Here is a 72,089-nt window from a genome sequence, read left to right on the forward strand (position 1 = left end):
TAGGCACAAGTCCCGCGTCTGTTTTGCTCTGGAGTGAAACCCTTTACAAATCCTGCACTTGTCCAGTTGGTGCGCTTCCCCCTGGCACTTTAATCAAGCGTCATGGGGGCCACCCGTTGGCATGGGCTTGTTGCAGGACTTGCAGAGTTTGAACCCAGAATTTAGGTATACCCCAAGTCTCCAAGGGGAGAACGTGGTCGGGGTGGAAGGGATACCCCCACTCCCAACAGCTATCTGTTGTCTACCATAAACTAATTTAACTAAATTGAACTGGGCTAGAGATAACTCTACAACTACACTAAACTGAAAGGCTAGGGAAAATGAGGAGAGCTTGCTAAGCAAGTTACCATAGTTCCAACAACTGTCACTGACAGTAAGAAGGAACTGAGAAGGCACCAGATCAGCAGGGTCATATATTGAGCACCATGAAGGCGCCACTCCAGGGGGCTCCACAGCCGACCCGATTGGTGCTGCTAGAGGAAAAACTTTCCAATGACTGTGCACACAGCGTGCACACACCTAATTGGAATTAATATGAGCAATCACTCAAAGAAGAAGAAATATAATGTCAAATTAATCTCTAGTGTGCCTACATTAATATCAATGGAGTTAAATCAGTATGAATTTGGCTCATCTTATTTATTATATTAGCAAATAAACACAAGCATGTTTCCAATATTGATCATATGATTTTCAATTTCAAAATAAACCAGTACAATGGAGGATGAGTCAAATGATGTGACTTTTCCCTACCAATTTTCTTTAATTAAAAAAAAAAGTTGTAAGAATAAAGCAGACTGAAATCCTGAGAAAGAAAGAATTCTTAATGAACTACCCACAGAACAGTTACACGAGGAGTGAGCAAGATATATGTTTGTTAGGGATCTACAGTAATTTAGGAGCAGGGGTGCTGAGGACTTGATCCAGAGCCCACTGAAGCACCACCTTCCACAACATAATGTGATACTGTGATAAAAACATACTATAAACTGTTAAAACAATTTCTTTGAATAGTTCAAAAGTAGAAGTCAAAGATTTTTAAAATGGTTCTTTGATGGGGTTCACTCACTAAAGCAGCACCTCCTGCTGGCTGTCATGGGGATTAGTTCTTCCAACCAATGCGCCCTCTCCAGGTGGTGCCTCTCTCATCTCTTCTCCACCTGCAGACCCACCTCAGTCCAAGTACTACAGCATCCTCTTCATGACTCGGCCCTCCAGCCATGTCACCATCCATGTTTCCCCCCTTCTGGAGTAGGTATCTCAGTCCAATCCTGCCACTTCCCCAGGCCCACCCACTACTCTGGGTCCCAGCACAGGAAACCTATGGATAGCAACCTCCTGCTGCACCACTTTAACTTTCATCTCTGTTGCTTCAGTTCCCTGGGGCACTTGCCTGAAGCCCGAGCACCTCCTCATGGCCTTGAGCCAGCTAGTTCCTGCAGACAGTCAGGAGCTCCCTCTTGCTCCCCCAGTCCCTGCTAGCAGCTGCTCTATCCAAGATACTCCCCTATTTTCTCAGAGACACAGTCCTTACTCCCTGAACACCCAGCAGCCACTGACCTGCTCTGCCCTGCAGGTCCCTATTATGTGAGCCCACTGGGCCCTGATTGGCTGCTCCATGCAGCCTCCCTCCAATTGGCTGCTTCCTATGCAGCCTCCCTAGACTGTTTTGGAGGACTCACTGTCACTGCTTCTCTCTCAGATAGGGTGTGGTAGGCCCTTCAGGCTTCCATTAACCTGTTGCTCTTCGGTGTAGGTGAACACCCTATCGCAGGTCTCTATTCAAACTGGCTAGAATAACAATGTTCAATCCATGTTTTCAGGAACCATTTAAAACCCCATTTTTATGTTTCTTACAGAAGAATATGTCAATCCTAGATATATAGAGAAACATGGTGCTCAGGTTCTCTGATTAGAATAGAGTGCTCCAAAGTTAGAATACTTTGGCAGGAGGTCTTCAGAAAGAAGTAAAGCCTTAAATAGGGAAAGTCATTTGAGATTCTGCCACAGGATCTGTTGAGATGAAAGCCATCACAAAGAGGAAGCTGGAGAGTTGAAAGATAGAGAGTTGAAAGGTGGACAGTTTCAATAAACTATTCCTAGTTTTAAATGTGAACAAGGTGAAATGTTCCCTTATTAATATACTAGAAATGGAGTCTGAATAAAATAATGATCTTAACCAAGGCAAGTGGGAAGAGGGACATTAGAGAGGTAGGTTTTATCTTACATACAACTTGTGGACAGAGAAAGGACAGACTTATTTTAGGAGGGCTGTTCTCCTCCAAGCCCACAAAGCAGAATTCTGTTAGTTGTGATAGTTGTTTCGATCATGTAAAATATTGACACCACTTACACAGAAAAATAAGTATATATGTACATTCTGTCAGACATTCAGACACCTGTATCGAGGGGCGAGATGAATTCTAAAAGCATTAAAGAGACCAATGTCACAAATGCACAATACGACAGTAACAAATCTAATTAACCCACACGCAAACATTTCATATGAAACTAACCAGATAGTGTCCAAGTTGTTAAAGTTGAAAGATTCCTTTACAGTTACAGTAGATTCTCTTATCTTTCTCTGTCTATGTGTATGTGCTGACAGGTACTTAATATTAGTATCCATCTCTGTTACAAGATGACAGTGTGATGACCTGTTTGCTAGTAGCAGGCTTAATTGCTCTGCTATGACAAATGGGTCAATTTTGTCCTTTTATTAATTCACTTTTCTTCATCTTTATCATATATCCCACCACAAGTACAAATGATATTGATATCCTCTTTTTCCCATTAATCTTGAGCAGTCTGTTCTTTCATTTGCCCCAGTAAATTATGTAATATAATAACTGGAAAAATTTAAACAAATGTCATCTTTCCTTTTCTTTTAAAAATCTTGTGTCTCTCTCTTTAAACTGGTGAAAAAATACATTAAAAGACATCCAAGTTGTCTGGTGACCAAGAAATTTAATAACTTAACCTTTATAATTGTGAACAATGATGTAAATAACTATTTATTAAATCAAATTCAAAGTGTACTGTTATCTTTTGAAAGATCAGCATTATAAACCAGCAAACAGATTTTGGGTGTGGGAAGTTCATTGTTTCATGAAGTGGTAGCATATACATTTTTTAACTCAGTTTTGAGGCACCTAAAGATTGTCTATGTCAAGGAACCAACAGTTGAAAATGACAGTAACCCCTTTTCTGAGGGGAAAGGGAAAAAAAACAGAGTGGGGGAGGGTTTGGGATGAGTTGAAAGACGATGACAAGTTGCACAGTACTTGCTTTTCATTTGGCCATTATATGATGCAGACCAAACCTATCTGTAAAATTAATATTATTTTGTCCCACTGTACTAGATAACTGAACTGACTTACAGGAAAATATAACTGTGCTTGCTATCCTCTCCAATACTGAACAAAACAAATAGTTCATATATTAAAATGTAAACTCAAATTCTAATCCAAAAAAGGAGGATCACTTTTCATAAGATTCATGTAAAAAGTCATTGCAACCTCATTATCAAAAGGAGAGAAAGTACAGAGAAGAGCAACAAAAAATATTATTTGGCTGGAAAAATTATGATCCTGTGTATGATAAACTACAATCATAGAAAGGGACTTCAAGGGCCCATGGCCCTTTCGGAAAAGTGTGAGCTGGAAAACAGTTCTGCTTCTCCTGCCAATCACTGAGTGTTTGACCAGCTGGTAGCCAGAACAGCTGGGTATAGGGAGTTCTATAACAGCCAGATGCTAGAAGTTAAGGGGTTTCACTGCCAGTGTGAAGAACTATTCTGACTCGGTCAATTATGCAGGGATTGCCCACAAAGCCAGATCTGATTTTCCATTGCACTGTTCAAGGCCACTTTCAAAAAGCCCTTACTACATGCATGAAAATGACATAGATGTTTCATGGGAGTCATAGCATGTCACATTTTAATATGGTAAAGGACTGCAACATTCATAACAGTAAATATGAGTCACAAAAGTCCAATGGAGGAGCCAAGACACACTGGAGGTACTTAGACACTATGGAGATAGATCACCAAAGAAATGCCTGTATAAGCTAATTTTATAGTATTTACCTATAAGTTTACATATTTGCTCTTATGGTAGTATTGCCCAGGGTTCTTTTAACCCAAAGCTCTTGGTTACTTTTACTCTGTGTAAGCTGGTGTCAGGAAATAAATCAAGGATAGATGGCTGGCACAAACAGGACAACACAAGAGTGCTTTCACTTAAAGCTAAACTTTACTTAATCTCAAGCACTTAAACACATCCGCAACAGCTTAGTAAAGCACCCCCAAACCTTGATAATTAACGAAGCTGAGTGTGGCCTTTGAGTGGTACTGTGACAGGCTTCCACTGGCCAAACTTCCATCTGCCAGTGGGGACCCCAAGATACGTCCTGAGGGAGTATCCCTGAAGAGCCCCTTCTGAGAAGCTCGCTTACCTCAAACGTTTCCCCTTATTTAGACACTAGTAACATAATGATATATCCCTCAAAGAAAATTTGCTAAGCAAGCAGTTTTTAAAGATCAAGCAAGAGATTTCCTTATGGCCATCAATATACCAGATATGGTGTGGTTTTTTTTAGTGTCCATGCCTTGGGGCCCTGACAAACATTCCCAGGGGCACATATAGACAGACTTCCTGTTTTTCTAAAATACATAGATCAGCAACTTCAACATTCTTAGCAGGAAGGAGGTGGGGTCAAGCTGCTTTGTCTGTGGCACCCAAAACCCCCTCCCCTCCTGCCTTGGTTACGCTGAGGCCTCTACATGACCAATTTATGACCTGCTGATTTGGCTACTTTTAGCAATAAGCAAGAGTGGTTCAGTATAGCCTGCTTACTTGACTATTATTAGCAATAAGCAATAGTGGTTTTAGGCACTTTACTGGTTTGCCAAAATCTCCTCTGTACAGTAGGACCGTGAGGAGAATTCAACTTTGCCTGGTGACCTTCTGAAAGTTGGGTTGGAACCCCACAATATGATGAAGACCCACAGAAAAGCCTCTTTGTCCTTCTGAATATATCTAATGTTTATAAGGAAGCTCTGAGGGCTGGGAGAGGTAGGAGTCAAACTGAGAAGAAAGAGGCAAGTAGGGTGGGAGGATGCTGTCCAAATTTCATCAGTCCAGGTTTCCAGAAGTTGGGCTGATGTTCAAGTTCTGAAGAGGAACACAGACCAACTTAATTAGGGGTGAGCCTGGGGTTCTGTGTGAGCATGTCAGAGAACTGGCAAATCACGACTCATTATTTCCTCTTGCTATATTGCATTTTAAAAAGCTGAAAAATAGATTAAAGTTTCCTAATGTTATTTTTCCACGGAAGCAATTGCTGTAGTAGCCATAGAATGCTATGGAATCACAAGTAGGAAGGCAGGCTGTCTATAAGACCATCTCTGCATAAAATGTTTCCAGTGTCTATGGGGATCTATGATATACACCCAGGCATAAGAAGAGAGGAGACTCTAGGGAGAAAATTCACCACTATGTTCAAACTGGCATCTTGATGGTATGAACAGAGAGATTGCCTTTTTCTCACAAATTATCAAGCACTTAATTAATGTCAGTCTGTGGTGTATAATCCACTATCTGAAATTCAGTTACCCTTCACACAGAACACTCCTTACTTTCACTATCTGTCTTTGCTAATGCATTCCCCTTGGGATAACAATTCTTAAAGGAGATGAAAGCATCACATCCTCTATGACTGTCTCAATTGCTTTAATCTTTTATGCACTTGTTTATACATCTCAGAATAGTCTGTACATTTCTAGTTCACCAGGAGAGATTTGATGAGATTATGGCTGTGTTTAAAACCCTGTCATTTTCATATGTTGACTTAATAAAGTGAATTCATGATAAGATTAAAAAGAGGCCCAAGAAAATGTAATAAATTCATCTGGGCACATATTTCAGTGCTGCGAGTATTGTTCTTATGGTGGCACAAAATCATGGCCTTATTCTTCTGACCAGTATTAGGAAAGAAGGGTAACTAGATCAGGTAGATGAAGTGGGACAGGAATGGAAGCAGGTTGAGCATAAGACTCTGCAGTGTTATCCCCTTACTTGCTGAGTCCGTAGAAGCCCCTTCATCCTACTTGTGTAAAATCGAGGTTCTGAGAGTCAGAAAGGGACGTGACCAGAACAGATTGAGGAGGAACTGGAGAGAAGCCACACTTCATGGTGCCTGGGGGCACAGCACCTGATGAAGCCTTGTTACCAGAGGATATGATGTGATTGACAAAGCATCTAAAAGAATCAGTTCTTACCTGCAGAGGCTCAGAGACCCAGTGGGTTGGAAGCAGTGATCCTTTTGGGTCCCTGGGCTATGCAGATTTGGTGCTTCATAACCCCCTCCACTGAAGTTAGGAGGAAACCTCTACTCCTTGCTGAATTTCCTGTTCCCTCTATTCCTCTTTCATGAATTTTCCCTAGGAAGGGTATAATACAGACCTCAGAAAAGAACAAACAAGTCAATTTTATTTATATCTGCAATTCATCTAAGATATTAAGCCTGGTACAGAACTACAAACATGTTTAGAAAGCTCAGTTCACATAGACCAAACAGAGAGGAATATATTGTAAAATCAGCTCCTGTAATGCTCAGCAGCACATCTGAGATCAGAATTTAAATTAAAACCTACAGGTTGATTGTGCTGGTTGATCAAGCAAGCTCTTTAAATAAAGAACTAATTCAAAAGCAAGTGTTTTGTCCATGGAGGCAGAGTATTGAAAGACAACAAGTCAAACCCAATGAGTCATAGGTTCCAAGGCCAGAAGGGACCATTGTGATCATCTACTCTGATTTCCTGTATAGCACAGGCCATAGAACTGCCCCCAAAATCATCCCTCAAGCAAATCTTTTAGAAAACCATCCAATCTTGATTTTAAAATTGTCAGTGATGGAGAATCCATCCCAACCCTGGATAAATTGTTCCAATGATTAATTAATCTCACCATTAAAAATGTTCACCTTAGTGCCAGTCTGAATTTGCCTAGCTTTAACTTTGAGATATTGGATCATATTAGTCCTTTCTCTTCTAGATTGGAGAGACCGTTATTAAATATTTATTCCCCATGTAGGTACTTATAGCCTGTAATCAAGCCACCCCTTAGCCTTTTCCTTGTTATGCTCAATCAATTGAGTTCCTGGAGTCTATCACCATAAGGAATGTTTTCTAATCATTTAATCAACTTGTGGCTCTTTTTCTGAACCCTTTCCAATTTATCAATATCCTTCTTGAATTGTGGGCACCACAACAGAACACAGTAGTCCAGCAGCAATTGCATCAGTGAAATTTCAGAGCTAAAATAATCTCTCTGCTCCTACTCAAGATTCCCCTGTCTCATTGTTCACTATGAACCCCAAATATTTTTCAGAGACACTGCTTCCTAGGATAAGAGTCTCATCCTGCAAGTATGGCCTACTTTTTTGTTCCCAGATGTCTACCTTCAGACTTGTCAATTTTTAACATTCTCTCTAAGAAGCTCGTGACATTAGAACCAACCATTTCAGCTGCAAAGGGTTAATAGTCTGTTTTCCAGCCCTGTTTAAAATCCACAACATAGACTTCTTCATTATTTAACCATTATTGACCTTAAAATGCATTCTAGTTTGAACGTAGATAGAGTTAAATGTGAAAAGACTTATATAACACTCAAATGTTCTGGCTGTTTTAAAACTCCAGTTATGTAACAGCTTTCTGTAAAACTAACACAGAATGGTATAAGAATAGTGTAACCTTTTCTCAGCAGTTTCCATAGCAACCCGCTTGAACATGATTTTAAACAGAACTTCGGTATTCCTTTTATTACTTTGAAGTTTATCTTACTGCTTTGGTTTATAATGCAAGATAAAATGTTGCAAAATATGAGTTAGATAACCCTGCTACTAAATTTTATTTGCATATAAACAATAATTCACTGATGTCTACACAGATACAGTAGATACACAGATATTTGTGCATGTAAGAAGCTATGTTGTATATATTCGTGTATATATAGTAGGTGAGAACAGTATGGCATTTTGATCCCCACTGTTTCTTGAGTGGAGCATCCAGCATGATAAAGCTTAAAGAAAAAGTGCTGTATACTAGTCAGTAAGCTCACACCCATCCCAATGAAACTATTTTAACAATAATTTTATATCTGCTTTAGATCATTTTTAACACACTGGGAGATGCCACTTATTGGTAATTCTTCTGCAAGTTATGTTTAAAATATATAGTTGCTTATAGTACTTTGAAAACTGGCAATCTGAATAGTAGAAAAAAATACTATTCAATGGCCTATAATCATATTACTACTATTAAATAGGGGGAAATCTTTGCCCATATATCACTCACTGAAATACAATAATTATTCAGTTCCTGTTTCCTGAAATAGTACTGGACATATTTTTGTCTCCTGCTCTCTCACAAATTCTTGTTCAAAAGAAGCTGAAGATAAATCATTTACAAATCAGCAACAGTGTTTCTAAATCTAGTCCCAGCAAGACTCCATCATTTATTGAAGGGCTGTCCAAAAATGCATTACCAGCTCTAATTTGATGTTTTACTTTTAGGTAAGTACAATCTAAGCCATTACCAAGCCACCAGTTTGTCAAGTTAACTTATTCATACAGAAAGTGTTTTTCCTGTACCCGCCCAGTCATTTACTAAAAATGAAATAGTAACAAAAAAGTTACAAAATATAATCATTCCTTTCAATTATTTCTCTTCCAAGTTACTATGAGTGTGACTAAATATCCTACAATGATGTGCATGTTTAGCAGTGTGCAGGACACATTCAGCAGATATAAGTTTACACTACTGCTATGCTTAGCAGGGGTGGCTCTAGCTTTTTTGCCACCCCAAGCAAGCAGTCAGACAGCCTTTGGCAGCTTGCGGGAGGTCCACCGATCCCGCAGCTTCAGTGTTCCCGCTGCCGAATTGCCGCCGAATCTGCGGGATGGCGGACCTCCCGCAGAAAGCAGCCTGACTGCCACTCTCGCAGGGACCGGCAAGGCGCCCCCCATGGCTTGCCGCCCCAGGCACGTGCTTGGAGTGCTGGTGCCTGGAGTCGCCGCTGATGCTTAGGCCTTGTCTACACTACAGAGTTGCAGCGCTGCAACGTAGGCGGTGTACACACTTGCACAGCACGGCCAGCGCTGCAACTCCCTGGTTGCAGCGCTGGCTGTACACCCGGTCGAGCCTCGGGTGTAGAGGATCCAGCGCTGGTGATCCAGCGCTGGTCAGCAAGTGTAGACACCCACCAGCATTTTTATTGACCTCCGTGGCATAAGCAGGTATCCCAGCATACCTTAGAAGCCTCTCTGGTAATCATGCAATCTCCACTGCCCTGGGCTCACCTGACCCCTCCTTTAAATGCCCCGGGAATTTAAAAAATCCCTTTCCTGTTTGCTCAAGCAGGTGTGGAGTGCAATTAATCACTCACTCAGCGACCATGCCTCCACGCACCAAATGAGCCCCAGCATGGACCAATGCAGAGCTGCAGGACCTCATAAGTGTTTGGGGAGAGGAGGCTGTGCAAGCACAGCTGCGCTCCAGAAAGAGAAATTATGATACCTATGGGCAGATATCGCACTCCTTGATGAGAAGGGGCCATGAACGGGACGCATTGCAGTGCAGGGTCAAAATTAAAGAGCTGAGGAGTGCTTACCGCAAAGCTCGTGAGGGAAATCGCCGCTCAGGAGCTGCCCCCATGACCTGCCGTTTTTACCAGGAGCTGGATGCCATACTTGGGTGTGACCCCACTGCCAATCCTAGGAGCACGATGGAGAGTTCAGAGCAGGGAGAAGTGGGGGATGTTGTAGAGGACGGCGACAGTGAGGGTACTGGCGTGGAGGGAGACACCCCGGAGTCCCAGTACACATGCAGCCAGGGGCTCTTCTCAAGCCAGGAGGAGGCTAGCCAGTCGCAGCAGCTGGAAGTTGATGGTGAGGAAGAAACTGAGGATCGTGCTCGGGGTAAGTAGATTTTTATGTTTTGGGAGAGGAGGGTTTTGGTTATGGCTGCCTGCATGCATGCCTAAACATGGAATAGCCCATTGATTTGCTCTACCACGTCTCTGTAATCTGCCTCGGTAATCTCTTGAAAAGTTGCAGCCAGAGCGTTTGCAATTTGCTTTCTCAAGTTGATCGGGAGAGCCACCGTGGTCCCTGTCCCGGTCAGGCTAACTCGTCCGATCCACTGTGCAGCGAGGGGTGGGGGGACCATGGCTGCACACAGGCAAGCTGCATAGGGGCCAGGGCGGTATCCACATTCCTGTAGAAGACCCTCCCTCTCTTTCCAGGTAACACACAGCAGTGATATGTCTGGCAGTAGGAAACCCTGTTGAGAGTTTAGGGATACTTGAGTGCAGGGCGCCAGGTTCGCGTTTCCCCAGCCCATGGCGCTCTGTTGTTAACCCCCCCCCAGCACGTAGCCAGCCACGCAGTGTTCTCCGGTGTTCCCCACCCACCCTCCCAGCACGTAAGCATCCACGCGGTGTGCTCCGGTGTTATGCATCCCCCTCCAAGCAGGCATCCAGCACCGCGGTGTGCTCCGGTGTTATGCACCCCCCTCCAAGCAAGCATCCAGCACTGCGGTGTGCTCCTGTGTTCCCCACCCCCCCTCCAAGCAGGCATCCAGCACCGCGGTGTGCTCTTGTGTTCCCCACCCCCCCTCCAAGCAGGCATCCAGCACCGCGGTGCTTCCCCTCCCCACCAGCAGGACGGCGTGAACGCGGACCAAAGAACAACCCCCCCCCCCCCAAGCAGCTCACCACCTTCCTGTTCACTACTGTCCCCTCTTCAGGACACCAGCTACCTCCTGTACCCATTGCTGATAAACCCCAGTGACCCATTGGTCAATTCCCACTCCCAAGGGGAAATCGGGGCAAAACCACTCACCCCGTTACTCGCCATGACTTAGCTTCCCTGCCCTCTCTGTGTTATGTGAGGTATGTGAGAAAGATGCTACCAAAAGTCTAAAAAGTCCTTCAATGTGTGATAATAAACAATGTAGCCTCTGTGTATTACATGGTTCTATCTCTCTTTTTTCTAGTGACCTTGACTACTGCAGCCGGATTACCGGCCTCACGTAGGTTGCAGAACTTGAGACGGAATCCTAGAAAATCAAAAGAGGAATTGATCAAATCTGTTATGAGCCACTACAACAGAGAAAGTAGGCAGACACAGGAATGGAGAGAGAAGATGTATGAATGGAGACAGAGTGTACATGAATGGAGGCAAACAGAAAGCAGGAGAAAGGAATTGTCTGCCAAAAAAACCACAAAGCAGATGATAAGCCTCCTGGCTCGCCAAACTGAGTCTTTCGAGTCTCTTGTAGCCATGCAGACAAATATGTACCATTGTAACCCACAGCCCTCCCAAAGCCCTCTTCCTTGTTCCCCAGTATTTCCACAAAACAACTTTCTCCAGCAGCCAGTTCCTTATTATCCCAGCTGCCCCCAACACCTGTACGATCACCTACCAGCCCTGATAACTATAATTCTTACCCTGTTCACTCCACCCCCTTATTCTGCAGCATAATAATCCTGAAGTGCAGCAGACATTGAATAGTGATCAAAATAGGACATAGTAAAACCTGTGAATGAACAGTCCACCACCCCAACCCCCTTGCCTGTTATGTACTGTATGTTGAATAAAGGTTTTTTTTCTTTTTCACTATGTTATATTATTGCTGGAAGTGGTAAATATTATACACCAAGGTAAAGCAAAGCACATCAAATGCATCAAACATTACTGTTGGCTCTCAGCATCAGATTGCTCCCTTAAAGCATCCCTAATCCTTGAAGCCCTTTCCTGGGCCTCCCTATTAGCCCTGCTCTCTGGCTGAGCAAACTCATCCTCTAGGCGTCGAACCTCGGAGGTCCATTCCTCACTGAATCTTTCACCCTTCCCTTCACAAATACTATGGAGGGTACAGCACGTGGATATAACAGCGGTGATGCTGCTTTCCACCAAATCTAGCTTCCCATAAAGACAGCGCCAGCGGGCTTTCAAATGGCCAAAAGCACACTCCACAGTCATTCTGCACCGGCTCAGCCTGTAGTTGAACCGGTCCTTGCTCCTGTCAAGCTTCCCTGTATATGGTTTCATGAGCCAGGGCATTAAGGGGTAAGCGGGGTCTCCAAGGATCACAGTGGGCATTTCGACGTCCCCTACTGTGATTTTGCGGTCTGGGAAAAAAGTCCCGGTCCTCAGCCTCCTGAACAGGGAACTGTTCCTAAAGATGCGTGCATCGTGCACCTTTCCAGGCCATCCTGAGTAAATGTCAGTGAAACGCCCACGGTGATCCACAAGCACTTGCAGAACCACGGAGAAATACCCCTTGCGATTAACGTACTCTGATGCCAGGTGGGGTGGTGACAGAATAGGAATATGCGTCCCATCTATTGCCCCTCCACAGTTAGGGAACCCCATTTCTGCAAAGCCATCCACAATGTCCTGCACGTTCCCAAGAGTCACGGTTCTTCTTAGCAGGGTGCGATTAATGGCTGTGCAAACTTGCATGAGCACCATTCCAACTGTAGACTTTCCCACTCCAAACTGGTTCACCACCAATCGGTAGTTGTCTGGAGTTGCCAGCTTCCAGATTGCAATAGCCACCCGCTTCTCCACTGGCAGGGCAGCTCTCAATCTCGTGTCCCTGCGCCGCAGGGTAGGGGCGAGCTCAGCACACAGTGCCATGAAAGTGGCTTTTCTCATCCAAAAGTTCTGCAGCCACTGCTCGTCATCCCAGGATTGCAGGACAATGTGATCCCACCACTGAGTGCTGGTTTCCCGAGCCCAAACGCGCCGGTCCACGGAGCTGAGCACGTCTGTTACTGCCACAAGCAATTTACTGTCTTCACAGTGAGGCGATTCAATATCATCGTCTGACTCCTCACTGTCACTGTCACGCTCACTTTGCAGCTGAAGGAATAGCTCCACTGCCATGCGTGATGTGCTGGCAACATTCTTCAATAAGGTTGTCAGCTGCTCAGGCTCCATTTATAACAAAAATCGCAGACAAAGCACTGTAGAATCACAATGCTGCCAAACTGCTAGGAATGTGTAGCAAAGCACCACAGGGCGTTGGAACAGGAAGCGGAAAGACACTCACACTTCCTTCCCCTTCCCACAAGCCACAGCGCCAAAATGGGACGAGGTGCTCTGTGGGATAGCTGCCCACAATGCACCACTCCCAACAGTGCTGCAAGTGCTGTAAATGTGGCCACACTGCAGCGCTGGTTGCTGTAAGTGTGGCCACTCTGCAGCGCTGGCCCTATACAGCTGTACTAACACAGCTGTAACTACCAGCGCTGCAAAACTGTAAGGGCTTGGCTACACTCACACTTTACAGCGCTGCAACTGGGGTGTGAAAAAACACCCCCTGAGCGCTGCAAGATACAGCGCTGTAAAGCGTCAGTGTAGTCAGGGCAGCAGCGCTGGGAGCGCGGCTCCCAGCGCTGCACGCTACACCCGTAAGGGATGTGGTTTACATGCAGTGCTGGGAGAGCTCTCTCCCAGCGCTGCCGCTCTGACTACACTCACACTTCGCAGCGCTGCCGCGGCAGCGCTTTGAAATTCCAAATGTAGCCATACCCTAAGTGTAGACATGGCCTTAGACTCATGGGGATGCTGCTGCAACATCAGACTCTAGAATAGGTGCAAAGACCCAGCTGCACTGGAAAGGACCAAGTGGGATATCAAAAACATGTAATCTCCCTAAGAACAAATGACTTGCAACTAATCAGTATTCTGGGGCTAAACTTGCATTTGAATCACTCTTTTTTTCCTTACAGTTACTGAAGACCATTTCACAGCCTGGGGCCCAACACTTCAATGAACTGAATACATTCATAAAAGAAGCTTGATGTGTCAAGTAGTGTGCGCATATTAGATTGTTATGGTCTCATCAGATTCCCCTTTCTAGTGCACAAAGGTGGTGTTTTAATAACAAAAGGGCCATTCCCATACAAAATGATTATAGGCCAAAACCCACTAAGGACATTCTTAATGTACTTTAGAAAAGCTAAACAGGCTAAATTTATATATATATATATCATTGGTAAGTTTTATATTTATATATATCAGACTTACAGACCAGTGTCTGTTAAAACCTTGCCTTTGCAGTTAAGCACTATAACTGAGATTGGGGAAGAGTCACCTTTATGTCTATTACAAATAGATCCATCCTTCAAAGACTGTTAATCTATTTCATATTTTGACCTGCACTAGAGATTGAAGAATTATCTGCTCTTCAAGACAACCAGAAAAAAAAAATCAAAAGTAGTATTAGTGATGATATAGCCTTTTAATTAGTGCTGTAGAAAGTCCTATTGCATTACAAGCAGATCTTGCAGTTAGCTTGCAACAAAGATTAGTTTCAAATGTAAAGGATTGCATTAAGCATAATTAGAAACATCACACTCCTAAAAAACATAACAAAACAAAACAACCCTTTTGAAAGGGTGAAACTTATTAGGAAAATTTGAACATATCAGTGGTCTGAGATGGCAGTGATTTTTAAAACTCTGACTGAAATGGTTGGAGTGAAAGTCCAGTTTGAGATAAATACATTAGTTTTATTAGTTTTAGTTGAACAAATATTGAAACAAAAATATTTGTTCAAATCTTCTAAAAAGGTTTTGTTTTTACTTCAGACATGTTGTGATTGTTTTTCATAAACATTTGTGCAAATGAACTTGGCTACCACAATGAACATGGAAAACAAATTTTAAGCTTCCATGTTCAAATGTTCATATCAAATGAATTTAAAAATTGGTTTCCGCAGGAACTTGTGCTAGTAACTGCTCATATGGAGTTATAGAGGGCAGAGTTGTGATCTGGGAGTCTTAAGTGGAAGAAAAAAACTTATGGCAAGCTTAATCAGATCTGCTTATAATGCACCTTAAAAATATTCTCTATTCCCAGAGCTGGGCTTAATTAAGTACCTCTTACTAGAACAGTTATTTTTCTTCTGGACTGACCCCAACAATCTTTAGTTCCACATGCTTCAGGATAGAATCAGCTCCAAATTACAATGCACAGTTAAGGCAAAAAACATCTCAATTATTAACTGTTGAGGCCAGTCAGTCTGAGCTTTTAATACTGAAGAGAATGTATTCTGTATTTTAGGAATTATCTATTCTTTCTGCTAACAGGAAAATAGGGATAGATAAATTACATCAACATTTGCTATGATTCATGTTGATATTATTCCTTTGACATAATGGTAATAAATTACTCAAAGTACTTTTAAATTGCACTCAAATAAATTCCACTGCCTAGCATCTAGTGCAGTCCCTTAAATCTATATGATGTGGGTGTAAAAAATCTGATTTGGGAGCATTTTACACCCACTTTGCATTCACTTTATAGGGTGGGATAAATGATGACACAAAGTATCTGGTAGTGGAAAAGCAGCCTCTTAATATTTAATCAAATATTGAAGGTATAGCAAAATCATGCATCCTCAGACTTAAATACTACTGTTACTACTACTACACTAAGATATTTATTAGAGCAAGTTGTATCAGGCATAGCTGCAGAGGGTTGAACAACAAGATGGGCACCACTTTTCAGTTCTTAGAGGCCTTGAACTGATGGCGTCTGAACAATCCACAGAGCTGATGCATTGTTTTACAGTCAGGAAGAATTAAAATTGTTGTTGGAACTCTTGCTGCCACCCAAGCTAAGGAGGGTTATTGACATTGTTTCAGGACAGGGGGTTAAGGTGTGTATACAACGCTCTCCTCTTCAACCATAACTAAGAGAAATTCAGGTTACATTAAATTATACAATAGGAAATCTAACACCAGAAATGAAAAAGAAACTCTCTCTACATGGTCACCTGTCAACAAGCAGAACAGTGGCTGAGTCCAAGCCAGATGGCCACATGCCATGAAATATAAACGGAATGCTTTATCTTAAAAAGACAAGCAGGAATGTATTCTGATCATAATTACACATTAACACCTGTCTGTGAATTTCATTTCTGTAGCCCCATAGACTACTGTCCAAAGGCAAATATCATAATTAATACAACAGGACATTGTCACTAGCATCATTACAATCTAGTACCACATCAACAGCTGAAAGGGCTATTGGCCAGGTGGATAGCCCCAACAACTTAAAGACACTTTTATATTAGCTTACACTTGACAAAGAACACTCATACAAATATATTTCCATAAGCAATATGCTCTTTCAGGTATACCAGTGTTAACTAGAGCTGTTTAGAAAACAGAAAACATGTATTGACAAAAAGAATTTCTTACTTTTAACGGAAATTTCAAACATTTCTGACCACCTCTAGTATTAAGGATTTTTCCCACAAAACCTAGCATCAGCGATTCTGTGGAAACAAATGTGATGTTTCAAATGCCAAATTATTTTATTACTGCCCTGAAGCATCCAATAAGATAAGATGGACTGAACAGAGTAAACTCTTGTTTTATACTTTGTTTGGTAATTAAAACATACAAAAAGAAAAAAATTGAGACAAAAATGAAAATATCAAAATATTTCTCTGTTAAGATGGATCTATTTCTTGAAAGCCTTTTTTTAGGAATGACCTTTTTTAATGTCCTCTTAAGTCTCCCTCAAGACAGAAGGTTGCAGCTTTAATAAACTCCCAGCCTCTCAGCTAGAGGACCCTATTACAACAAACCTGAAGTAATAGATTTCTTCATCATGGGAGGCATGTGCAGAGATAGTTGCTTTTCCAATTTTCCATCTGTTCAGTGATACATCAACAGCAAATAACATGAGCTGACGCTGAGCTTTTGAAAATCTGGTTACATTATTTAGGAATCTAAACGGTAAAAGAGCTCTTTTGAAAATGTGACTTTCAGAGCCCCTACTCTGTGGGCAAAGCCAAAGGGCAGTGCAATATATTCAGGAACCAAAACAGTGTTGATGGATCTAAGTTTAAGCTTGATAGATTTGACATTATTCCTTTAAAATTGGGATTTTAAGACCTAGTAACATAGGAAGGGTGGAATACATTCTTAAAATGTTTTAAATAATCCCAAATCGAGTAAATATTCCTCAGTAATTAATGGAACTTTGTTTCTTTGTGGAATGGTTTCTGACATCATCTGATTTTTTCAAAACAATGTAATTTAATCCTCTGGGAAACTTCACTTGCACTACCATTTAGGGAATTATATAGAAAGCTGAAATTGCTGTTTTGTACAAGAAAGACTAGAGGCTGTAAAAAGATTTTACCCTTCCCCCTAACAACTGAAGCTGCAAGCCAAGGTCCATAACTAAATAAATACATAAGACCCGATTCTACTCTCTAGGACATTGATTTTACAGCAGGGCAATTTCATTGACATCAATGGAGCTATTTTTGTTTTACATCCATGTAAATTCAGAATGAGGCCCATAAAATAATTGTGAGAACACATATTCGTTTACAGCATTGGAAAATGCATCAATTTTACAACATAGTCAATGTTTCATTTTAAATAATTTTGAATATTGTTTACATCCAAACATATGCAACAAATAAATAATAACCCCACAATTTGATTTGGCTGAGTGATTTCATGCTGTTAAAATTTATATGAGCTTAGTTCATTTTTGGTACTTTCTTCTGAGTTGCAAATACGCTCAAATTCTTATTCATAAAATGATTGCATTCATTTCAGTGAAGGAAAACCTATCTCAGCCTCTGGGCATTCTGCCTTTCAATGTAGTAAATGAATATTTGCCTTGAATTTTGGCTCTCACTTTTTAATCAGTGTAATAACTCTGAGCTCTTTGTATGAGGTGCATTTTTATTGCTTTTTTTTTCCAAATAGCAACACCTGAATAACGAATAGCCCAAAATAAAGATGGCATTCAACTGAAAGCACAATCACTGAATAACAGAAATAAGGACCTGAAGGGACCTCATGGGTCATATAATTTATTTCTTCACCTCTCAGCAGGGTACTAAAGCTGTAAATGAATTGTTAGGGAAAGCACAGTATTCAATAAGCAATTTTCAATAGTTTTTTTAATAGTTATGGTGGCTGTAGTGCCATAATGTAAATACTTCCTATAACAATGAAAGGGGTTTTTCTGTTATTCTAGATAATCCACCTATCCAAGTGGCAGCAAGTTAACAGAGTAATTCTTCTTTTGTTCTAAGTGTGTATACACCAGGGTGAGGTTGGCATAGCTGTGGCATAGCTGTGGCTCTCAGGGGTGTGAATCTATAGCAAGAGCTAAACATTACCAGATCCACAGAGGTCACCCTAACATCCTTTCAGTTACAGCTTTAATTTTATCCCAGATCCATGTACTCTGGCTAACCCTGAAAGATATTAAAACACACAAACAAAAAATACACCCTACATTAAAATACAGTATAGTATTAGTGCATGGATGGCATGCTTGTTCTCAACTTATTCTCAAAGCACAGTGCCACCCAAGCACATTGATATGGGTTAAGTCTGGAATAAGAAGCCTTAACTAAGAATTTCCTACATTTAAGTCAGATGTCTAGTGTTCATTTTTTATAATTGTATTTAATTAGAGACACACTACAAGTAACGCTCACTGAAACCAGTAATTTCTTGCTCAAGAGCAGTCAGAAGAAACATGTCTAATATAGTTGTTCAACTGCAACTACCAAACACAAAGTAGAATTTTAGCAGAGCAAAAAAACCCCAAAAACCTTGCAGCAGCAAGTCGGAGTCCAGGTCAACAGACTCGGGCTCTCAAGACTTGAGCTGTGGGGCTAAAAATAGAATAATAGACATTCAAGCTTAGGCTGGAGCCTGGGGTTGAGATGCCCTCCCCTCCCCCAGGTTTCAGAGCCCAGGATTAGGTTTGCCAACTTTCTAATTGCACAAAACAGATCACCCTAGCCCCGCCTCTTCCCTGAGACCACAACCCTGCCCTGACCCGAGGCCCTGCCCAACGTTCACTACATTCCCCCTCCCTCAGTGGCTCATTCTCCCCCACTCTCACTTACTTTCATTGGGCTGGGGCAGGGGTTTGGGGTGCGGAAGGGTGGGAAGGCTCTAATTGGGGGTGTGAGCTTTGGGGTGGGACCAGAAATTAGGGGTTCAGTGAGTGGGAGGAGACTACTGGCTGGGGAAGGGGGTTGAGGTACGGAAGAGGGTGAGGGCTCTTGGGTGAAGCTGAGGGTGTGAGTTCTGGGGTGGGCTGGGGATGAGGGGTTCAGCATGTGGGAGGGGATTGTGGGTTGAGACAGGGTGCAGGTGGGGTTCGGGCTCTGTCTTGGGGTTCAGGCTCTGGGCTGTGGCCAAGGATGAGGGGTTTGGGATGAAGGAGGGGGCTCCAGACTGGTGGTGTGGCAGAGGGGTTCAGGGTGTGGGAGGGGACTCTGGGCTGGGGGAGGGGTTTGGGATGCCGGGCTGTTGAGGGCTCCATCTAGGGGTGGGGATGAGGGGTACAGGAAAGGGCTCCAAGTTTGATGGTGCTCAGGCCTGGGGCACAGGGTTGGGAAGCAGGCTTACCTCCATAGCTCTTGGTCAGCGGCATAGTGGCAGGACTAAGGCAGGCTTCCTGCCTGTCCTGACTCTACACTGAGACCCAGAAGTGGCCAGTATGTCTGGCTCCTAGGCAGAGGCATGGCAGGCAGCTCTTCGTGCTGCTCTCACCCTCTGGGACTGCCCCTGCAGATCTCATTGGCTGTGGTTCCTGGCCAATGGGAGTGCAGATACATTGCTTGGGGCAGCTGCAGTGCATGGACCCCCATGCCCCCCTGCCCCCCATCTAGGAGCCAGATTTGCTGGCTGCTTCTGGGGTGCAGCACAGAGCCAGGACACGTAGGGACTAATCTATCTTAGCTCCACAGCACCGCCGACCGGACTTTTAATGGTCCATACAGCAGCACTGACCAGAGCCGCCAGGGTCCCTTTTTGACCAGAACTGGACACCTGGTTACCCTACCCAGGATCCAGCCCGAGCAAGGACTTCTACACTGCCATTTTTAGCCCTGGAATGTGCATGCCCCTATCCCAAGTCAGTTGACCTGAGGCTCTGAGACTCGCTGCACTGGGTCTTTTTTTGCTATGTAGACATATCTATTAGTCTTGTCTACACTGAGAATAAGTCCCAGTCTCAGCCTTCATTCATGACTCACATCATGGAGCTTTATATTGGGTAAGTGTCCGGGATAAAACTCTGACCACATCTAACTCAATGGCAAAACTTTCATTGACTTCAATAAAGCCAGGATTTAACCCTAGGAGTGCAATTTTGGTTTACCTTGTCTACACTCAGGATTTATATAAGTGTAACTATATTGGTAACTGGCATAAGGCATATTCTCAAAACAGGCAAGGCATTAGTTAAGTCAATGTAAGACAACTTATGTTGACCTGTAAGTGTCTGCACTACAATGTAAAGTAAGTTGCCCACCACATTGACTTAATAACTCCACCTCTGCAAGAGGCATAGTACTTAGGGCGATGTATTTAGGGCGACGCAGTGTTGACACTGCATTACGTACACTGCCAGTTGGCTTTCAGCTCCGCATGGGGTTCACAGGTGCTCCCGTTCCACCCTGGTGCTGATCGTCCAACCTGGGGTGGGGAAGGGGCAGCTGTGACAGCTTGAGCTGTCAGCACAGAGATCCGAGGGAGCCCCAGCTGAGAACCTCATGTGGAGCTGACAGCAGAGGCTGTCAGTCTCACAGCTGCCAGGCTCCAGCTGTCAGTGTCCTACAATGCCTCACTTCAGTCGGTGGAAGCGCTTCTGGTGAGGATGTGTACCACCCACGGAAGGAGCATAGTGTGGACATGAATCACCACTTAGATTACTGCGGTGGCTGTATGTCGACCTAACTTAGGTCAACTTAATTTTGTACTGTAGACAAGCCCTTAGACTGACTAACTCATTACAACAAATATTCTTAGGAAAAATTGCTCAGGGCTTGTCTACACTTGGACAGCTACAGTGGCACAGCTGCAACAGTGCAGCTGCACCACTGTAGCAGTTAGTGAAGATGCTACCTATGCTGATGGGACAGCAAAGGTACTCCACCTCCCCGACCAGTAGTAGCTATGCTGAAGGGAGAAACCCTCCTGTCAACATAGCACTGTCTACACTGGGGATTAGTGTAGACAGATAACTATCCATACCCCTGAGTGATGCAGTTATCCTGACATAAGTCCCTAGTGTAGACCAAGCCACAGTTTGCCTCCAGGTGTGTAATTTGCCTCCAGGTGTGTAAAATGTCTCTTCTGAAAGGTTGCTGACAGTACAGTACAAAAAGAAGCAATTTGGCAAATTTTGCACATTATTTTAACATCTTATTTCCATGAGATTGCTGTTCATAAAAGTTAATAGACCTGGTTACTGCTGCTTAACTCCCTATCAGAATTGAAGGTAACGTTATCTCACCAAGTGCCTTAAGCAGTTGCTATTTAACACAGCTCATTATTGGCTATGGGTTTAACACCTAACAGAGCATATCTCATCATTTTAGACATAACTTATTGCATTAATTTGCAAATGCACCTTTCTGTGTCATTTGCTATGATAAAGTAGAAACTGCATATAATTCTTATCTTTGATCTCCTCACACTCTGGCCATTAACAAATCTTAGCTGAAACTATTTAAAGCTCTGGGTATCTTCTAAACAGCAGCATTTCAAAAGATAATAGGCTACAAAATATTTATTTTTTGCCCTCTGCTGATGTGGAATTGCACCTCTTCCCTCTTCTCTCCCCCACTCCACACCCACAATAACACTGTTCTGAGGTTCAGGACAAGACAGAAGTGGGTACTTTATATCATCAAGAAGTTGGCGATTCCCCCTTTGTAATTAGACACAGTGCTTGGCTCATAGCAAGGTATTAGCCGTAAAACTGTAACATCAGCTTTACATCTTCCTAAAATGTAATATTTATCACGTCTCTTTCCACACTGTGAAGCTGGATCCCTGAAGTGCAGAGGCGGGGCCGTCCTTAGGTATAGGCAGAATAGGCAGCCGCGTAAGGCCTCACTCTGCCTGGGGGCACCACTCTGCAGGCAGCCCAGACAGTGTAGAAGCAGGGCTGCTGGGTCCTAGAGAGAGCTGAATGCAGCACAGTCTGAGGAATGGGATTGGCTGCTGGGGTCTCTGGGAAGGGGTGAGGGTAGGGGTTGGGGAAGGAGCTCACCTGTGAGTGTGACTCTTTCCCCCCGGCTGAGGTGAGGTGAGGCAGGCTCTGTGGCTCTGGAACCAGTATCCTTTGTTGTCCCCCATAACATCCATTCTTCTCCCCCCCCGCCCCACGGAGCACCCCCTCCTTTCTCCCTCCTCCCCAGGAGCACCCCTCTCTCTCTCCTCCCTCCCCTCTGTCAGGGCTGGGTTGGGTGAGGTGCTGGGGGATAGGTGGGGGGAGGGCTAGCTGGCTGCCTGCTGAGGAATGAAAGTGAAAGTAACTCACTTCCTCGGCAGGCAGCCAGGATTGGAATGTCACACAGGGCTTGGCTGGGGTTAGCCAGATGTGTGAAAAATCAGGATAGGGGATTGGGGTACAGTGATCAGATATCCCAATTTTATAGGGACAGTCCCAATTTTGGAGTCTTTTTCTTATATAGACTCCTTTTACCCCCCCCCCATCCCTGTCCTGATTTTTCACACTTTCTGTTTGGTCACTCTAGGTGGGGGTAATTGGTGCCTATATAAGACAAAGCCCCAAATATCGGGACTGGCCCTATAAAATCAGGACATCTGGATCTGGCCACCCTAGCTGGGGAGCGCCTCTCCCCCAGGCTGCCAGCTGCCAGAGATCCATCTTATCTGGGGGGAGCTGCACAGGGCAGGATGAGCTGCCGTGGCTCCATGGGTGCCCCGTCCCTGAGATCAGATGCTGTGCTAACTTCACCATGGTCCATAAGGCTGGTGGTGGTGCCCATTGGCGTGTGATTGGCCTGAGGGTTTGCTGCTGCTGTTGCCACTCTGCACCCCAAGAGGTGGATTTTGGGGTCCTGCAGTTTTCCACCTATCTCCTCCTCTACTGCAGCTGTTGGACCAGCAGGCTGGGGGGTGAGCCAAGCATGAAAGCAGTACTGTGTTGCCATTTAGATTGTCATTTAACAACTTTGTTTGCCAAAAATTCTTGCTAACAATCCTGAATCCAATTTCAATATATATATATTTTTTAAAAAAATCAATATCTTAGCCAAAAACAGAAAATTAAGTTGTTGACAATTATTAGTGACAGGTTTGGTTTGAGGCAGGGAGTGGGCCAGTTTTCATCAGAGAAACAAAAAATGTTGACTGACTTTCCTATAGCCTGTTACTCCTGATAAGAGCCCTCCAACAACTGTAATATGCTCATCTCCTTACTAGTGTATAAAGCAGGGGTCGGCAACCTACGGCACACGTGTCAAAGGTGGCAGGTGAGCTGATTTTTGATGGTATGCAGCAGCAGGCTGAACGGCTCAGCCCATCACTGCTCTGGGGTTCCGGCTGCTGCCCTATTGCCAGCTGGGATACCAGCCATCGGCCCCACTCAGCACCTGCTGCTGGCCTGGGGACCCCCAAGGAACCCCAGGCTGGCAGTGGACTGAGCAGGCCAGCTGAACCACTCAACCTGCTGTCAGCCTGTGGTTCCATTCACTCAGCTGGCCTGGGGACCCCCAAGGAACCCCAGGCTGGCAGTGGACTGAGCAGGCCAGCTGAACCACTCAACCTGCTGTCAGCCTGGGGTTCCATTCACTCAGCTGGCCTGGGGACCCCCAAGGAACCCCAGGCTGGCAGTGGACTGAGCAGGCCAGCTGAACCACTCAACCTGCTGTCAGCCTGGGGTTCCATTCACTCAGCTGGCAGCGGGCTGAGTGGGCTGGTGGCGGGCTGAGCAGGGCCGGTGGGGGGTTGAGTGGCTCAGTCTGCTGACAATCTGGGGTGCCAGCAGCACTCAGCCTACTGCTACTCTGGGGTTCCGGCTGCCGGCCTCTTGCCAGTCAGGAGCTCAGCCATCAGCCCCACTCTGCCTCCTGCCAGCCTGGGTGAGCAGAATCCCAGGCTGGTAGCGGGCTGAGGGGGGTTGGCGGCTGGGATCCTGGCTGGCAGGAGTTGGTGGTCAGAACCCCAGACCAGCAGTGGGCTGAGCAGGGCCTGGGATCCTTGTCTAGGGTTCCAGCCACCAGCCCGCTGCCAGTTTGGGGTTTCATTTACTCAGCTGGCAGTGGCCTGAGCAGGACCGGTGGCCAAGACCTCAGATAATAACAATAGTTTATTTATATAATATAGACATAGAGAGAAACCTTCTACAAATATTAAAATGTATTACTGGCACGAGAAACCTTAAATTACAGTGAACTTGGCACACCACCGACCCCTGGTATAGAGTGACCATATGTTGTACTAAGATTCTCCTGCTTTTTTTTTTCCCTGTGAGTCAGTATAACTTTTGCCAGCCCAGAAGTTGGGCACCCAATGTTTTACGTTTTCACAATGTTTTCTCCAACTTTCATAAAGTAAATACATAGTTAATATGAGTTAAAAAGGCCAGGGACACTTCTTTGTGAAGAATCTGTACAGCAGATCATGCCCATAGACGATCCAGACAAGAAATTTGAGGTTGAATTTTTTAATGTTGTGATGGATAAAGCAGTATCTGCTGTTGATGAAAGGTTTAATACCTTGCAAGTACACCATGAACAGTTTGGATTTTTGTATGACATAACTAAATTCAACGAAATAGAAAAACAAGAGCAACTAATGACAAAGTGCAAGAACCTAGAAAGCCTCCTGAAGCACAGTGATAGTTTTGATTTAAATGGACTTGAGCTGTACGAAGAATTGAGTACACTGTCATCAATGTTGCCACATGCAAAATTGGTGATGGACATTGTACAGTTTATTCATACCTGCAAACTTGTTGACATATATCCTAATGTGTACATTGCCACTCGTATTCTACTGACAATTCCTGTAACAGTAGCATCAGGAGAACGGAGTTTCTCAAAACTAAAGCTCATTAAAAACTATCTCCGCTCTACAATGAGTCAGGAACGCTTAACTGGTCTTGCTATTCTTGCAATCGAACAAGACACGACTTTGTCTTTGTCATACAATGACATTATTACTGATTTTGCAGCCAAAAAAGCCAGAAAGATTGCTTTTAATTAAAAACAAATCTTTGTTTCAATATCTCTTCATATAAATTTCCAATAAAATTTTGATAAATTAAAAAATATATATTATTTGCATCATTCTGTCATATCAGAATTTTTTCTACAGTGCTGCTTCTTTAGTGCTAGTCCATCAGCATTATAGTGTACTTAATTACGTTAAACTGGTTTTAATAACGTGAATGTGGCAAGTTTTCCAATACTGTAAGCTTATGTTTGTGTTGCTAAGAGCAGATCAGGCATAGGGGCACCAGTTTAATAATCTCGCCTAGGGCACCATAAATCCTAAGGCCGGCCCTGTGAAGAGGACATGGCTTTCCAGGAAGGTAAAAGGATACGGAAAAACACCAATAAGATCAATTAATTGCTGAAACCAACCAAATATAATTTTACAAATTTCTTAAAGTAGTTTTTCTGTAAAATACTGTGACATAAAATACACAATAGAATGGTACAGTAAAAAGGTTTTAACGGTGCTTGTTTGGGATTATCTTTGTAACTGATGCATGGCTTTCCTATGTAATACAGTCTATACAACCTCATGTCAAGATGATTTTATATCACAGTTTTATGTATTCCTCTTTATGGGTTTGATTCTGATCTTACTTATACTAGTGAAATTCTTTTAATTTCCATGGAGTAAATCCAGATTTACACTGGAGTAACTCAGTACACAATTAAGTATTATATCTGTATCTATCTATATCTATAAGGAAAACAGCATGAAAAAAGAAAGCATTGTGAAGCAGAACAACAAATCAGTACTTTGCTTTGTCAGTCAGTCCCCTACCTTCTGTTATTTGTTGTTCTTCTATTCTGCCAGATAAAACTGAGAGTCATCAGAGAAGGGCACAAGCATTACTATTAACACTGTCTTTCTGTCCCTATGAGCAAGAAAAACTGACACACCTGTTTAGCACACACAGAGGGCAAACCCAGCAGAAACACAGTTTCCTCCTAATCTGCCACACAGAATTTTTATTGTAAATTAGCCTGGGATACATGTACTTTTCCAATAAAGGTGAGTTTTATAACAGCACCATCTACAAGTATTTTCAAAAGTCCTTTGCTGCCCTCATGTGTTTAGTAAAATATTTCCTTCGTACTGAATCTTGAGATTGTCTGTGCATGAGTTAGTAAAATATCTTTCCTCAGCAGGATAGCTGAGGCATATTTTAGAACAATTTTGTGTAGTCATCAGGTAGCGCCAAATTGTCTATTCTAGTAAATAGAGTTCAATTTGTAAGCATCATTTGCAAACAATAGATTCCCAGTTGCACTGGTATAAAACCAAATGCTCTGCTGACAAAACTTCATTGAAGTCAATAGCGTTAGGCTAGAAGAGAATTTGGCTCACAGTATTCATGACATAAGTGGAACAACTATAAAAGTTTGCATTAGAATTAATTTCAAAGTTATATTTAAATGTGTACATCTTTGTGCTGTTTCTGAAGTGACTGGAAAAATGAACTGTCATGTGCAATTATATTATTCAGTGCAAAAATGATGTGAATGCTATTTTAAATCTGAGATTTTAAACCCACTAGTCAGGAAATTCAAAATCAAGATTCTCACAGAAGCCTTATCTCTGACAGTTATAATTACACTACCAAGTAACATTGGGTCATGTGACATAGTAATCAAGAAAGGCTGATTTTATAAATATTAATTAACTTTGTGGAGGTAGTTTAACCAGATGGGGGTGATGCTGAAGATATGTATGGCTTGTTATATCTTGATGCTGAATAATGTAAATGTTAATCCACTGTTTTCTTGCAAAAATTTCACAATAATTATAAACCGTACAATACTCTTATAGAAATGAAATGACATGGCATGAAAATTTTCAAATGAATACTTTGTATATATATTTGTATGGATTGTAAATCACATATCAGGTTCCATGGCTAAAATATAAATTGCAATAAAATGAATCCAGTGGGCATTTTTAATGATAAATAAAATCAAACTTATACTTTTTTAAAGTCCTCATTATTTCTATATAGTCTTAAATGCTGAAAATGACTTATCAGAAAGAGAAAGGAAGAAGAAAATAACGTTTCTGAAGATTCATTTGGACATATGCAGCAGTGCTCCTATCTGCTCTTCAGTTATTTTAAGAGCACTATGATCTGCTTGAGCAGATACAGCACTATGTCCTCTATTTTTAAAACACTGAGAATTGATAAATGCAAGTGATTTTATGTTTTTAAATAAAATAGCATTGCACTTAAACCAAAAAGTCCAAATGGCTTCTGCACTGTGAGCTTGAATTCAATTCATTCTACTGTGGCACTGGACAGGGGAAAATATACAGAGAGCCAGATTCTCTCCTATCTTGGGAAGAAACCCTCAAAGGAGGCAGGAAAATGCTTGAGTTTTCTGTGCATAGTTTCTTCATGGTTATTTCATTAGAGAGTCAGGGCTGCCCTAAACTCCCACAGAGAGGACAAAATGATTGGTAAGTCCCCTAATGTAGAGGATCCTGTCTGATTAAAATCATGGTTATAGACTTTGGTTGTTATGGTTCGATATCTCCACTCTCTGCATTCAGGGCAAGAGACATTCCTCCAGCTCCTTCTCCTTGTCTATGGACATTCCTTTCTTGTCATTTCTGCTAATGTGTCCTATCTATGGGATTAAAAAATATTGTGATTTATGCAACCTGTAGGACAGCAACAATAAATGCACGAATTGAAACTTGATGATATCGGACTATCCAGATCATTACACCCTAGAAAACAAAGATTAAGAAGAAAAAAACTTTTATGTATCTATTTGTTTACTAGCAAGATACAACCAATTGCTCAGTGAACTGCAATAAGTTGAATTTGCTAAAGATGTATCTTTTCAGACCAACTGCCTTGTAATTCTTTGATTAATAATTTCAGTGATTTTGTATGTGGTGATCACATTCAGTCTGCTTTTTGGACCAAGATCAGGAATCACATTATGCTAAATTATCTCTGATCTGGAGAGATGTGGATTCTCGTCGAGCATTTTTTTGTGTGTGTTCCTAACCAGAAAGTAGACAACTAGCTTATGAGCCAGGACATCTTCCATCAAAAAATCTTGGCTAATTGTCTACATTCAAATCCAGCTATCTACTAGGACACATGGAGCAGGCATTTTTTTCTGCCCAGTGCAAAATATCTACTGGTTGAATTAGAAAAAGATCATTACACCTATACACCTGAAATATCAGACAGGCTTAATGGCATATCAGAACACATCAAATTGTCTAAATGATGTCAGATTCCATTGAGCCCTTGGAACATCTTTCAACAGTATTTCTAAAAGCAGAGACTGCGGTTGCAATAACTGATTGTTCATCTGTTTAACCTTTGCATCTCTACATTTGCTATCACTGATGCTATTCCTGATATCCAGTTCCTATTCTAAGGGTATGGCTACACTTACAGTTGTACAGCGCTGGGAGTTACAGTTGTCTTCGTACAGCTGTGTAGGGAAAGCGCTGCAGTGTGGCCACACTGACAGCTACCAGCGCCGCAGTGTGGCCACATTTGCAGCATTTGCAGTGCTGTTGGGAGTGGTGCATTGTGGGCAGCTATCCCAGCGTTCAAGTGGCTGCAATGTGCTTTTCAAAAAAGGGGGGTGAGGAGGAACATGGGGGAGAGAGAGAGAGAGGATTTTGGTATCTGTCAGCTCCCTGCCTTGCAAGTTCGAAGGACTGGAACAAACACATCACCAGCCTGCAATCAATTTAAAAGTTTCGAGCCGTTCCCCCACCCCTCTCTTATTCACTAAATGCAAATTATGAACTCCTAAATAGCCTTCAGACCACATAAGCAGCTGCTCGACACGGACTCCCCCCTTCTCCTCTGCCGTGTGACTTCTCCCTTCAAGCAAACAGCTGTGAACCTTCCAAAGCAATTCCTCTGCCTGCCTCCGCTCGCTCCAGCAAACAGGAGCTGTGTTTGTTTTTTAGATAAGCAGCTCGGGGGAGCTTGGAGTTCAGCCATTCTTCTGGTTTGTTGTGAGCAGGCATTCTGGGATACCTCCTAATATCCTGGAGGCCAGTAACAGCGCTTTTCGTGGCCACACTTGATGAGCAGCGCTGCATCACCAGCACTGCAATCGTTACACCCCAAGCAGACCAGGTGTACAACCAGCGCTGCAGCCAGGGAGTTGCAGCGCTGGATGTGCCTTGCAGGTGTGGACAGTTACTAAGTTGCAGCGCTGTAAACCCACCACCAGCGCTGCAACTCTCCAGTGTAGCCAAGCCCTAATCCCCTATTATGTGTTCATCCATGTTCTGTTCTCCATTATACCACTGTAAATTAGTGGTAACTTCACTGAAATCAATTCTGGATTTACATCAGGGAAACAACTATCAGAATCCGAATGGTTCAAACTCTCCAAGCTCTTGCATGTGCCTCAAGATATTCTAGCCAAAGAGAATTACAGTACCAAAACCAGCACTGTTCTAACTTAAGCAGCTGGAATGGTCCCCTGACAGCTGTTCCGCTGAGCCAGAATCACCTGAGTGTGGTAAACTCTAGTCTTACACTTTCCCACTTATGGTCACAACCCTGGCCCATTCCTGAACACTACTTATGTGGGGAGTTAGGAAAGAGGTCATAAAGCCAGATATGATCACTTTACAGTGCTGGCAGACTTATCTGCAACAAGAATGTCTGTGGATTCCATTGTGATTACTGGTTTATTCTGAAGTTTACTCTGCATTCCAGGTCTAATATTAGGGTTCTTTTCAACTGTCTCAGCCTTGCTTTTTAATTGCAAATAGTAAGTTAATCTTCTTCACTATTAGCCCAAGTATGTCAGAAAAATTGCAAACTACAAAACCAACTTTTGTTTCTCAACTTTCAATATTATCACTTTACAGCCAAAATGTGCTCAACTTAGTTAGAAAGTTGGTTTTGTCAGGTAACTTTCTTCAACTGAACGCAAAGATCAGAAAAAGAGGAGAAAGGAAAAGGGGAAAAGAACAGATGCTTCTTTGGCAGTCTGGTGGGAATTAGCTGGCAACCATTGTCAGCTGCAGGCTGGAGTGGTGGCTTTTTCCTCAAGTTGCCAGGATCTCTGAACCACCTAATATCTGATTGAAAAGGCTGATTTGGAGGTGTAGTCACACGACTAGATAAAGTTTCTCTCTCTCTCTCTCTGGTAGGAACTCGCAGAGACAGTGTCTGAGAAACAGACAAAACTAGCCCTTGGACTGGCTATGGTACATTGATAAAACCTGAAAAACATGCTGGCCTGACATTCAGTAGGCTTGATACTTATAATGTGGATCAGAAAATAAAGACAAGCAAAAGAGGACAGACACAAAACACAACCCAACAAAAGTAAAAACATAGATGAAATAAGCCCTTGCCCACTCTTTGGGTTATTCTGGGTTTTACGCTACACATTCCATGGAAAGCATCTAAATTGTTTAAAGCAGCTTGTCTAGCATTTCCAATAATCCTTGTAGTCCAAACAATCTTAAATCAGAATAAGGAAACCTTGAACAAACTCAAAATATGCATGCCTTAGTAGCCCTACAACATATCAACAAATGTCCATTTCTTGTAACAAAGCTCAAACTGTTCTAGCATGAACTCGGGTCTTCACAGCATGATTGGGTAAATGATTTTTAAGCTTTTCTTCAAAGTTTAGAAAAATAATCTGTTACAGTATCTCTATGGAAGATAGGCTAATTTAGTTGATCCTGTTGTAATGATGAGACTTATCAGATTAATAATAGGAACTGGCAAGCCAAAGGAGATTCACCAGCTAAAGAACTACAGAGTTAGACCAGCTGGTAGCTGAACTCCCTACAGAATTTCATCTACCAAGCTCTTCATCTGCCTACCCCTACCAAACAGGTAGCTGCACTTCAGTGAGGAGTACAACTACAATACCAACTCGCTCTACAGTTCCACAGTCAGCAAATCATCAACCATTAGCTGGCAAATGGCAAGTCAGACCAGTGTTAGCATTGAGGAGAGTACAAATGTGGCAGTTGAAAGGACATAAATGAACATACATACTCTGTACTGTTTTCTGCACAGACATATAGCTTTCCACTACCACAATGGTGTACATCACAGTCCACTAACCACAACCTTAACTCTGCACCCACAGAGATAACATCCCTTTTCAGTATCTCTTACCCCATCCAATACACCAAAGTATTCCTCAACCCTCCCTTCTAATCAGTGGTAATAAAACTATGCCCTGTAACACTGACAGTTTTTATTACTTTCATTATTATTTTTTTCTGACAGTTTATTCAGTTACCCTATTCTCCTTTGTTTCCCCACCTTTTGGGGGCAGAGAGGAGAGGGAAAGGCAGCTATTTTTTGTTGCACCATTTCATCTCAGCGTAACTGAAGGTGCTACTATGATAAGTCACTTCTGACTTTTGATGCCTGAACAAAAGCTTGTAAGTAGACACTTTTTATATAGTAGTTCAAAACTGAAATTTACAAGTTTTGCATTGCATTTAAATAGCATTTTTTTTAATTTATATTTATATTGTCAGCAGAAGCACTGAATGTCACAAATGGTCATCAGCATTAACACCATAGCTTGATTTTTAAAAGCAGATATTATGACACAAAGTTGCCTATTCTCAACAGTTGACAAAAAGGGGTGAATGCTAAGGGAGGGAAAAATCACTTTTGTAGTGCTAATGAGGCCAATGCAACCAAGGTCACCCTTTTCAAACAGTTGACAAGAAGGTGTGAGTATCAGTGAAGGGAAATTAGTTGTTGTAGTGACCCATCCACTCTCAGGCCTTGGCTACACTCACACTTTACAGCGCTGCAACTGGGGTGTGAAAAAACACCCCCCTGAGCGCTGCAAGATACAGCGCTGTAAAGCGTCAGTGTAATCAGGGCAGCAGCGCTGGGAGCGCGGCTCCCAGCGCTCCACGCTACACCCGTAAGGGATGTGGTTTACATGCAGCGCTGGGAGAGCTCTCTCCCAGCGCTGCCGCTCTGACTACACTCACACTTCAAAGCACTGCCGCGGCAGCGCTTTGAAATTCCAAATGTAGCCATACCCTGAGGGCTACATTTGAAATTTCAAAGCGCTGCCGCGGCAGCGCTGCGAAGTGTGAGTGTAGTCAGAGCGGCAGCGCTGGGAGAGAGCTCTCCCAGCGCTGCATGTAAACCACATCCCTTACGGGTGTAGCGTGCAGCGCTGGGAGCCGTGCTCCCAGCGCTGCTGCCCTGATTACACTGACGCTTTACAGCGCTGTATCTTGCAGCGCTCAGGGGGGTGTTTTTTCACACCCCAGTTGCAGCGCGGTAAAGTGTGAGTGTAGCCAAGGCCTCAGTCTTTATTTGATCGTGTCCAGTTTGCAAATTAATTCCAGTTCTGCAATTTCTCACTGGAGTGTTTTTGAAGTTTTCTTTGGTTGAAGAATTGCCACTTTTAAGTCTGTTATTGAGTGTCCAGGGAAACTGAAGTGTTCTATTGGTTTTTGAATGTTATAATTCTTGATGTCTTATGTGTGTCCATTTATTCTTTTGCTTAGAGACTGTCCAGTTTGGCCAATGTACATGGCAGAGGGGCATTGCTGGCACATGATGGCATATATCACATTGGTAGATGTGCAGGTGAATGAGCCACTGATAGTGGGGCTGATGTGGTTAGGTCCTATGATGGTGTCCCTTGAATAGATGTTCAGAGTTGGCAATGGGGTTTGTTGCAGGGATTGGTTCCTGGGTTAGGGTTTTTGTTGTGTGGTGTGTATTTGCTGGTGAGTATTAGCTTCAGGTTGGGGCCATCACTTACAGACAGCCCCCCAAGCTGAAGCTAATTGGCCTCATTAGCACTACAATAGCGATGTTCTCTCCTTTGGCATTCACCTCTTCTTGTCAACTATTGAGAATATACTACTTCCACCTTAACAGAATTGGCTCATTAGCACTGATCCCCCACTTGGAAAGGCAACTCCCATCTCTTCATGTGCTGTGTAATACCTGCCTGCTGTATTTTCCACTCTAGGCATCTGATAAAATGGGTTTTAGCCCACGAAAACTTATGCCCCAACAAATTTGTTAGTGTCTAAGCAGGGCTGCCTGGGGGAGGGAGGAGGGCAAGTGAGGCAATTTGCCCCAGGCCCTGCAAGGGCCCTGTAAGCCCTAGCCCAGTGGTGATCTGGGTCTGTGGACGGCATTTCGGCGATGGGGCCTTTCAGTTGCTCCAGGTCTTTGGCGGCATTTCAGCCACCCAACTGCCGTGGAAGACCCAGCCCGCCACCGGCTGAGTACAAGCGCTGCAGCTCCCCTGCTTTGCCCCAGACCCCCTCAATCCTCTGGGTAGTCCTGTCTCTAAGATGCCCCAAGGATTCCTCATTGTTTATGCTGATACAAACTAACAGGGCTCCCCTCTGAGACGTGTCACCCCCCCCCCCCAAGAGTTCCCGGCTGGATCAAGCGCTGCAGCACAGGGGCGGCTCTAAACATCTCGCTGCCCCAAGCACAGCAGCACACCGCCGTGGGAGCTCTGCCTGTGGCCGGTCCCGCGGCTCAGGTGGACCTCCTGCAGACGTGCCGGCAGAGCGCCCCTCGCGGCACGCAGCCCCAAGCACAGGCTTGGCGTGCTGGGGCCTGGTTAGCTGTCCCTTCCTACAGCAGGGAGTGGGAGGCTGCTGAAGCTACCGGAGTCAGACTAAAGCCGGGGTGCGCGGAGAGGGTGGCCCCAGTGAGCGCACTCCCAGCGCTGTGCTCCACACACTGCCACCGCAGCGACAGGAGGAGGAGTCGCCGGAGCCCGGAAAGTGAAAGGGAAACTAGCCTCCCCCCGCTGGCGCGGCGAGCAGCCCCGAGCTCCATGAAGCTGCTGGGGCTCTGGCTCTTGTGCCGCCTGCTCCCCGGCGGGAGCGGCTCCTCCCCGCAGCCCTCGGGGATCCAGCCACGGGGGAGCAGCGGCGGCCGCACTGAGTTGCCCGGCTCCCTGAGCCTCTCCCGGGCTCGCTGGGGCAACCGGGATGGGCGGGAGGAGGCCGCCCTGCGGGTAGGTACAGACTGCTCCTGTTCTCACCCCTGCGTGGGGGTTAGGTCGCTCCGGCCTCCCCGGCCGCACCCTCGCCCCGTCTCTGCCTGCAGCTCCCCCAAGCAACCTCCTCGTCCTGCTGCACCTGCCACCCCCAGCGCCTCCTTGCCAGCAACCCCGCCCCACCCTGCGCATGTACCTCCCCAGAGCCAGCCGTCCTGCCCTGGGCCCCTATCCTGCCCGGGCCTCCCACCCGCTGCCTCTGCTTGCCAGAGTTGGTCAGGAAGGGGACCCGCTATGTGCCAGCCACCCCCTCCTGGCTGCAACTCAGCCTCCATACTCACCATCAACCCTTCCTGCCAGCCAGCCCCCCCCCCATACCCACCCCCAATCCTGCCCGTTGCTCAGCCTCCACACTTGCCATCCATGATCCATCCCTCCTGCCTGTCAGCAGACTGGTCAGCCTCCACTCTGGTCACCCATCCCTGCTGGTTGGTCACTAAGCCTCCATTCCAGCCAGGCACTCCTGCCTGCCAGCCATCCAATCTCCGCTACCCACAGTCTGCCACTCAGCCTCTGTACCTGCCACCCAGATCTCTTGCCTGCCAGTTGCTCAGCCTCCATATTCACCACTCACCCTGCCTTTTGGCTGCTCAGCCTCCAACCCTGCCCCCTACTGCACTCTCCCCACCTCAGCTCCCAAAGCTCACTCTCTCTATGGTCATAAACTGCTACTAAAACATTCCCCCTGATCCCGCAGGCCCACGTGTTAAGGGTCAGCCTCTTTCAAGAACCAGACTCCCCTTTCCTCCTCCCCCCACCATCGTGAATATCTGGCCAGTCTTGATTCTATAGCTGCCAGGGAAGAGTATACAGTACTTAAAATTCAATCAGTGGTGGGGGGGATTATGTAGTATGTGGTGAAATGGGGACAAGTCTTATGTGCCTCACACATCTTTTAAAGGTAATATGGAAAAGGAGGGAATTGTGTTTTTTTTGCTTTCAGATGTATAAAGAAAGAATTAAAAAAATTGTTTTAAATTGATGCCTGGCTTTTCATGTTAAATATATGCCTTATTCTCCACTATCTTTCACCTTGTGTAATGATTTACAAATGTGTTAAGTGGGTGTGAAATATCAGCAAATCAGAATGGTTACAGCTCATGCATTCTTTGCATGGATATAAATAGATAACACCAGGCAAAACATAGTGGAGAATTGAACCTATCATGTCTTGTCTACCCTGTTTTTTCCCCAGGAATTTTATGGATGACTGGAGAATGGGTAGAATTGTAACATTGTAAGTGACTACAAATGGATCAGTTCATGAAGGAGAGAATAGTTAGGTCAGAGGATTGAAAACACTTTGGGTCTCATTCACCCTTGTGTACTAAAGTTTGCATTGACATTTTAAAGAAAAGGAAAACTGAAATCTTCCTTCAAAATAAGAGGAGAGGCATAGCAATGGATTTCCTGTGCCACAAAACCCTGACTCTGTTTGGAGGAAAGATTTCCCCGAACTACTACCTGTACTTTTCATTTCTCCCATAAGGTGTCAGCATTGGTCCAACAAAACCCTATGAGTTTGCCCAATTATCAGTCAGATTATGGTGGCATTTTCTACTCTCCACTTCTAGTTTCCAGATTTGATGCAGAGCAGACTCCTGTCAGTGTGTAAGGTTGTGGGACTAAGTTCTGTATACTTGAACTCTGCCAGCTCCCCTCTCATTGTCTTGAAACCCTTGACTCATAGAGGCCACATAAGAAATGGCCATGCTGGGTCAGACCAAAGGTCCATTTAGCCCAGTATTCCGTTTTCCAACAGTGGCCAATACCAGGTGCCTCAGAGGGAATGAGCAGAACATGTCATTATGAAATGATCCATCCCCTGTTGCCCATTTCCTGCCTCATATTTTCAGATAATAGTGCTGTTTTCCTTTAGTAATGTACATAGGTGCCTTTCATCCTAAAGGACTTTGCAAACTAGTATTTTAAAAAATACAAATGTAAAAAATGGCTAGCAGCTTCTGCAAAACCCCAAAATGACCAACTAGAAAGAGCAAATTAAATATTACCCAAATTAGCCCAAAACACTCTCATATCGTATATGCAATCCCTTTTCAAAACCCCTCCCTTTCTAAAAGTCTGGGTAAAAAAGTTGCACTTTGCAGCATGAGCTGAATGTCAACAGATTTGGGGTGGAGGGATGGAAGAAGTGCCAAAGATGAGGGCCTCTCACAGACAGTGTAATGTTGGCAACACCTCTTCTATAAGAGGATCTCTCCAACTCCAGGGGCTCTGCTGACCAGAAGTGTGGCTTGGAGGGGGAGTTGACCTCTTTGAGGCTGTTCATTTTGTTGGTTTGGAGAGCAGCACTATGCAAACAGGGAAAAGGAAAATCCTTGTTCTTGTGGAGAGTGGTGCCATGGGATCTTGTGTATACACACACACACGAGGCAGAATCTCAAATTTTTAAGCTTTTGTCCTAAAATTTGTGGCTGTAATACAAGGTGAAACAAGTCAGATTGTTTTACTAAGTTTTAGTTTATAAGGAGATACTTTGATGAAAATATTTCCTGATCATTTGGGGCAGATTTTTCAAATTATTTAGGCATCTAGATACTTCTAAAGTCTGGCCCTTAGTTCCCTTCAAATGTATGTAGTGGTCAAGGAGCCCTCTTCCTGGTTCCTTGGGGCAGCTGTAGTGAGCATCTCGTAGCATGCTTTTTTCTTCCTCAGAATCTAGGAAATAGGATATAAAATGTATAACAATTACATGTTCCTTGCATTTATTTAATGTGGACTGATGCACTCCAATATTTTTAAATAATTTTGTAATGTTACATACAGTTGAGCAGTAACTACTGGATTTTTCAGCATCAATGCTTTTCACAATATTCTATGGTGCAGAATTACCACTTTATATTCTGATGCATCTTCAAACTGTTGAGTATTTTGATTTGAGGTATTTCAACGTACCATATATCCATAAATCACAGTGGCTGGTAGATCACTTTTAAAAATAGAAATGATCTGCCATTCCAATTTGATATTCTTTCAAATAAGTAGCCAAGTCAGCTGCCTGGATACTCAAAAGTTAATCAGTGAGCAAGTATCAGAGATATCAAAGGGGTAGCCGTGTTAGTCCAGATCTGTAAAAGCAGCAAAGAGTTCTGTGGCACCTTATAGACTAACAGATGTATTGGAGCATGAGCTTTTGATGCATCTGAGGAAGTGGGTATTCACCCACGAAAGCTCATGCTCCAATACGTCTGTTAGTCTATAAGGTGCCACAGGACTCTTTGCTGCTTTTACAAGTACCAGAGATGACATGAATGTTTGTCATCAGATGCAGCAGTTCTTGTTCAGCTTTTTCAGTTTGAAGACTATTTTGTCCTTTCGTGGCCAGCTTCCCCTTATAACATCCTCTTGTGCATTGTTTACTTCTGTAGACTATCAGAAGCTCCTTGGGCAGCAGTTTTAGGAACCCAGACCTACCAGAGCAAATATCTGCAGTCCATTTTGTATTAGTATATAAATCTGCTTTAGGCTCCATAGGCCCTACTTTGCCCATGACTCTTTTTTTGACCTTTTTTTTGCCCACAACCCTTATGTTTGACCATAAGTGCTCAAAAATTTGCTTGTAAGATATGCTGCTTCTGCAAGATACTATGAAAATAGAACCTTACTTCTAGAAGGGAAAAAGGCATGATTTTAGATTTAAAAATTCTTGTGAAGATCTGCTTCTTTTGCAAGTCCACAATAGAAAAAACAATGAAAAATATTTTGAAGAAGATTGAACCTTCCACTGGTTCTCCAGCTCTCTTTTGTCTTCTACACCATAAACTCTTCAGAACAGGCATTGTAGTGATAAATGGGTCCTGAATGTGAATATGCTCCCTTTGAATGCTTAATAAATAATAAACAGATCAACAGAGTTTGAAATATTGACTTGCCCAAGTAGAGAGCTTTCCTGTGTAATTTTCATCAGCTTCTCTGGTACCTTAAATCTCTAGTTTTAAATACAAATTAAGTTTCCAACCATGTGGTTGCATAGAAAACCTCCCAAATGTGAACCGAGTACAAAGTGATGCAGTATTTTCCTGCATCTGAGGAAGTGGGTATTCACCCACGAAAGCTCATGCTCCAAAACGTCTGTTAGTCTATAAGGTGCCACAGAATTCTTTGCTGCTTTACAGATCCAGACTAACATGGCTACCCCTCTGATACTTGACAGTATTTTCCTGCCAATCTACAGATTAGATTCCACACGCTGGTAAGACTCTCAGGTTGGCAGAGAGTGGCTTCTCACTTAGACAGAGGGGCTTCCTTCATGTTAGCCTTTGTCCCTTTTAGGTTTTGTTCTCTGGCTATTTGGTTTGTGTTAAACTTTTCTAGTCCATTGTGTGAATGAATCTGTTGGTTGGATGTGTAAGTGGGAGTGGGCAGGGGAGAGATGAGGAACTGATGGGATAAGTTAGAAGAAAGAAGATTGTATTTCTCTCATACACATATACATACACACACAATCGGTACATAAAATGTGTTAGAAACAAGAAAAAAATTACAACTTCAAAAACAATTGCCCATCCATAATATTAGAAAATGCATTTCCAATAGCCCACAGCTGAATAAATTGAGCCAAATCATGTATAGAGTATAATATCTAAATGCCAAACAAAGGCATACAACCACTAAACATAAACAAACAAAACAAAGAACATCAGCAACCCCAGTACCAGATAACTTAGATCTTCTGTTTCTCAAAATGGCAATATTTGCTTGACCCAAAATAAAGTTTGCAAAGTATTCTAAATTTCTATTTGTGAACCTATACTTAGGGAGGGAGGGCATAGTGGAAGAAGAGAAAAAAATATATGGGAGGAGAGAATAAAAGAGAAAGTGGTATGTTATGTAGAGAAAGAAAAGAGATGTAAGGGTTTTAGGAAGAGAGAAGGAAAAGAACAAATGAGATACCAAAGGCAGCAGAGAAAAAGATACTGTGCTCTATAGAAGAAAGAAAAGGTAAAGTGAAGCCAAGAATGAAAAGAAGCTGCAACAAAAGAAAGAGACAGTTTAAAACACAGAAAGTTGATAGAGAATGTTACAACTAAATACAACACATAAAGATAACGCAATGTTGTTTTGTCCCTAAATACTGCAAGCACTGGTGGTTTTCACCATGGTTAATATGCTTAGTACTCAGACATGTAGATGTTGAGCAAACTCTGCAAGCCCTGCAAAGATGGTTACATTTCTTAAAGGAATAGAAATTCAAGAATTTGTAATTTTCTTTTCTAGGAAAGTATTAAAAGAATTAGGAGTTTGAATTCTTTATCATCAGATGACAATACGACTGCTTTCTATGGAATAAATCAGTTTTCTCACTTTTTTCCTGAAGATTTTAAAGGTAAAGAACTAGCATGCTGCTAATCTCATATTTTTATTATTTTGCTCTGTAATTTTGCCCCTCTTCTTGTGTCATATTGAATTGTTTCAAATTAGCAAACAGTTAACTATCTTTAGTACTGATTAAAGTCTCTGCTTGTAAGTATGTCTAAATGCTACAGCAGTGCTCTTCACACTTGCTTGGGTTTACAAGGTTGGATTGTCACAGAACTTGAACCTGATTCAGAAACCAGACTGTTGTCTGTTTCTGTTGGTGTTAAGAAGGTCCTTTAGCTACAGCTATCAAGTTGAAAGGTTGATCTGTTACACACAAAGTATTAAAAGAATTGTGCTGAACTGATTTTATGCTGAGTGAGAACACATTTAGGTTCTTCTAAAAGACTGATTGAAAATACTTCTGCATTGTGATGGTCCTTAAAGAAACACACGTTTGCTATGTATGTTGGTCTAGCTGTGTTAAATCATTTTTAGGCTTTGTAGGACTGCCTTTCCAATTTAGTGCCTGATCTAAAGCTCACTAAAGTAAAGAGAGAGACCACCACTGACATCAGTGGGCTTTGTATCTGACCACAGTGGTGACACAATGGAATTGCCAGTCCGTGAAAGAGGTTTGGATGAAAGGTCTATTGCCAATCCACCAAATCTGTCAAGCACCACCACACAAATAAAACTATGTCAAGTGGAAGGTTATAGACTATGGTTTTATGTACAGACATACAAAGAAACAATTTTACAAAATTGATGCAAAAAACAAGTAAAATTAATGCCTGTGATTTTGTAAAAAAAAACACAACCTTTTGCCCTAAATCTTAAAATGTCTTGACTGTTACCTCTTTATAGCACAATAATAATGCCTAGCTCTTCTACAGTACTTTTCATCATTAGCTGTCATTATCCCCATTTTTCAAATGGGTAAACTGAGGCAGAGAGGCAAGGTGGTTTATCAAATGTCATCCAGCAATCCCTCTCCACTAGGCCTGGATAAATGTGTGGCTTAAGGATTTTGCCTATTGCAATCATAAATGTATATATGTTATACACTTTTGGGGTTAAATCCTTCCCTTATGAAGCTATTCGTCATCACTTTATGCACCTGAAAACTGGGCATCATCTAAACTGGAAAAACGTTGCCATGCTACAGCTGTACTTGTTTGCAATTAGATATTTGTGGTGGCCAAAATCGTGGTGGGTTTACTGAAATTCGTGGGCTGTTTTTTCAATCCATCAGCTTTTTGGAAGGAAAAATGATAGCCTAGACTGAAATGAGTGAAATAGACACTGGCACAGGCTAGTAAGATCTAGAACAGATCAAAAATATTTTTGCTGAAAAATGAGGTTTCAATTGCAATGAACATTTTAATGAAAATTTTCATTTGACAGTCATTTGGTTTTAGTGCTTATTCATTGTTTTTATTCCCTCCCTCCTTTTTCCAGTGGGGGTGGGGAAGGAGGGAGCAAAGGGAAAATTAAGAATGAATGGAATTTTTTCCACCAAAATGAAAAACAACAAAATTTTATGAAAAATTTAAATTCAGGTTGTTTTCCAAAAATCAGTTTGACCTTTTTTTTTTTTTTACCAGCTCTAATGGAACCCCCTAATAGAGAGGCCCACACTCAAATTCCAGAGATATCCCCCTTGCTAGAAATACAGAACATTTTAAAATAGATCTGGAACAGGGATTGGCAACCTTTGGCATGCGGCCTGCCAGAGTAAGCTCCCTGGCGGGCTGGGCTGGTTTGTTTACCTGCCGCATCTGCAGGTTCAGCTGATCACGGCTCCCACTGGCCGTAGTTTGCCACTCCGGCCAATGGGGTGGCAGGAAGAGGTGGTCAGTACATTCCTCGGCCCACATACATCCCATTGGCCTGGAGCAGCGAACTGCAGCCAGTGGGAGCTGCGATCGGCCGAACCTGCGGACACGGCAGGTAAACAAACCTGCCTAGCCCGCCAGGGTGCTTACCCTAGCAGGCTATGTGCCAAAGGTTGCCAATCCCTGATCTAGAATATAGTGATGTTTTGGATTACTTGAATTTTATCTTTATATATTTGAAAAGAATTTATAATGTGGTATGGTACTCAAAACTACAGCTCACAATTAGATTTTAATAACTTTCTAGTGTTCTTTCTGTAATGTTATAAACTGTAATAGCTTGTGTTTGTCTCTGTTTAGCTATTTATTTAAAAAGCAGACCTTACAGCGTTCCCAGATACACAGAAGTGCTGAATAGAAAAGAAACACCATTACCAGCAAAGTTTGACTGGAGGGACAAGAACGTTGTCACCCAAGTGAGAAATCAGCAGACAGTAAGCTCTGGATTTTCTTTTCTTCTTAACATTCAGTATTTTATTGTTGCACATATTATAGACTGGGGATTAATAAATTTCTCCTACCTGGACTGTTCCTGGTAGCATGCTCAGGCTTGAAAAGGAGATCTACATAGCAAATGATGCATCTCAGCATACATTATTGGCTGATTAATTTGTAGAGTGGCATTGACTGTAAAGGGGCTTAATCTAAGGGTCCTGTTCAAATTCAAATAGAGATTATATTTTGCCCACCTAAAACTCAAACGTAGTGTCTGTTTATTTGCTGTACAGCAATGTTGCCGTGCTCTGCTAAAAATCTGTGTATTCATCCTCAGAGATGGCTGTTATTTTTATGTACATTTTAGGATCCTTTTAGATGAATTTTAAGCTTAAAATGTCATTTAAAAAGGGTACTGTGATCATGGTGATCAGAAGGGGATATACAGATGGACAGGGATCATTTCCCAAAACAATGACAATAAAATATTTGGAACTGCCTTAATTGCATTAAATGAGGTGACTACCATGTATCTCCATATTAGAGCTAGTTGGAAACTTTTTTTTTGTAGCTTCTGCAAAATCAAAATTTTCTGTGGAGAAAATGTTAATGTTGCCAACATTTTTTTATTGTTCTTTGAGAAAAGCTAAAGGAAATATTTTGTTTCAAGTTGGTCATCCTAAATCAAAACATGACCAAGGGGTCCATCCCACAGAGAGCATATGGGTCATGAGGCACCCTAACGTGCTCCTGTAGCTCAGATGGACACAGCTTAGTGTTGAACTCAATTAAAATGAAACGTTTTGATTTGCTGTGAAAAACTGAAATGAAATGTTCTGATTTGGAAGTGTTTTGTTTCAATGAAAGTATCAAAATAAAACATGTAAATGCTTTTGAATCCAAATATTTCAGAACATTCTGTTCTGTCAAAAAATGTCAATATTTTGTCCCAAATTCTGATACTGAGATCCGCTCTGCCACTGTCTGAGTTACTGACTCAAGAGCAGTTTTTTGCATTCAGTGCTGACATGCAACAGGAAAGCCTCTTGAGATTTAAACAGTTTTGTTTTTACAAATATATGGGAGGGCTTGTGTGAAAAAAAACAACAACATAGACCCAATAAATGTGTAAATTCATTAAAAGAGGAAATCCAACTCATGTAAAAGTATTAATAAGACAAAGCTCTAATTAGCTAGATTTTACAGCATAATGAAGTTTCTTGGAATATGTAAAGGACTTCTAAAGTCCTTTGATTATAGGCAACATATGTTACTTTTTAATGTATGATCAGAACAAAAATACCATATATAATATATATTTTGCATATGTACTGATTTTTAAATTACACCATATAAGCATGCAGATTCACCCCTGCAGCGCCTTCTGCTGGTCTCTCAGGGAATTAGTGCAATTTCCAGCCCAGAGCACCCTCTGCAGGTCAGTGATCCACTGCCACTTGCCCCTCAACGCCATCCTTCTCTGGACTCCAGTGCCCTATTAGCTGGAGTGCTGCCCCCTGGCAGTAACCCCTTTCTCTCAGGGTCTCCCCTCCCCAGGAAACCCCCACCCACTATCCCCACCTCACCTCAGTATAAGGCTACTGCCAGTCATCATCTAGCCCCCATGCCCTGGGGCAGACTGCAGTATCAGCCTACTCATCACTGGCAAGGCTGGGTTTGGACCTGCTGTCTTTGCCTACCCCTGGGCTACCCTCTGCAACCTCCAGTACCTGTTGCCCTTATGCTAGGCCAGGCTGGAGCTCCCCAGCTCCGCTCCGCTCCTCTGGTACCCTGTCTCTAGCTCCCTGCAGCCAGGCCCTTCTGCCTCTACAGACAGAGGAAGACTATTGAGCACCTGGCTCCCAGCCTTTTTATACAGGCCAGCTATGGCCTGATTGAGGTATGGCCCAGCTGTGGCTGCTTCTCCAATCAGCGCAGCTTTTAGAGCAGCAGCCCTCTCCAGGGCTGCTTTTAAACCCCTCAGGGCAGGAGTGAGTAGCCATCCCGCTACACACCAGTATAAGGAAAGGAATTATTCCCATATACATTATATTTGAGTGTCTTTACCTGTGTAGAGGTCAGTTAAAATGTCTACAAGCTATAGAGTTATATAAAAGTATGACTTGATACAGCTATGGTTTTTAAATCTCCAGTCTGATTGCTTAAAACTATTTACATCCCCAGATTTACATGCTCAAGCCTTTGTATTTTTCTAAACAGAATGAGACAGATTTACTACTCAGCCTTGTTATTTGTATCTATTAGTGGCTCAAAAGGGAGCAGCCGTTGACCACAGACCCTCTGCTGGGAATTCCCTCAGTGTGGGGAAGTCTCCAATGGATGTAGAATTCAACTCCAGTGCCTCCCTTTCCATAAACCTTACAGGTAGACTGCTGGGAGCAGGCAGGGACATACCAGTGGCAGGGCAAAAGGGTAGCCAGAGCAAAGTTGGCTCCAGCTATCTCCAGCTGGTTATAGTCCCTTGGGGACTGTAGCTGGCTGAAGCAAACACTGGGCAGGACTAACCTGCATCGAAGACCAGGAGGAGAATCAGGGAGTCATTATTCACTCTCTGATGCCCCTCATTCACTGCTGCATTAAAGCTGAGAATCTGGCCCAGTATTATTCTCTTTTGACTCTTCATAGTATAATAGACCCTATGGGTATGTCTGCCCCGCAATAAAACACCCGTGGCTGACCCAGGTCAGCTGACTCAGGCTTGTGGGCCTCAGGCTGTGGGGCTATAAAATTGCAACGTAGATGTCTGGCCTTGGGCTGGAGTGTGGGCTCTGGGAATCCATGCTTGGGGAGGGCCTCACAGCCCAGGCTCCAGTCCAAGCCTGGACGTCTATGCTGCAATTTTAGAGTCCCCGAGTCCTGTGAGCCTGAGTCAGCTGATCTGGACCAGCCATGAGTGTTTTATTGTGATGCAGACATACCCTAAATCATGCTCCTCAGATCACTTATGCCTTGTGCCTCACACTTTATACATTGTCCTTTCATTTTTTCACCTAGTTGTTGCTTTTCAAAATATAAACTAGACATAGCAACTTTCTGTAACAAGAATTATTTAAACATAACTGTTGAAAATAGACTAGATACATCCTTATTAATTCCATCATATTATTAATTTAAAAAAAATTCCATCTAGTTCTAAACCAAAGAAAATTATTTGGTTAAAATAAAAAAAGTTCCAGTGTAACAAAAGAGTCAAAACCCAGATTAGGAGAATATTATTCATAGGACAGAGAGCGGTTTAGGTTCTGTATACTGAAGAGATTATTTTAGTGTTAGTAAAGACAAATTGGGGAGGAGTATAGAAAGAGTTCTTAGAATAGGAAATTAGGAATGCTAAATCATGGAGAAGAAAATTCACAGTTCTAGAACAAATAGTAAAAAGGCAAAGTTAATTTTAAAACATGATATTGGATACAAGAAGACACTGTTTACGGTGATTTTTGGCTGATGCTTCAGTAATTAAAACAATAAGAAGAAACATACTATATTTAAACTACTTCCTTTTCTTTTTTTGTTTTGTTTAGCAGTTATAGGCAGAAAACTATTCAATGACAAATATTGGATTTTCCTCTCCCCAGTGTGGAGGCTGCTGGGCTTTCAGCGTTGTGGGTGGAATAGAATCTGCCTATGCAATCAAAATGAAAATTCTGGAAGAACTCAGTGTACAGCAGGTCATTGACTGTTCATACAACAATTACGGCTGCCATGGTGGCTCTACTGTTAGTGCTCTCAGCTGGCTGAATCAGGTCTGAGTCTTTTCATAAATCTTAAACTGTTCCTTGTAGATTTTCTATACTAATGTATTTTAAAAAAACAAACAAAAAACAGCAGGTAGCACAAAATGTGCATGGATTACAGCATGTCTAACTTATTGGAACCTAGTTAGTTCCACATGGAATCCAGAGTAACCAAAGTTTGAAGCTGTGTATAAGTTGGAAGATTTAAATGCATTGCTTATGAATGCAACAAATCAGCCCCCAGGGATGCACTGTGAGCAAATCAGCCTCTGGAATTCAATAATGTCTTCATTTCAGTTCACCATGAATTTTAGGGTCTGATTTTCAGTGATGTTAAGAACCTAAGCTTCCATTCAGACAAACAGAAGGGGCAGGCACTCCCCGCCACTGTAAAATAAGCCATTTATTTAACTGTCATAATATAGATTTACGTGCCTAACTATTCTATTTAAAGAGCTCTCTCATCCTGAAGAATAAGGTGGATGTGAGCCAGGATAGTAACAGCTCCAGAAGAGAAATTAAATTTTTCATTATATGGAGTGTGCATCCCCATTCTGCATGGGTTCCTTGCATGTCAGCTCAAGAAGCTGAAATGGGAAGAGACATTGCTGCATAGACCCTCTGCCCTCCACCAAAGGTATGCAAGGCGTGCAGATGGTGTTTCATTAGCAAGTAGGTGGAAGTAGCCTGTATAGAAGGTCCACAGCAGCACTGTGGCTGGAGAGGAAGGATTCCTCTATGAGTTCTCCCTGGCCAGCTCAGCCCCAGCTGTTCAGATAGATGCCGATTTGAGGTTTTGGCCATATAAGATGAATTGTTTGTAAATACAATATTTTACAGAGGTACTTATGAGGGGTCAGTGGTTCTTAAAACTTCTATCGGGGGTTAGTATGCATGAATGTACAGGCTCCACACCACTTGCAATTCTGCAATGCCAGGAGATTACTCAAGACACCAGCTTTTATACCCTTTTTGGCTTTAGCACCAAACATTCATTAATATATCTTCTTGCAGACACAAGTAAAATTGGTGAAAGATTCTGAATATGCTTTTAAAGCTCAAACAGGACTGTGCCATTATTTCCAGTCCTCTGATATTGGAGTTTCAATCACAGATTATACTGCGTATGACTTCAGGTAACCACTATTGATTCTTTTTATTTGCTGTACCTTTTTCCTGTGTCCATGGGCTATGAAGTGAAGTCAGAGCCTTCACTGCACTGGGTAGCCAAAGGTTATTTTTACTGATGATATTAGTCAATCATGCAGCTATATGTTAATCCTGCCACTATATATAAAATCATATTCATTTGGGCATTTGTGGTCCGATTCTTTAAATCACAGTAAGAATAGAATGCAGTTGTTGCAGCCATGTCGGTTCCAGGATATTAGAGAGACAAGGTGGGTGAGGTAATACCTGTTACTGGACCAATTTCTTTGATGAGAGAGAGAAGTGTTTGAGTTACACAGAGCTCTTCTTCAGGTCTGAATCAGAGTAAAAATCATTTTCAGCTACTAAAAAGTCATAGTGCACTCTCTCTTTGGTTTCAATTTTATGCGTATACTTTTTGAATGTTAAGTCACCTATACCTCATGAACAACAGATCCTACTGCTGTCATCAAACTTCGACGAACAAAAAATAATCAGTAAGTGTTTGATTACTTCAGTCTATATCTATTTGCATTCCTTTCCACTGCAAACATCCCTCACTTTCCAGCTTGTGACTTGAGCAAACGCTGCCATTGACTGAAATTGGTAAAGACAACTTGTTTTCTTTTTAATTTTGCATTAAGTTGACTTTCTAATTTTTTTAATTGTTAGGACAATACAATTTGCTTTCAAAAACACCATGTGAAAAATCATTCCAGTAGTCGGAGGGTGACAACCAGACACAAATAGCTAAAAATAAGTAATTCCATAGCTTTATTACTGAATAATTTTGATAATAACCAAATTAAACATACTTAGAGTGGCTGAGAATATTTTAGGGCCATTGCATAACTCCAGTAAAAAAAATTGTGAGAGAGTGTTAATCACTTGATTTAACTGATTTCGTTCTGAGAGCAGTACATTTAAAATAACCATAGAAAAGTGTAAGTGGACAAACTAATTTAGAAATTCCTATTAATGATTGGCCAGTAATGTTACCAACACATTCATTGTACAACATACTCTTTTACAGTAACCCATTTAGTTATATTTCATTAGAATTGCTCATTTTGTTAGCTAAAATGTAATGTTTAATACATATTCTAATACAGCTTTGGTCACAATCACAGCTATATAGTACCTGCTGTTCCCCTGCAATTGTACCCAAAATCTACTTAATTATCATTTCTTTAATACAGGCAAATTCTTTGCTTTGTATCACTTACCTTATCCTGTTTTCGTCTTGACGTATAAACCTGTGAAGTTTAACTTTCACGGGAAGCAGCTCGGTTATTTGAATATTAAATTGGACAGAATCAGCTGAGTGACTTGGAGATTGTTTTGACACATTAAAGTTTAACAGTTTTGGATTATGACTCTTATCTTTTTCGTAGTGGCCAGGAAGACAAAATGATGAAGAAGCTTGTTAACTGTGGACCTTTGGCAGTGACAGTAGATGCAGTTAGCTGGCAGGATTATCTGGGTGGGATCATACAGTATCACTGCTCCAGCGGAAAAGCAAATCATGCTGTTCTCATTACCGGTTTTGATAGAACAGGTAAAATGTCATTAGCTAGAGTCACAAAACTGTGGATTTTATATTTATTCTGCTTCACTGAATAATGTTGGCTTTTATTAAAAAAAAAAAAAGGTGGTTAGAAACTAGTATATTTAAGCTATCTATCTTAAACAAAAAACAGTTAAATGTTGAGCCCATCTAGGCTCTGTACTTGCAATGTGATCCATGCAGACAGACCCCCAATGCACCCTTGCAGAGCCCTCTTGACAACATAGCAATAAGAATACAAGTTAGCACAAATTCTGTCAATCTAGTATATGATGTAAGTATAGTGTTTCAATGTTAGTTCCTCAAGAATGAGGCTATGCTGTATCAGCAGCAGCATGACACCTGCTTGTTGGCTGTACTGTTAATAGTAGATTCCACTAGCATTACATCAAGTCAGCATAAACTGTGAAACATTATAATGACTGATAAATTAGACAATGCATTAAGAGTTTTATCAGGTTTCCCAAATTTGCTATTTTCTTTAATTATTAATGAAAAAAATCTCTCCTTTTACAGGTAGCATCCCTTACTGGATTGTACGCAACTCGTGGGGGCGCACATGGGGAATAAATGGTTATGCCCATATTAAAATAGGTAGTAATGTCTGTGGTAAGTCAAACAAACAAACTTTTGGCTTGAACAGTAAAGGCACGTGCTGGACTATATTTTTCCATATAAGTGAAAGGAGCTGGAAAACACTTCAGCTAGAAGTTCAGATTGTAAAAATACAAAATCACTTTATTTATAAAAAGAGGACGAGATGAGTGCAGGTGAAAAACAACACATAAATAAAAGAAAATCTTTGCTAAAAACAATGAGGAGTTTGGAGGCACCTTAAAGACTAACAGATTTATTCGGGCATAAGCTTTTGTGGGTAAAAAAAATGCATCTGAAGATGTGGGGTTTTTAACCACAAAAGCTTATACCCGAATAAATCTGTTAGGTTTAAAGTGCCACCAGACTCCTCGTTGTTTTTGTGGATACAGACTAACACGGCTACCCCTCTGAATCTTTGCTAGTGGAGCTAATTCATACATTTAAATGATTAGTTAATATTCATAAAGCACTTTGAAAATTTAAAACTCTAAGGCATAACAAGTTAAAGTACATGTTAGTTTAGTTAAATTACATGGGCACAGGGAACCTTATTATGCAAGGATTCAGTCCTGCAAGCAAATCTGCAAACATGGACTCTTATACCTGTGTGCAGCCTAGTGATTCTGCAAAGGATACAGGGTTCTTGCCTGTAGGTTCTCCTGCACGAATAGTCCTTAAATTACCTTTCACCAAGTCTCCTGACAAAGACCATCTGCCATTTTTATTTTGAACTTTGTTTAGGATCTGATTCTGTGAGGGGATGAAGTCTCATCAGCAGCTCACGAGATCAGACCCTTATTCCCAAATGAGGGTCTCACATCTGATTACAGTAATTGGGCTAGTAGTTATTCTGTCTACCTTTTGTGCAGGAATCCTAACAGCATCTAATGCAATGTTGGGTTTGTTAGTCTGTCTGAGGTTAGGTGTGTCAGTTTTTTGGACTTACCTACCATAAAACCCCGTATCTCACACATACAGGTCCTGATTCACAATTGCTCAGTACCTTGGGTAGTCAATTACACTAGTGCAAAGTGAGTAAAACAGACTGGATAACATTTTGCACCCACTTTGCGCTGATGTGATTACACAAAGATCAGGGCAACACGAATCAGGCCCGTAGGACCCAGTCCCACTTGGAACATAAGAACTGTACCGGCCGTACCGAGTCAGACCAAAGGTCCATCTAGACCAGTATCTGTCTACCTACAGTGTCCAATGCCAGGTGCCCCAGAGGGAGTGAACCTAACAGGCAAGGATCAAGTGATCTCTCTCCTGCCATCCATCTCCATCCTCTGACAGAGGCTAAGGACACCATTCCTTACCCAAGGAAGGAAGATTGGGCCCTTAATTAGCTGTTTAAATTTGATAATATTTATTATTGTACGAACTAGCTACCTGGTAACACCGTTGATTTGAGTCATGATAACTAAAGCAAGCCAACTGTAGAGGTGACCAAGAGAACAATCGATAAAATTAAAGCTCACTAAATCACTAATTCACGTTAACCCAGTTGTCTCTTAACCTTCCTCAGAAAGAAACAAAACCAAATTGCCTGTACCCTAAATTCACCAGAGGGGAGCAGTAGAAATTCTGTGAATCTATTAATCTTAGTTTTTCTCTGTTCATAATTTCTCTTTTTTTGAATTAGACATTAGTTCCTGATTTAGGACTAGATTGTGACAGGCCCTTACATGGATGCAGAAGCCTTCCCTTCTGTCTCCCACCCTCCTCATTTCGGACAAGAGCCTTTCACAATTGCACTCAAGTAGAATACAGGGACTGTTCTTTGGTGCAAGCTTGGGAGAAGTATAGCTACTCAAAGAGAGTTGAAATGAGTGTGAACAGGGGTGGGGACTTTCTGCATCCTGGGCATCCTCAGGAAGGATTGCTGAGTCACTTTCTCTCCTGCAGCTTTTGGTGGTGAAAACGTGGCATGCCTACCACTCACTACATAGGGCTGTTTAACTCACCCTATCTGTCCACTACCTTTTTCCTGGAGGATGTTTAGGGGTGCTAATAAGAGAGTAGGAAAGGATGGACAATTGTAGTAGGGTCCCCCACAAATATCTGTAACTGGGATGAAATGGGAGTAAAATGGAAGGGTGGGGCCCCAGAAAACATCCTATACCGGAGACACAAATTTCTCTGTAATGGGCCCTGTGTAATCTGTGGAGGACCTAGAACATGACAGCACACTGGAATGGTAAAACTTTACAAGCAGTTTTTCCAGTCCTTAGGGGAAAAGAGAGAGGATTTTGAGTCTGAGACTAGGAAAACTACAGCTCACATTTCAACATCCAGTTGTGTTAACACATTGTAAGTTCACCAGAGTTGCATTAAATTTCCCAAAGAAAAGAACCGAAGAGCTTTAATGTGAAAATACAGGAGAACCCTTTTATTTTGTATGGGGAGGTCAGAACTGTAGCTGTTTTCATACAATATAAAGGAGTAAAAGGCAAAACAGTTTAGTTTTGTTTCCTTTTTCTTTGCATTTCACCTATACTGGCTCATGAAGTAGGACTTTTGGGGTTTAGTTTCAGTTGGTTATTCAGGACAGCAAGTTCAGTTTGAAATGAATGCGTTCTTAATACTTATTCAACATCTAGTTTGTGTTTTACTTCTTCTAGGTATAGCAGATACAGTTTCATCTGTGTTTGTTTGACACCGACCGGCCAAACGAAAAAGCACCCTGCTGACAGTCATTTGGCAGATACTGGTATTCTGTAAATTTACACTTATTCAATATGAAGATATTTTACTTCAAAATTTTTTAGAACTATTTTAGTATTAGGGATTGGTCTCCTGGGCATCACAGATATAGTGCATCCAGAATTCAGGAAGATACTTCAGCTTCCAGAGTCTGTGACCCTAAATTTGATTGGGGCTGCACAGACAACTCTGCAGAATACCATACACTTGACTCTCAGTTCTGAGAAAGAAAGATGAAACAAGAGTCGCACTGTGGTGGTCAGTTTGGAAGTTTGAGCTTTATGCAATGCCTGTTGAAATATTTTAAATGAGAACGCTAGATGGAAGGCATGGAGCACTGGAAGTTTCTTGGTCCCAAATAATGCCCACTTACAAATCCTGGCAGCAAGTCCTAGAATGTCACTAACATCACAGTTGGTTCAGAATGAAATGGAACAAGGGAAGAAGTGACAGGGGATAATGTTTGCTGAAAGTTTTCAATCCAGCAATCTAGCAGTATGGCAGGATGCAGTCTGAAGGCACTTTAATATGAGGAGAAACATGATGTGTCTTTCCATTTCCTCTTGTCTTTCATTTTCAAAAACCTTATGTGAAATGACAATTTTTTGTTATCACTCCTGCACTTTCTGAAGTGCCTGAATTGGCTTTTCTTGTAACTTTGTTTGACAGCAGGTGCTGTTTGCATAGCATGGACTTTCTCTCTTCTGCTTTCTCTGCCTCTTGTCTTCAGTTTTCTTATAGGCCACTCTGCATTATATACTAAACAAGCAGGTTGCAACCACATTATCATTTCTCCTAACAGCTCACTGGTATTGTGAAGGCTAAAAGAAGAATGGAGAAGGAAAGAAAGCACACCACATAGTGATGGAACCATCAAAATTTATATATGCCTTCTTGTGTAACCACGTAACTTCATCTCTGCTCACCCTCTCCCTTTGAGTGTCTTTGACCCTCACCTCTCATGTCTTATTAAATCTATTTTTTATGCTCTTCAAGGTAGGCGATTTTGGGGGGGAAGTACCAGGGCATTTTGGAGAATTCAGAATGAATTAATAGTTCTTGTCTTCCAATGTACTTGATTACCTATTAGTTCAGAGAGCAGTTAGCCAATTAGGGGAACTGCAATAACCAACCCGAGATATGAAAGCATATCTGCTGTACCCTCTCTTTGCATGTAAGGTTGCAAATGGGCCATTTCATTCTTTAAAAAGTGTTGGAGTGGCACCTGCTTCAATCTCCTCTCTCTACCTCCATTAATTACACTCTGCCAAAGGGAAATTCAGACTATGATTGTCATAGCTAAAAGATGCCTATAAGTCACTAAATTTGTGTTCTGCATATTAATATCTGTCTTCTAACAGTCCATCCTTTTTCAGGGCTAATCATCAATTGTTGCTAATTATTAGCAGGAGAATAAAGAAGGGCTACTGAGATACCTCATTTTCTCTCTGTATTTCCCCAACCAGCACCTTTAACTGGCTTGTCACAGAGATCATCCCTCTGGCCACAGATTGGTGCATTAGTTTCAATACAAGACCTATTTATCTCTGTCCTTCTCCATGTGCTGGTCAGAGGAAATCTCAAACATGATTATGAAGGCATTGAACTTTTTTGATCTGTAGAACATAAGAATAGAAAGCAATGTCATTTCTGAATTTTAAAGCATTCCAGTATCATTTATTTGTTTAGTAACTTTTGTGAATTTTTGCTCTTCTTGTCTATAGTAGTCAATTTTTGCTGTGTAGAAATAATTGTGAATCAATATTTACATTTTTTATAAAAACACATTTGTAACTGTTAGTTGAATTGTGAAGAGATTTTACAAGTATTTTGCACTATATTAAATTTGAACAGGTTTCCTAAATACAATTTTGAATATGTGTTTTAACAATATACTTTCTAAATAAAGAATTTTGAACATTCACTTGAATCCTATTCTTATATTCCAAGTGTGCTAAAGGGATAAGAAAAGCTTTATGAAGTTCCAGTAGTGGCTGCTGTTTCTTTTTACTTACCATTTTGCTAACTCTCCCCAGTTATCCTGTGTCTCACAATATTTACTGTTTGTGTTGATGCTATGCTCCATTTGTCATTCTGGCTTAACAAAGAAAAGGTTAAGGAGTGACTTGATTAGAGTCTATAAGTACCAACTTTACTTATAAGAGGAACAAATATTTAATAATGGGCTCTTCAACCTAGCAGAGAAAGATATCACATGATCCAATGCCTAGACATTGAAGCTAGGCAAATTCTGACAGGAAATGACATAATTTTTTAACAATGAGTAATTATTCATTTGAACTACTTATCATGGGGGATTATCTCTCTCTGACCATTTAAAAATCAATATTGGATGCTTTTCTGTGGCCTGTGTTATTCAGGAGGTAAGATTAGATGATCATAATGGTCAGTTGTGGCCTTGGAATCTATTAATCAGATCTTGGATTATCAAAATATAGGAAGGAAAATTCCTGAGTTCAAAAGTACTGTTACTTTAAATTGTCTCGCTGGTAACTTATTCTGCTAGCAACATTGAGTTAGTAGCAATACAAGTGTCTAGGCTAGCAAGAGCGAGGTTGCAACTTCACTTTTGTAAACCAGTGAGGTAAAGCCACTCAGTGGAGCTGCCAAAAAGAGTTCTAACTACAGACAGTTACTATAGCATCCAGTTTCTGAAAGGCAGACTTTAGAAACTAAAACGCAAAGGAGGCTGAGTACAATGCCTCCATTTGGAACACTTTTCTATTTCATAGAATTATAGAACCAGAGGTTAGAAGGGACCGCAAGGGTCATCTAGTCTAACCCCCTGCCAAGATGCAGGATTTGTTGTGCTTTTTAATTAAGCCCCTTTGCTTTAAGAGAAGTTTTCCTTGGATATGAAAAAGACTGGTCAGGACAATTAAGCAGTAGCATTTATTACTTATTGGAAGAATAGCATCAGTACAGGTTCCATCTGAGGTTCAGTAAGAGCAATAATGAATTTTTGTTTGTTGTCTTATGTTTAAAAGTTGTTGCCATCTGGCTGCTATTGATAGTCTGTCTATTTCTCAGTGAACAAGCATGAAAAGTATTAAAATCTTCACTTGTTGAAATGCAAAGATTTAATGGACAGGAATACATACTGTCTTCACACCCTACAAGGTAATGTGTTTTAGTCCTGATCTGAGGCAAATTGGCAGAATGGTACAATGGAACTTTGTATTACTGCTACTCTTGCCATACAGTACTTTGGATAAATAAAAAGGACTTCTCTTTCTAATGCCTTCATTCTGGAACTAATTTATACTACTAAATTCCTTTTAAAATTAAAAAAAATAAGAAAAAAGAGCTTTACGTTTTTAACAGCCATTTATTTTAAGTGAAAAAATGAAGTATGAGACAAAGATAAATATATAAATATAACAAGAATTTAACAGAATATCGTATTTATTTTGTTACTCTTTTACAGTTATGCATTATTACACATTTTTATTATGACATAAGAATAAAGATTTTTCTCTTTTCATATAAATTACTTAGGGACACTGTCAGGTCCAGTTTGGCTCAATATTTAGACTTTCTAAAATTTAGCTGTATAAAAATCTCAGTACAATAAAAATGCCCAACAGGGGCATATTTTAAAAGTAAATCATCATCATCCTAAAGCATTTTCTAGTTCATGAAAACCTGAAATTGATGAGAAATGAACTAAACAAAAGAAAAACTGATTAGTGCACTTTCATTGTCCAAGCTGTCAGAAATGCAAAAATAAGTATAAATGTAGAAAAGTAAATTGGATTATTTAAACTAAAAGAAATTTTAGAAATCCTATGCATCTGAGGAAGTGGGTATTCACCCACGAAAGCTCATGCTCCAAAACGTCTGTTAGTCTATAAGGTGCCACAGGATTCTTTGCTGCTTTTACAGATCCAGACTAACACGGCTACCCCTCTGATACTAGAAATCCTATGTGATTTTTGGTAACAGAAATATTTCTGTAAAGATACTGAGCAAAATGAATCGCTAGCATTAACCATAGAAATTCAGCTGATCCAGTATTGCTAAGTGTCATTAATATCTCTGTATACTGTTTCCTTCAGCAAACTGTGCCTTCTTATTTCTGTAATGTTTTAAAAATACCTCAATATGAAAATTTAGTAGTTCGTATAATCTCTAAACCACACTATTTAATGTGTCCAGAATTTCATCACATGCTTTAAATCTTACAGCTTGGCATGCATAAATATATATACATGCTTTGTAATAATTAATAAATTTAAGGGACCTCACAAAAGGTCAAAACCAATTCATATAACAGTTCAAAGTTCTTTAAAAATGGATCACCATGGAAGGTTCTTTAATCTGAATCATCGCTACTAAAGTAGGAGCTGTCACAATATTCTGCTGTGTAAAGGAATTTATGAATAGTTGGGTTCATCTTTGGTATCCAGTGTCTCGGCACCAAAAAAGTTGAGAGGTTGAACAAATCTACAAACACCTTGTACCTGTCACTGAAAAAATAAAATCAGATGCATTAACTTTAATATGGTAGCCTAGAGATGCCATAATTGGCCTCTACAAAGCCTGATCTTGGTTCAGATCTATCAAATTACATTACAAAAGGTCCTGGGGACTCCCAATGTGTTTGAATGATATACTGCACAAGCCAACCCCGATGATCTTCTAATTGAAAACATCCACTAGTAATGATTTCAGATTCTTTCCACCAAGTGTGGCAGTTCAGACTAGAGCTGAAGGACACAAAGTTGATTTGGATTCATGTGGTTTCAATCTCTATGATTTTTCATTCTTAAATGAGCCACTAAGTGAGACTCACCCAAAACTGCCTTCGGGTCAAAACCATGTTTTTTTCATGGCTTCTACTCACAGTCATTAGCTGATTTAGGCTTGAAATTTAGGTTCACTGAAAAGCCTAAGAGCATTTTGTAACCCTAGCCCAAGTTACATTTGTACTAAAATCCCAAACCTGGTGTATTTCTACTTTGACAGTTTGATGAAAATTACAGATAATTATCTCAAACATAATTCAGGGGAGTGAGCTAAATTAATATTAGAGCAGTTGCCAAAAGCAACAGTGTTTGAAACTACTAGTTGCATAATACCGTCCATCAAAAAAACAAAAAAAAAAACCAAAAAGATTCCAGCTAGATGAAGAGATGTTTTAATGTATGCATCAAACAATCCAAAGTGTTTTTTGCATTTTGCTCTCCAGGCACAAAATTCAACCGTCAAGGTGTAGATACAAATGTAAGCTTCAAGGTTGACTGACTGAATATTAGAAAATATTAAATGACTGAAACTGTACATATTCCAGAATGAGAGAGAGCTAGGCGAGGCTGAAGCTTCCAGCCCTATTCAGTTGCTCTTATGATGGACGCAACAGGCAGGAAGCTAGTTTTCCATCTGAAGTGCTGCACTGGAGAATTGGAGTGAAACATGGAGCCAAGATCCATGATCATCTGTGCCTTGCACAGCAGGAAAGACCAACAATTCTGAAGGATGACAACTCTAACTGGTTAATTAGACACTCCTCCCACTCTCAATTATTGTAATAAACCAATCTTCACATCTGCATTGACTTCTGTGACTATCCCCTCCTGTCACTTGGGGAAAAAACCAAAACAAAACCTTCTCTCTCACAAGTTGACTGACAAAACACAAAAAGGAACTGAAAAGCTATAAACAGTAAAGCTAATGGCTTTTACCAGCATATGTTCAAGTGTTCCCGGTCCCTAAATTCAAAGAATAGTTTAGCTTTTAAGATAAAAGGTCACCATTTAAACACAGCTATTTATATAAAGACACCAATGTTCAAAGTGTCGGTAGACACTGGTTATGTAATATTAATTGCTTATTGTCAGTAAGTTTGAGGCTATGCTCTTTTTTCTGGAATCTTTCACTAACATTAAAATACTTTTTACCTGGATATGACTAAATGAAAAGTATTATTCATATTAACGTAAGATACTGTATGCAGATTAAGGAGTGGTAAAGAATAATATTGTGAAGTTTAAATATTTTTTCTTCATGCTTACCTCACTGTTGAGCGCAAATACTGATAGCCTGATGATCCTCCAGTGCCAGCCTTGCTGCCAATCATTCTGTGCACCATGCAGACATGGTTGTCTAAGCAACAGAAATCAACAGAATTTGGCATTTATAACTTATTTTTTATATTAAATTGCTGCTTTAGGATACAAACAAAGGTTTGGTTGTAATGATGTTGACCACTGAAATGCCAGTTAAAGCTGGCCAGATAGCAAGTTGTATTGTATCAGTTTCATGTGAGGTTCTCAGGTTCAGGGGAATGCTTATGACCATTTTCCTGGGACATCAGAGATAAAGGTCATAGAGAGGGTGACCCACTAGGTCATCAAGGAGACTTTATCACTCTTCAGCATACTGCATATTGAGTAAGGAATACTGTTAACTGTCGTCCCATAGATTGCAACATGTTTCACCCTGTTTTATAGACAGAGGGTAAGAGAGTGCAAAGCATGTTTGGATAGAGAAGAGTCATGAGGTGTGGGGAGAATCTGGGGAATATACAGTAGTTCTCCTAGATAAAAAGATGTTGTCCCAATTTTAGGCACATCATGGAGGTGATAGGTTTAGTTTCAAAAGGAAAGCAATGGCTTTTCCATGTACATGCATCAACATAAGGAGGTGTCACACTTGCCCTCCAGATCAAAGCAAAAGCAGTTGTCCTTAGAATAAGAATGGGAGGAGGTCTTCTGAATTCTAACTGAACACACCTTGGTCACAACTATAGTAATAAAGGGAAAAATAATCTTGTACCTGAAAGAGATACTACTACAATAAAGAAGGGCAAACTTACATCTCCATTTGGTCATGAGTATATCAATATCCATGAGAGAAGTAATAAGCTGAAAGGGAACCTGAAAGCGAGGCTCCTCTCTTGAAAAATGAAATACAAGACACAAAGAAAGTTGTTATTACCTTACTGATATTTTCTTATGTTTGTCAAAGTACCACTTCAAGTGTGCGTAGCACTGACTTCGGTAATTTTTCCCCCTACATTTCTTCTACCAATACAAAAATCAGTATTCTAATAGGTTCTTTCATTCTCCTAAAATGTGAGTTGCATTTTGTTCCATATTTATAGCAATTTGGCCTTAGGAGAATTTAAGGACCCTGCTAAAGTACAGTATATGATTTAGAATAGCTATTCAACAAATCACAAATTGTGTACATCCACAATTTTTGGTGTATAATACGTCATCTACCCTTGACTTCTTCCTTTTGTCAACATTCCCACTAAATCTTGCAGAAATATCGCCTTATTGTACCTGTAGAAGTAGATCATTAAAGCTCCTTTCAATGCTTTATAAGAGAGTCTTCTTTCTCCTGCAAAATTAAAAATTTTATTAGTTTTTGAGTTAATATTCCTACAAATGTCCAGAGTCCACTATAGTATACAAAAATATATGGTAGGAAAAAAGTATACATTATAGTGTTTAGCTATCAGAGTTGCTTCAAAAGTAGCTGTATACTGAATTCCACCATTATCTGGAAAATAGCCAAATCATCATAAAACTCAAGATTTAAAAAAAAGCAAATCACAAGTAACTTTCTAAGGTAACTTTCTTCCTTGTATTTTTAAACTTCTTTTCACAAAGTTTCCAGTTACTGTTATCAAACTACCTTTTTCTAGATGTGAACATAAACCTACCTTTACTAAGAAGATGTTCATGGCGTTTTTCATCAAATAATGAAATCAGAACCTCTTTTTGTTTTTGAAGTTCAGCCAGTAGGTCCTCTTTTTCCTCTGACTCTTGTTTGGCCTTTAAAATAGAAAACAAAATAATTATTTTTAGAAGAGGCCTACACTTTTTGAATTATTTATTAACAGTTGCAATTTTCAGCATCATACTACTATGAATTTACACATTTTGTGTGAGGACCATGTTTTCAAACAAGTTAGATGTACCATTGCCTATGCAAAATGCAATTATTACAACCACTGCATGCACAAATGTACCTAAATCACCACATCAGTTAGCCAGTTTTCATACCTAGTTGAGATCAATGCAAGCACAAGACGGGAACACAATTACATAATTAATTCTTTTTTTAAAAAATCTGTCCTTAAGTTCTTAGAAGTCTGATTTTATAGTTTCTTCATTTGAATGAAGAAAGAAAAAGAAACCCAACATTTAGAAAGATATTAATCTTAGAGCTGGTCAAAATTTCCCAGATTTTAAATATAGAATTATTTTTTCATTAAAAATGTGATTTGAATTAAAGAAATTCAATCCTCAAAATTCATGAGAGCATTTTTTTAGATACATAATCACTCACATCTGGATATTTTTTGTCCTCCTGAGCAACTAAATGATTGTTTTTAAAAGCAAAACATTCTTCTCCTGCTAATATTCATATATAGTTCAATAAGTTCAATATCAGCATGCGGAAATCCCTTCTTGTCAAACCCATATATACCATTTAGTAAAGCTACGTGAAACAGCACAGTTCCATCTCACAATGGTGTATGCAAACATTTCCTTCCATAGGGATTCCCATGGGCTTGTTCTTATAAGAGTTGCACTTTGATCTTCAAACTCAAGTGCCTGGGGTGAAATTCTGGCCCCAATGAAGTCAATGGCAAAACTCTTATTGACTTCACTGGAGTCAGGATTTCAACCTTGTTTTTTGCAAACAAAAAATCACTCAAATAGCACACGTTTTAGAAGTCAAATTATAAACTGGTCCATATATGCCTGAAACAAGTGCATAGTTCCATTGCTCTTTAAAAACAAAGTTTGTTTAAGACTGAATGAACCAACGGAAAGGAACAGTGATTGGGTTAAAATGTTAAACTAAAATGGCAGGATCTTCTTTTATCACATATCTTATGCTTATTGATAGACTAAGGACACATAACTTACCTGAACCATTGCCAGTTCCTTTTCTAGACTTTTTAAAACATTCACTTCCAATTTTCCCCAGAAATTAAATCCTTCTGGTTCTAGTCCTGGTGTTCTTTCTAGCCATGCCTTAAAAATAAAATAACATAAAGCAAATAGGTGATACAGATCATGAGTTACTCTTAAATGATCCTACAGCTGGAAGACAAACTCCCCACTTCTAATCCCATCTAACATTGACTCCCTCTGTAGATCTAGACAAGTCACATCAGCCCAAAAAGTGTTTAGGGATCTCACTCGCTTTGATTTCAATAAAATGCCTAAATACCTTTGAGAAACTGGGAATTCTCAATCAATTTCTCCTTCCAAAAATTGGGTAAGAATATTAATTTAAAATAGGGCAGGTCTACATTTAAACACTTACCTCCACTAACTGCAGAAGTGTTGGCTCCTGCTCTGATTTAAGCAGCAGTTCATTCTCATGTCCCTTGAAGTTGTCACGGTAATGCCTTCTGTTATAAGGGACTCTCAGGCTCTGTGGGACACCAATCTTATTCTCTAATAGGCGAAACTGCAGGCTCTGAAAACCTGATGCTGGGCTTAAGTAATCTCTTTGGGTATGGAAAAAGATAGAGTAATAACATATTATTTCAAAAATAAGGGTATATTGTGGTTTTCCTATCCATAACTAAATATATATATATAGACATTTCCAACTTTAAAAGCATATCAAACAAATGCTCAGAAAAACCACAACATTGACATTTCCTTTGTTGCAACCCAGATATCACAATGAAAATCTGATTTCTTTATTTTTAAGTAAATAACAGCAAATTATATATTGAAATCAATATTTTAAAAAAAACATGTTCAGAAGGAAATTTAATATGAATATTAATTTATTTCTAAACATACATAGCCAAACAGGTATTAAGAAAGGTGTCTTGAGTCATTAAAATTAAAATAAACTATGATACGTTTATTGGTATTTAAATTATTCCATAGATCAGAACAATTTTGTGTCAGGGGTTTTTTCTGGACAAAAGGATAAGGTGTCGGTGTCATCATAGCTAGTTTTTGTTATGTGGGACTGATGTAAAATTAAACCATGTTGGCAAGTTGGAAGAACTAATTAATAAGGATAGCCATGATTCCCATTCCCTGGCAAATTTAGTGGTTCAAAAATAAGGGATACTGTGGTTATAATAATGGAATTGAAACTCGTTGACTTGGTTGTATAATTGCCTATTATACAATAATACATTTCTGAACATTTCAATTGAGAATCTCTCAAAATACATGGTTAATCCACTTATTTTCTCTCTCTCTCCCTGTTTTTTTTTTTTAATTTAAAAATGGGAAAAAAGGATTATGGCAACCTTTAAGGACCATGAGTGATGTTTTCTGGGGTATTATGAAGAGAATTAGGGAGAATTAGAAGGCAAATATATAGGTTGCCAAAAGGATCCATGAGGGGATGGGAGCTGGATGACATGACCACAGGTGACCCAAGTGGAAACCACAGGAAAGTTAGGAATGGGGGTGCATGGAGCAATAGTGGAACTTGGGCGTGAAAGAATTAGGAGTTCTTTCCTGGAAATGAGACAGGCAGATGGATCTCAGAAGCCAGGCCAGCAGCCAGAAAGAGGTATACAAGCTTCCAGGCAATACTGTCTGCTTCTACTGGTAGATGGAGAGGAGAAATTCCTGGTGGGGAAACGGGGAAGTGAAGAGAGATGGAGGGTTGGTGGCAAAAACCTGACAGCAACATGCTGCTTCCCACAGGCTTGGGGAACATGATATTTCAGTGATCAAGGACCACTGCAAACCTTATGAAATTTAGATGTGTGAAGCCCCAGAAGCAATGGGTTAAAACATCTAGCTCATGCTCTAGATGTGGAGCGTGGGTTTATCTCACCCACACAAGTTTATGAATTGACATAAAATGTTGCAGAGAACAAGTGGCTGTGAATAGTGTAAAGAAATTGCTAAGTCTTAACTTGGCATTACCGAATGACAGGACATTTTGGTTATTTACATACTGTTATTATAGTTTTGTAGTGGTGATCTCAGCTAGCAAAGTCACATACAAATAATTAAGACAAACATCTGTTTAAAAACCTCAGAATACACTGGACTTGCAATCAAGTTAGAGACCATTATTGACCTTTATCTTTTATTAGTACAGCTGCTTCTCTTTCAAATACACACTTATTGTGCTGACCTAACTGATTTAGTTCTTTAGCTGAGTGGTAGAGGCTCACGCTTTCATTTCTGAAAGTCCTGGAAACCACACTGTTCGCTCTAGTGAGGACCTTTACATAAACATTGATGTTAATCAATAAATAATATTTACCTGAAATCAAAGAAGTCCAATGCAGTCATAGTTTCTAGAATTGAAAATTGCTCCACAAGTAATTTAAGGATCATTGAAATTCTGTGCATTCGAGCAACGACCTTGAGCATATTTCTCTCGTCTCTCACCTTATTAGAAAAGAAATATTTATGACCAGATTGAGAATGATGAGCCAATATGCCATTTAATACCTGTGTGTTCTACCTATCAATCTTTTTTAGGGTGTTATTTACCCATCACTGCAGTATCTCAGTGTATTCCATGTAAAAATCAATAGCAAAGTTTTGTATTTAATGTAGACTAATGCACATAATTAAAATAATATTTTTTAGGCTTTAAATATACTTAAAAGATCAACTATGAGGGCTTTTTGCTCTGGCTGCTTACTCGTTCTAACTGGGTCAGTTATAAAGGAGTTATTTTTCTCATGTTTTTAACTCAAAAAGTTACTGAAAGAGTTGTGGCACCTTATAGACTAACAAATTTACTTGGGCATAAGCTTTCATGGGCTAAAACCCACTTCATCAGATGCATGGAGTGGAAAATACAGTAGGGAAGATATATATAACAGTACACAGATCAGACATCAAGAATTATACATTCAAAAACCAGTAGGAGAACACTTCAACCTTCCTGGACACTCAATAACAGACTTAAAAGTGGCAAGTGTTCAAAAAAAATACACTTCAAAAACAGTCTCCAATGAGAAATTGCAGAAATGGAATTAATTTGCAAACTGGACACCATCAAATTAGGCCTGAATAAAGATTGGGAGTGGATGAGTCACTACAAGAACTAAAAAAAACAACTAATCTCCCCATGCTAATTTGCCTCTACTGTTCTCACACCTTCTTGTTAACTGTTTGAAATGAGCCACTCTGATTACCACAACAAAAGTGATTTTTCATCCTGGTGCTACTAGCCCACTTTAATTGATTTGTCTCAACTCCCGCACTGTGTAAGACAACTCCTATCTTTTCACGTACTGCTATATATATATCTTCCTACTGTATTTTCCACTCCATGCATCCGATAAAGTGGGTTTTAGCCCACGAAACTTATGCTCAAATAAATGTGTTAATCCATAAGGTGCCACAATGACTCCTTGTTGTTTTTGCTGTTACAGACTAACATGGCTACCACTCTGAAAACTGAGAGTTGAAATTCTAGGCCAAAGTCATCCAGTGTAATTCAATTAGAGACAGTGGAGAAGCAGGCCAGAGGAAGCAGGAGAGATAATGTGGCTAAGAAAGTGGTGTGGCACAGCTGAGAAGATGCTTGCTAGCAAGCAGAAGGGGGGAATAAAGGAAGAAGCAGGAAAAGTGAGTGGGGAAGGAACTGCAGTTCCCAAGCCAACTCTGTGTCAACACGTCCATTGCCTTCAGGATTCCACTTGAGATTGCTAAGGCAGTCAATGAGCACAACCAAGAAATATCAAAGGATGGATGAAAATGCTACATTTTAATCTTTTTCATAATCCTCCCACTGGTTTCTGAATTTCAATTTTTCAACATTTTAAATTACATTTCAATAAAAATATTACTTTCATGGAGAAACATATCCCATTTTAGAGATGGTTGGAATTTTGCTGAATTTCAGATTTCAACAAAAATAATCAACATACTAAATTTCAGGGGAAAAAAGGGAATTAATTTTTCATTAAACTTTTTGCATCATTTTTTCCACATTTTACTACCAGGTCTACTTCCAAACAATGCTACGTATCCACAAGTGCTGGATTTTCATTTACAACTATCAGTTTATTATTAAAATCACATACAGCCAGCCACCTCTGATTGACAACACATCGCAGGAAACTCAAGACTTTGTCATTACAATTCATAAGTGTATTAAGAATTTCACTTTGGGCAGTGTTAATAAATCTTCAAAATATTCACGTTTTTTTTTTCAGGTTTCATCATATAAGCATCTGCTGTTGATTTGATAATTCCTCACCAGCTTCATCAAATCACATCCAAATACTAGAGAATTTTTACTACTTTATTTACCAGCAATTTATACACTGATGGATTAAAAAAACCACAATAAATATTTTGCATGACTGGACCAGAAAATTGAAAGGTAAGGGACACTTTCAATATACAAATAATAATTTTAAATAATTTATATTTTTTAAAAAATATAGGCAGATAGATAGCCAATAAGACAGTGATTTTTTGAAAATATAAGTTATTTAAAATTATTATTTGTATGTTGAAAGTGTCCCTTACCTCTGAATTTTCTGGTCCACTTATGCAAAATATTTAATATTTTTTTAAACATCAGTGTATAAAATTGCTTGTCTATAAAACAGGGAAAAATTCTCTAGTGTATTATATATAATTTTCTCCTAGCCATCCTTTTTTGGCAGTAAAATAATTCTAGGTTAGTATTTGCAAACCACACAGATAGCCATCATCAGAGCTTTTGAGAAGTTTGGCCAAAGCAATTGCTCCTGAAGAGTGATCTGTGTGGTCAGTTACTTTAGAGGATATAGTCCTCAGAACAGTGCATGATTTTACAGATCAAAATATGTGGACTATCATAATGGCAAAATGGTGTCACTAAAGACCTGAATTTCAGCCTTAAGTCTCATTTTGGGGGTATGTGTTGATTTGGTAAAAATCAAACTTTCAGAAAGAGGCTTGGATTTTCATACGATAAATATTTGCACATAACTTACACGACCATTCTGAAAGATCACCCGAACTGAGTCCAGTTCCCACAGAATCTGCTTAAACCAAAGTTCATAAGCTGCAATAAGAAAGGCATTGCTAGTGTTAATTTCATTGGCATTGCTGGTATGTAGAAAGAAGTTAGGCAAGTAGATTAGGAGGTTAATTTCCAAATTTATTGTTAAACCTTAATTTAAAAATAATGTTCTATTTCCATGTGATTGGGGTGTAAGAAATACTGATTTACAAATGTGCCTGCTGTTTAAAGAATCTTTCCCTTCTTCAGACCATTGTTGCATGGAATAATTTAGCACCTGAGACTGTTACCAGAACTAATTACAGTATATTCACTTTTAGAACTTTAGGGTGGCATATATTAACAACAGTTGGGCAGAGGGGAAAACCTGGCCAGGCTACCAAGACAAACCAGTTCTCTTACACAAAGCACCATGGGATGTGTAATGTCCAAACAGATAAGATGGAACCTCAGTTTTAGGATGTCATCTAAAAGAGACCCAAATACAGTAAACAGCATAGTACTCAATCTACTATTTTAGAGGGCTGAATCTGCTCCACCACAACTAGTTCAGAGGAGTCTAGGTGTTCTAAACCTGAGACTTAGGTCACTAAGCCATCTCCATTCTTATCAGGGGTGGCTCTATGTATTTTGCTGCCCCAAGCACGGCAGTCAGGCGGTTTTCAGTGGAATGCCTGCGGGAGGTCCACCGGTCCCACGCCTTCGGTGTACCCACCACTGAATTACTGCTGATACCACGGGACCGGCAGACCTCCCGCAGGCATGCCGCCAAAGGCAGCCTGAAAGCCACCCTCACAGCAATCAGCACGCTGCTCCCCACAGCTTGCTGCCCAAGGCACACACTTGCTGCACTGGTGCCTGAAGCCGCCCCTGATTCTTCTGTTTATAATTAATTATGTGGAAGGGTATTCTCATTCTCTACTAAAACTCTTCAAATATGGATTATGGACTCACACACACACACACAAATACTGTGTTGTCATGGGAATGGGAGAGAAAGCTGGTATTCATGTAACTCAAAACAATTTCTGTACTGCATGTTTTAGCTCCAAACAAACAAATGGTGTGATTGCATCAAACAATAACCTTTTTCTGTCCTGCAGCTTACCTTGATGAGTCACAATGAAAAGATGCTCATCATGGATCTTGTTTCCCTTTTTTTCACTCTGCAGCTCCTGAGCATTCAATATTTTGTCCAGCTTTAAAAGAAAGAATTTTTGTAATAATCTCAAACTCCACTGTTGGTTTTGGACAAAATGATCTTGATGGGAACTTATGTGAATATTACAAAAAAAAAACACTAAACAAACAAACAAAAAAAACTAACAGGTCTTTATTTATTCTTCATTTTAATAGTAAGCCAATCCATTGATTTTTTTCTGTTTATATCTGGAAGTAGATGAAAGAAATATGATTCTCCCACCTTCCATAGGGCTATTTGGAGTAAAGTACTATTTGGAAAACATACCTTATGAGAAGGGCCCTACCAAATCCATGGTCATAAAAATGCATCATGGACTGTGAAATCTGGTCTCCTCCCTGAAATCTGTTCTTTTATGTGCTTTTACCTTATACCAGGGGTTGGCAACCTTTCAAAAGTGGTGTGCCGAGTCTTCATTTATTCACTCTAATTTAAGGTTTCACATGCCAGTAATATATTTTAACGTTTTTAGAAGGTCCCTTTCTGTAAGTCTAAAATATATAATTAAACTATTGTTGCATATAAAGTAAATAAGGTTTTTAAAATGTAGAAGAAGCTTCATTTAAAATTAAATTAAAATGCAGAGGCCCCCCGGCTGGTAGCCAGGACCCAGGCAGTGTGAGTATCACTGAAAATCAGCTTGCATGCCGCCTTCGGCACATGCGCCATAGGTTGCCTACCCCTGCCTTATACTATACAGATTTCATGGGGGAGACCAGCGTTTCTCAAATTGGGGGTCCTGACCCAAAAGGCAGTTGAAGGGGGGATCACAAGGTTATTTAAGGGGGGGGTTGTTCACGGTGTTGCCCAGGGATGGCTCTATGTATTTTGCCACCCCAAGCACGGCAGTCAGGTGGCTTTCAGCGGTATGCCTGCAGGAGGTCCGCTGGTAACACAGATTCGGCGGTGTACCTGCGGGAGGTCCACTGGTCCTGCACCTTCGGCGTACCTGCCGTCGAATTGCCACCGAAGCCGTGGGACCGGCGGACCTCCCGCAGGCATGCTGCCAAAGGCAGCCTGACTGCTGCCGTCATGGTGACCAGCAGGTCACCCCTGCGGCTTGCCACCCCAAGCACACACTTGCTGCGCTGGTGCCTGGAGCCACCCCTGGTATTGCCACCCTTATTTCTGCACTGTCTTCAGAGCTAGGTGGCCAGAGAGCAATGCCTGTTAGCCAGGCACCCAGCTCTTAAGACAGTGTTCTGCCAGCAGCAGTGCATAAGCAAGGGTGGCACCTGGCCAGCAGCTGCCGCTCTCCAGCTGCCCAGCTCTGAAGGTAGAGCATCACTGCCAGCAATAGCACAGAAGTAAGGGTAGCAGTATTGCAAAGCCCCCCCCCCACATACACAATAACCTTGCGACCCCCCCACTCCTTTTTGAGTCGGGACCCCTACAATTACAACACCATGAAATTTCAGATTTAAATATCTGAAATCATGAAATTTATTATTTTTTAAATCCTATGCTTGTGAAATTGACCAAAATGGACCATGAATTTGGTATGGCCCTAATTATGAGATACTGGAAGTCTAGATGCTCAGTTTATTTAGTTTATCAAAGAGAATGTTAAGGGGTGATTTGGTCACACTCTAAATATCTACATAAGGAACAGAAATTTGGTAGAGGGCTCTTCAGTCCTGCAGACAGAACTATAATAAGATCCAATGTCTGAAAGCTAAAGCTCAACAAATTCATATGAGAAATAAAGCACAATTTTTCAACAGTGAGAACAATTAAATCACTGGAACAAATTACCAAGGGTTGTGATATTTTCTCCATCACTAGAAGTTTTAAAATTAAGATAGGCTGTTTTTCTAAAAGATATGCTCTAGTTCAACCACTACTATTGAACTTGAAACAGGAATTAATTCAGGGAAATTGTTTGTGTTATGCAGGAGGCCAGATTAGATGATCACAAAGGTTGCTTGTGGTTTTAAAATCTGTTAATCTGTAACATGAAGAAAAATGGCAAAATCTAGCCATCTATTGACTGTCAGATACTTGTGCATTCTTTCAGGCAGTATAGTTCAGAAAGCCATTTGAACAGCTTTTTCATTTGCTTTTTCTTAAATAAGATAAGGAAGGGATGGGAAAGGAAAATAGCTAATGTAGTCTATAAATCATATGTGAATGAAATTCACTTTCAGTGAGGCAGAAGTCCTGTAGAAAAAATGCTCTGGTGATCATCTGATTAAAGACTGTATTGTATGCAGATACACAAGCGCGCTGAATCAAAGTTGCCTGGGAATCTTATTACTGGCATTTCCTAAATTCTGAGTGCTTGACATGGTTCTTTTAATGAAGGTTGTTTTTAAATGTAATTAATTAATTATGCAAATATTAGGACAAATTCTGTTTAAGTCTAGAGTAACTAAACTTATTTCGGCTTACATCAGTGCAACTGATGAAAGAACTAGGTCCATGAGCTAAATTTACAACATTTTACAGACACTTAGGGCTTGTCTACATCACAAAGTTGCAGCGCTGGTGAGGGGGTTACAGCGCTGCAACTTAGGAGGTGTACACATCTGCAGGGCATCACCAGCGCTGCAACTCCCTGTTTGCAGCGCTGGCCGTACTCCCGTTTTGTCTCGGGTGTAGAGGATCCAGCGCTGGTGATCCAGCGCTGGTAATCAAGTGTAGACACTTACCAGCGCTTTTCTTGACCTCCGTGGAATAAGCAGGTATCCCAGCATACCTGAGGAAGCCTCTGGTAATCAAGCAGGTCTCCTTCCCTGCGGTTTGCAGGGGGGTTCGGGGAACGCGAGAGCAAACCGCGGCAAAGCTGGTCTCCTTCCCCGGTTTGCTCTCGCGTTCCCCGAACCCCCCTTGAAGCCGCCCAACAGTGCTGCAGTATGGCCACATCTAACACCACTTGCAGCGCTGGTTGCTGTAAGTGTGGCCACTCTGCAGCGCTGGCCCTATACAGCTGTACTAATACAGCTGTAACAACCAGCGCTGCAAAATTTTAGATGTAGACATACCCTTAGATGTATTTTTTTTTCAGATTACAGCACAGGGATTTAAACACAATGGCTAATGAGAACTGCAGAGCCCCTGCTGAGCATACTGAGAGTTTGCCCTGGTTAACCATCTGCCAAAACAATGAATCTTCTGCTTTGCTGTGATTTATCAAGGTGATGTGTTATATGCATCTCAGTGTAACTCTCTACTTCAGCCCTTCTCCATTCACAATTTAGCTGCAGGACTAAAAATAATTCCTGTCTAAACAACAAAATCCAACTTGTTTCCTCAACAAGTTAAAAAATAATCAAGCATCCCATTGACATTAACAGGTATGTGAGCTGTCATGGAATCTGGGGTGGGAGCTTGTTTAACTCAAATGACAAGAGATATAGTTGCCTGTGGATACATCCTGAAAGCTGGGAGTGGAACAGGGATCAGAAGGACTTGCCTTGATTGTTGGCCTTCGCTGGCAGAGGGAGGGAAAGGAAAATGCCATTCGTCAACATCTCAAATTGTAACAGGCATCAGGGCAGTAACATAATCTAATCTTCACACTTACATGTAGATAGTCGCCATAGATAAGTCCACCTTTGCTGGCTTTATTCAGCCCTTCTTGTGACTTGTTTTCTTCCTCATCTTCCAAAGACAGTTTATTAAAATTAAATCTAGGAATAAAAGAAAATTACTAAAGAAAATAACAGAGCTAAAAATGTCAGAGAAATAATTGTGCCTAAAATTCAAGCACTGATCTGCTTTGGTCACTCAGTTTCATGAACATATGTGATAAGCAAAATAAACAGCATGTATCTAGCTTCAATCTTTATAGCACACATATCACTATAGTATCTAGGTCCTTTCATATCTAGTATATCCCAATAGCCAATGCTCAAAAGAGTTCTTAGTCCAGCTCCCTTCATTAGTATTGTCTATATAGTTATTTAAACCTTGGTAGTTGATTAATATCCTCCTTTTGAATTTTACATTTAATGTTCACATTGTATCTATCATGTTAACTGACATTATTCAGTAAATAGAGAAATATACTCACTGATATTTGTTCCCCCAAAACGGGCACCCACTCATGGCTCCAGAATCCAGTAACTCGCTGAGCAATGTTCCCCAGGGATATATTCTACCAACATTCACAAACCTGCTGCAGTTGCCTTTTATGTAACCTGATCTTAGTGTACTGGCCAATCCCCTACTACTCCATCTGCCAATCCCCATCATTCAGTAATAATTACAGAAGCTACCCAGACACAAACCTCAGTAAGTATTTGTTTTATTGGCTGTTCAGTTAGTTGAGTCACCCAAAACAAAAAGAGTTGCAATGCTCACGTTGGTCAAATGTCATGTACTGTGCACAGCTTTCACTAAAGTTCTTCTGACCTTGGTCATTTTCAGGGAGGCACATACTCTGGGATCAAAACTAATACAAATAAAAAAAAATCAATGGTAATTGTGTGCATGAGTCAAGGGCAGAGTATGGCTCTAAATATTGAATCTCATGGATTACTGAAACAGGATTGCAATCTTTAAACCCTAAAGTCAAAATTTCAAGGCACTTTTGATGAAAAATGAGTGAAGTCTGTATTGGGCAGAGACAGACTAAATCCCAAAGGTGGCCTGAAGCCCTTCTGGAATTAACTCCAAAAAAATTTTTTTTTAAAGATTACTTACACAGTCACACCAATTAAAAGCAAAACAATTATTTCATTAATAAATATCCATGTAAATTCTCATAGAGCAGATAACTTCCCAGGGGGTTACATATACTAGGGTTTCTTAACTCTTGAACTATATTCTCATGTAAAAATTCCATTCATATTTGTTGACAATGGTTACTCATTTCTGTTTAATCATCAGCTTAACCCACAATGGAGTAACTGACACACATGTTGGAGTAGCTGAGATATGGCTCTTTCTCCTCTGTGCCCCCAAGTTGCCAGGATTTTCAAGAGAAACATTATCAATGTTCTGTTTTATTGCAAACACTTCAGCCACTCCCCTAAGCATCAGAGTTTGCCTCTGATACCTCATGACAACCCTCTGATGCCGTCAGCTGCTCTTCCCCCTGTGAACTAACACATTTTCATGCCCGAGGCGTGTGGTAATGGAAGATATAAGCTCCCAAATCAAGTAACTTTAAAGTCTTTACAAATAAAGGGCTAAATTGTGCTTTAAACACAATAGCCATGTAAAGAGAAGATTGAGTGACTGGAGCAACCAAGCAGAAATGATGAGGCATTCTGCTGGTGCAGTGCAAAAAACATCACAGTACTCTGAACACTTTCTTTTCTGATTCAGCAACAGCTGAACAATCAATCACATAAGGTATAGGTCAGACAGGATGCAACACAAAGAAAATTCCTCCTGACATCTCCAAAATGCTTAAAATATC

The 72,089-nt window shown here is 41.0% G+C and overlaps 2 protein-coding genes across 2 annotated transcripts; one reads left to right on the forward strand and one right to left on the reverse strand.

The window, feature by feature from the left end:
* Positions 1–33,695: 33,695 nt before the first annotated feature.
* CTSO (cathepsin O) lies at positions 33,696–53,460 on the forward strand. The gene is made up of 8 exons (XM_030564413.1): positions 33,696–34,093; positions 39,374–39,482; positions 41,653–41,786; positions 45,384–45,551; positions 46,557–46,678; positions 48,086–48,249; positions 48,775–48,867; positions 51,483–53,460. Exons 1-8 carry the CDS (start codon positions 33,911–33,913, stop codon positions 51,515–51,517), a joined length of 1,008 nt encoding a protein of 335 aa, XP_030420273.1. The 5' UTR covers positions 33,696–33,910; the 3' UTR covers positions 51,518–53,460.
* A 2,440-nt stretch (positions 53,461–55,900) lies between these two features.
* On the reverse strand, positions 55,901–70,803 carry TDO2 (tryptophan 2,3-dioxygenase). Its single transcript, XM_030564311.1, has 12 exons — positions 70,737–70,803; positions 70,248–70,353; positions 66,629–66,719; positions 65,492–65,562; positions 62,809–62,936; positions 60,877–61,063; positions 60,474–60,581; positions 59,258–59,369; positions 58,875–58,932; positions 58,403–58,482; positions 57,600–57,690; positions 55,901–56,054 (listed from the first exon to the last, which is right to left on the reverse strand). The coding sequence occupies exons 1-12, from the start codon at positions 70,769–70,771 to the stop codon at positions 55,901–55,903; spliced, it is 1,221 nt and encodes a 406-aa protein (XP_030420171.1). The 5' UTR covers positions 70,772–70,803.
* Between the last annotated feature and the right edge of the window lie 1,286 nt (positions 70,804–72,089).

This window comes from Gopherus evgoodei, chromosome 5, assembly GCF_007399415.2.
Source record: "Gopherus evgoodei ecotype Sinaloan lineage chromosome 5, rGopEvg1_v1.p, whole genome shotgun sequence".
NCBI lineage: Eukaryota > Metazoa > Chordata > Testudines > Testudinidae > Gopherus > Gopherus evgoodei.

What these genes read in the sequence shown, in the direction of transcription:
- CTSO (XM_030564413.1), top strand. Translation starts at nt 33,911, where the DNA reads ATGAAGCTGCTGGGGCTCTGGCTCTTGTGCCGCCTGCTCCCCGGCGGG. An exon ending in TTTTCCTGAAGATTTTAAAG is followed by an intron (nt 39,483 to 41,652) that starts GTAAAGAACTAG and finishes GTCTCTGTTTAG; the next exon opens with CTATTTATTTAAAAAGCAGA. An exon ending in CTCTCAGCTGGCTGAATCAG is followed by an intron (nt 45,552 to 46,556) that starts GTCTGAGTCTTT and finishes ATCTTCTTGCAG; the next exon opens with ACACAAGTAAAATTGGTGAA.
- TDO2 (XM_030564311.1), bottom strand. Translation starts at nt 70,771, where the DNA reads ATGAGTGGGTGCCCGTTTTGGGGGAACAAATATCA. An exon ending in TTTCATTGTGACTCATCAAG is followed by an intron (nt 65,563 to 66,628) that starts GTAAGCTGCAGG and finishes TTCTTATTGCAG; the next exon opens with CTTATGAACTTTGGTTTAAG. An exon ending in AGGAACTGGCAATGGTTCAG is followed by an intron (nt 59,370 to 60,473) that starts GTAAGTTATGTG and finishes TCTATTTTAAAG; the next exon opens with GCCAAACAAGAGTCAGAGGA.